Below are 72,089 nucleotides of genomic sequence, written 5' to 3' on the forward strand. Positions count from 1 at the left end.
TAAAATGCATTTAATTTTTAAGCTATCTAATCCTTATCCAATCTGAGTATATTCTTAGCTCTATAAAGAAGAATCAAAGTGTTGGCTGTAGTGAGTTTGGGGGCAAATTTATTGGAGTCCAACTGGTCTAAATTTGAATCCATATTATGTATTGATCAGTTGTGGGATATCAGGCAAGGTTGAGCCATGTGACTGCGGGAGCTGTTATTCGGTTATTTCTTTAAGCTTCTTTGGTAAAATGGATATTATAATACCTATATCATGGCATGGTAAGATTTCCCTGGTGGCTCAGTGGTAAAGAATCCGCCTGCCAAGACAGAAGACACTGGCTTGATCTCTGGGTCAGGAAGGTACCCTGGAGAAGGAATTAACAACCCACTCCAGTACTCTTGCTTGGGAAATTTCATGGACAGAGGAGCTGCGCAGGCTGCAATCCATGGGGTCACAAAAGAGTCAGACAAAGCGACTAAATATCTTGGCATGGCTGTGAGGGTTAAGTGAATGATAGAAAAAAATGGAAGCAATTGCCAGATGCTTGTGGTAGAAGCTCAGCAAATGGAAGATATGTTATTTATACTGGATGAACTTAGAATTTTACACTTACTAATAAAAGCAAAAACATATTTCCTATGTTTACACTTGCATAGTAAAATAGAACTGTGGACTTTCCAACGTTACCATGGTTTTCCAGTTTAATTATGAATGACCAGAAAGCATAGTGATTGCTTGAGACAGGCATAAATTTTATCCTCAACAATGACTTCTTCCCACAGGACTTCCAGTCCTCAAAAATTACATTTGTGATTTCATTTGGTGCAGGAATGTTTCACTCTTATGGATGTATTGTTAATAAAATGAGTCAGAGTCTTTGATTGCCCATGCAATTCTCCTTCTTTTTATGAAAATCTCTTGATAATACTGTTTGCAGCATTTTGGGGCAAATACATATCTTGTCAGAGCATTTGTGTCCTTATCTCTATTAGTATACCAACTGGCTTTTATTAGTATACGGTTTATGGACAAAAGTTTTACAAACTTATATACCTTTGGTATTTTATCATTTATTTTCTTCCTAGCTCTATGGTATGTCTGTGCAATTTAAACAGGTTTCCTTTCCCTCATCCCATTGCAAAAAGATGAAACTGAAGGCAATTTTTTCCCTGAAAAACCAGAATCTTAACTCAAATGTATTCTTAGATAATATTTTTGGACTCAATGTAAAGCAGATACTGTGGGTGTTGGATAAAAACAAAGTCATTTTGAATGTTTATGAGTTTTTCTCTTATTGATACTATCATCTACTTGGCCATTAAATATTTCCTGGATATTGACAGTAAATGCTAAAATGTAAATTTTCAAGTGACCAGTTTCTCTCTACAGATGTCTTGCCTTCCTAAATTTCACAGTGAAAACAGAATCTGTATAGCAAACAAACGTTTTGTTTTATCATGGAAAGTTTAGGCTCCCGGGTAACAGAATGGGCCTTCTCACTGAAGTTTTACAGGAGAGTGATTAATTTTAGGGCCAAAAATATGATTGGTTTGAGGTTTATATGGAATAAGCACTTTGCTTTCCTGGATGTCATGGGAAAATACCCAGTTGGGGGCAAGAGCAGTGGCTGCTGCCAAGAAATCATTCTAATATTAGCTGTATGACATTAGTCACTCACTTATTCATGTATTCAACAAATATCTGTTGAAAACATTATCTTCTACATGTTGGGACACAGCCAAAACAAAACAGAAAAGCACATTTCCCTCATGGAGCATACATTCTGATGTGGAAGAGAGTAATAGAATTAACTTGGAAAAATTATGCAATATAGAGAAAACATTAAAAAAAAAAACATTACCTCTGTGTTTGAAGATTTGGGAAAGTCTTTCTGAGGCATCACATCTGACTGAGTCCTGAAGCATGGACAGAAGTCAAGGAGATCTCAGGAAGAACCTTGGCACAGAGGCTGCTGCTGCTGCTGCTACTGCTAAGTAGCTTCAGTCGTGTCCGACTCTGTGCGACCCCATAGACGGCAGCCCACCAGGCTCCCCCATCCCTAGGATTCTCCCGGCAAGAACACTGGAGTGGGTTGCCATTTCCTTCTCCAACGCATGAAAGTGAAAAGTGAAAGGGAAGTCAGTCGTGTTCAGCTCTTCGCGACCCCATGGACTGCAGCCTACCAGGCTCCACCATCCATGGGATTTTCCAGGCAAGAGTACTAGAGTGGGGTGCCATAGCCTTCTCCAACAGAGGGTGCAGTACTGGCAATTGCCTAGAGTCAGAAAGGAGCTTGGCATGAAGCACCAATAGCAAGATCAAGGTTGCTCTATTGTGGCGAAAGAGGGACTTGGTATTGGGACATTGAGTTGAACAAGTAGTGTCTATTCCAGGTGAAACTTTGCCAGCAATGATGAGAAGCTTGACAAGGCCTTCAGAGGACTTGGAGCAAGGAGAGTTAAGTTACATTTTAGTAGAATTATACTGGCTGTGATCTTCAGAGGAGATTGTAAATGAGGAAATGTGGAAGCAGCGAGACTAGTATAAGATTTCTCTCAAGAGGCTATGCCAATGTTCAGACGGTTGTGTGTTTGTTGAGAAAGCAAAGTGGTGAGGGGCTCCCCAGAAACTTTTACCAATATGTTGCCCTAGTACCAGGGGCAAAATCTCCTGTTTGTTCCATGTTTCCTAAACTCTGTACCCTGATAAACCTTTGCATATTCTTAGTAATTTTACCTTTGACTTACTGAGATTATTGGGCAAAAGGCAAAGATGCATGCTTCAGGACTCAGTCAGATGTGATGCCTCAGAAAGACTTTCCCAAATCTTCAAACACAGAGGTTTTCTCTATATTAGTTATTTTATAAGAAGAACTCTTACAACAAGCTCACAGCCTTCCCCACCCCTTCCTTTCAAAATTTAGTATCTTGAGCCATTAATGATTTTTTTAAATCCAGAAATATATAGAAATCTTTTCAGATTTTTGTTTTACCTACTGAGTATCCTGAGGTTACTAAGAAGGAGAGTTGAAGAAAAGAACAGAAAATCCAATATTCCCAGTAAACTTTTAAGGGCTATTTACAGTTAAATATTAGCGTTTGAAGCATGTCCTAGTCTGTTAAATTAATAGGTGCTGCTTATGTACAGCATCCAACAACTGAAGCTGAAATCAAATCTCAATTTTAAAAAAGCAGAACTACGAATGCATTTGAGAATACAATTATTATTTATGCAAGGAAAGGCCTGTCTTACACTAGAACATATGGTTTTCTATTCTTATTTTTTACAGTTATCACTTAATTTAAAATGTTAAAATATCAAGGGAAAGAAGCCAGTGTGAAAAGACTACATACTATGTAGTATGTATGTATGTTTTGAAAAAGACAGGGGAAAAACCATTAGTTGCCATGGGTTCATAAGAGGGGAGGAGGATTGAATAGGCGAAATATAAGGAATATTTTTAGGGTGCTGAAATTATTCTGTATGGTACAGAAATGGTGGCTACCTAGCATCATGCAACTGTCAAAAACCCATAGAACTTTATAGAACAAAGAATGAAACTTACTCTGTGGAAATTTAGATTTCATTAGAGAACTTGGGAATCTCAGTAGGGAATGCAGACTGTGATCAAAAAATAGAAATGTATTACAAACATATGAATCAACCTCATTGAAGGAAGTGGGAGTAAAAGATTTTGAATTAAGTAGCTTTGGAAATAAGGAGTCTATGAAACTAAAGCCAAGGTAACTGTATATAAGCACTGAGCTCTGTTGATATAATTATTTCCTACACAGGTATGTGTTCTCAATTTTGCTGATGCTATACAATTATACTGGAATGGAATAATTATGTAAGTGCATGAGTGATGGTAAGAGCCACTGTTGGACTGGAGCTCACAGAGAAGCAAGAAGAAGAAGTTAGATAATCCATGCAGTAGCAGAGCTGGAAATTTGTAGATCTGATGTTTAGTTAATACAGAGGTTCAGATATAGAAATATTCATAGATATGTATAAATACACAGGCTAATATACACACATATACATACTTGCTTTGTCAGCTGAGGTAGCCTAAAGACAATAATATCCCAGCGAATGAACACATCTAGAGTCCAGATCTTGGTTTCTATTAATAATACCATTTTCCAGTAATAGAAACCAGGAATCTTTGGGAAAATGGCAGGTTCTAGAATTAGGACAAAAAATATGCAAGATGAGCTGAGAAAATCTTGTTGTGTCAGAAAGTAAGGAAGTGCTTAAAAAAAAGAAATCCACATTAATGGAAGAATGCTAGCATGACATGAGTCAATTGAAAGAACTCCCTATGGCTAAAGCTGGAACAATTTGAGAAAGCAAAATAAATACAGAAAACTTTTTATTTTAAAAGCTAAAACAATGATCAAAGGAAAATATACATAAATTCTTACAATGAAAAGAATTGGCCTAAAACCAATAATCTAAGATTTAAATTTAAGAAAATGGGAGAAGAGGAGAAAAATTTAAAAATCCAAAGTAAGCAAATGAAAGGAAATCAATTTGGTGCATGATACAATTTGGTTTTACAGTTTTTAGTGAACTGAAATAGAAAATTCTAAATACAGTAATGTCTGTCTGTGCAACAAATATCTGGAAAGTAAACTAGGGAATTTTAATAGAACTACAACCTGCATGACCAAAGTAGGTAAAACAAAAATCTGAAAAGATTTCTATATATTTCTGGATTTAAAAAAAATCATTAATGGCTCAAGATACTAAATTGTGAAAGGAAGGGGCGGGGAAGGCTGTGAGCTTGTTGTAAGAGTTCTTCTTATAAAATAACTAACTCCATATTGAGATTCTGAAAAAGTACTTGTATATAGAATATACCCAAAAAAAATCCTCAAAACGCAACAGAAAAATAGGCAAAATTGACAAAAGACATGATCAGACTTTTTGCCAAAGAGAATAAATGGATGTCAAATAAACATGTGCAAAGACAGTTAATGAAATTAATCCCTAGAAAATGCAAAACAATATAGCCCAGATCAATATATGTCTATGAGAATTGGTAAAATAAAAAAATAGTGACACTGTTAAATATTGGCAAGATGCCAACTGGGCCATTCATAATATACCATTCTTGAAAACATTTTGATAGTTTCTTAAAAAAAAAAAAAACATAGAACATGATACAGGAATCAAATTTCTGGGCATTTTTCTAAAAAAAAAAAGGAAAAATTGGGTCCACAAAGGAAACTTCATACAAATGCAACTTTATGCACAATAAGCAAAAAAAAACCAAAACAAACAAACATGTCTTTTAGACAGTGAATGAAAAATTCTGGTACATAATATAGTAGAATAATACTTGGCAGTAAAAATGAACAAATACTGATACATTCAACAAATCAGATGAATCTCAAGGGGATTGTGCTAAAAGAAAAGTTAAGACTGTAAAGATTACATAAGTAAAATTCTATTTACATAATATTTTCTTAATTATAAAAATTTAGAGGTGGAGAACAGGTTAATGATGCCAGTTAAGGATAACATATGGGAATTTTTTTGCGTGATTATAAACTAGCTCTGTATCTTGATTATGGTAGTTACATAAACATACACACACACACACACACACACATTGGTGAAGCCTGCCTGAGGTCTGTGGACTGTACCAATGTCAATTTTCTAATCTGATATTATACTAGCTTACTCCTTGGAAGAAAAGTTATGACCAACCTAGATAGCATGTTCAAAAGCAGAGACATTACTTTGCCGACTAAGGTCCGTCTAGTCAAGGCTATGGTTTTTCCAGTAGTCATGTATGGATGTGAGAGTTGGACTGTGAAGAAGGCTGAGGGCTGAAGAATTGATGCTTTTGAACTGTGGTGTTGGAGAAGACTCTTGAGAGTCCCTTGGACTGCAAGGAGATCCAACCAGTCCATTCTGAAGGAGATCAACCCTGGGATTTCTTTGGAAGGAATGATGCTAAAGCTGAAACTCCAGTCCTTTGGCCACCTCATGCAAAGAGTTGACTCACTGGAAAAGGCTTTGACGGGAGGGATTGGGGGCAGGAGGAGAAGGGGACGACAGAGGATGAGATGGCTGGATGACATTACTGACTCGATGGACATGAATCTAAGTGAACTCTGGGAGTTGGTATGGACAGGGAGGCCTGGCATGCTGCGATTCATGGGGTTGCAAAGAGTCGGACATGACTGAGCGACTGAACTGAACTGAGTGTTATGTAAAATTGTTATCATTGAGGAAATCTGGGCAAATCACACAGGGATTATTCTACTATGTATTTTTGCAACAATCTGTGGTTACATCAACATTGAAATCATTTACTATGTCACAGAGGACACTGAGCTTCCTCTTTGTAGAAAATATAACACTATATTTCCATTAATTTGTCTTTATAAAGAGTTAACAGTTAAAACTTTATTTTGGGAGGCTCCAAAATCACTGCAGATGGTGACTGCAGCCATGAAATTAAAAGGCGCTTGCTCCTTGGAAGAAAAGCTATGACCAACCAAGACAGCATATTAAAAAGCAGAGACATTACTTTGCCAAGGTCCATCTAGTCAAAGTTATGGTTTCTCCAGTAGTCATATATGGATGTGAGAGTTGGACTATAAAGAAAGCTGAGTGTCGAAGAATTGATGCTTTTGAACTGTGGTGTTGGAGAAGACCCTTGAGTGTCCCTTGGCCAGCAAGGAGATCCAACCTGTCCATCCTAAAGGAAATCAGTCCTGAATATTCATTGGAAGGACTGATGCTGAAGCTGAAACTTCAATACTTGGGTCACCTGATGAGAATACTGACTCATTTGAAAGGAAAGCAAGAGGAGAAGGGGACGACAGAGGATGAGATGGTTGGATGGCATCACCAACTCTATGGACATGAGTTTGAGTAAGCTTCGGAAGTTGGTGATGGACAAGAAGAGTAGTGTGCTGCAGTCCATGGGATAGCAAAGAGTCGGACATGACTGAGTGAATAGAACTGAACTGAACAGGCATCACCGACTTGATGGACATGTGTTTGAGTGATCTCTGGCAGTTGGTGATGGACAGGGAGGCCTTTAGAAAAAGAAAAAGTGAAGTTGCTCAGTCGTGTCTGAATCTTTGCAACCCCGTGGCCTGTAGCCCACCAGGCTCCTCTGTCTATAGGATTCTCCAGGCAAGAATACTGGAGTGGGTTGCCATTTCCTTCTCCAGGGGATCTTCCCAACCCAGGGATCGAACCCAGGTCTCCTGCATTGCAGGCAGATGCTTTAACCTCTGAGCCACCAGGGAAGCTGCAAATCATGGGGTTGCAAAGAGTTGAACATGACTGAGCGACTGAACTGACTGACTGACTAACTGAACAGTTAAAAATACTTACATAAGGTAACCAAATCGTATGTTTGTTAAGATCATCAATTCAGTTCAGGCAGTATTCTTGCCTTGAGAACTGCATGAACAGTTTAAAAAAGCTGCTGTATATCATACTGGATATATTATTCTTGGACAGGAGAGAATTTCCAGAATGACAGTGACAAGAAGTGACATTGGTAGAGCTAATGGGGGAATCCGTGGTAAAAGTCCACTAAAAGTGGTATCCAAGGTCCAGGACATTCCCAGGGAAAAGCACTAAAAATGAATAATGAGAAGAATCTGGAGATAGAGGTGTTGATAAGAAGGGTGACTGTGTCTCATAAGGTGACATTTTTAGAGATGAGCTAAGCCCATGGGATTGGAATGAAACTGACCTTTTCCAATCATGTGGTCACTGCTGAGTTTTCCAGACTGTCACCCTGCTTATTTCACTTATATGCACAGTACATCATGAGAAATGCTGGGCTGGAAGAAGCACAAGCTGGAATCAAGATTGCTGGGAGAAATATCAATAACCTCAGATATGCAGATGACACCACTCTTATGGCAGAAAGTGAAGAGAAACTCAAAAGCCTCTTGATGAAAGTGAAAGAGGGGAGTGAAAAAATTGGCTTAAAGCTCAGCATTCAGAAAACGAAGATCATGGCATCTGGTCCCATCACTTCATGGGAAATAGATGGCGAAACCGTGGAAACAGTGTCAGACTTTATTTTTTGGGGCTCCAAAATCACTGCAGATGGTGACTGCAGCCATGAAATTAGAAGACTTTTACTCCTTGGAAGAAAAGTTATGACCAATCTAGATAGCATATTGAAAAGCAGAGACATTACTTTGCCGACTAAGGTCCGTCTAGTCAAGGCTATGGTTTTTCCAGTGGTCATGTATGGATATGAGAGTTGGGCTGTGAAGAAAGCTGAGCGCTGAAGAATTGATGCTTTTGAACTGTGGTGTTGGAAAAGACTCTTGAGAGTCCCTTGGACTGCAAGGAGATCCAACCAGTCCATTTTGAAGGAGATCAACCCTGGGATTTCTTTGGAAGGAATGATGCTAAAGCTGAAACTCCAGTACTTTGGCCACCTCATGCAAAGAGTTGACTCATTGGGAAAGACTCTGATGCTGGGAGGGATAGGGGACAGGAGGAAAAGGGGATAACAGAGGATGAGATGGCTGGATGGCATCACGACTCGATGGACGTGAGTTTGAGTGAACTCCAGGAACTGGTGATGGACAGGGAGGCCTGGTGTGCTGCAGTTCATGGGGTCGCAAAGAGTCGGACATGACTGAGCGACTGAACTGAACTGAAGCCCATGGGAACTGGTGACTTTGGAAGAGCCTCATAGAGTGTGATGACACCAGCTATAGTAGATGAAGAGAAGCCATTTAAGAAGGCAGTTGTTCAAAAGAGAAAATAAATGTCACATTTTAATAAAAATGTTCCTTTAAATGTTACAAAAGAAAAATTTTTTAAATTCTTATCAGAACTTGATTATTTTATGGAAAGCCAAAAATAAACTAAATCATAAAAGAAGAAAAACATTTACATTTAAATCATGATTCTTGGAAAATACAGCCAATTTTTAAAATATATGTGAAAATATAACCTAGAGAATGGCAGAAATATTGGTGAATCTTATTTCTGATGAAAGTTCAGAATATATAAAGAACTATTACTGCTCAACAGAACAAATGACTCACCTAAAATATGGACAAAGGATTTGAATAGATTTCTCTCCCAGAAGATATGTAAATAAGTAATAATAACCACATGAAAAGATGCTCAAAATCATTAGCTATTAGGGAAATATAAATCAAAACCACAATGAGGTATCACTTCACATCCACTAGGATAGTTATAATAATTTAAAAAGAGAAAATAATAAGTATTTGTGAAGATGTTGATACAAATGAGATCCTTATACATTGATGATTGGATTATAAAACAGTGCAGTAACTGGTGAAATCAGCTTGGCAGTTACTTAAAAAATTAAACATAGAATTACAATATGATCCAAAATTTCTACTCCTAGTTATATGCCTGAGAAAATTGAAAACATAAATTCACCAAAAATTTTGTATCTGAATGTTTATAGCAATATTATTAAAATAGTCCAAAAGTAGAGACCATCCAAAAGTCTATCAACTGATGAATGGATAAACAAAAACACTCATATAAAAAAATACTATTCTTCCATAAAAGTGAGTTAAGTATTGTTACATGCAGAATCTTGGATATAACATAAGTGAATCTGAAAAAAATTATGCTATGTAAAAGAACCAAGACAAAAAAAAAAAACACATATTGTGTAATTCCATGTATATGAAATGTCCAGAATAGTCAAATCCACAGAAATAGAAAGCAGTTTAGCTGCCAGATAATGGAAAGTTTGAGGATATTTTGGAAGCTATGAAATGTTCTGAAATTAGTGCTGATAGAAGCACAGTATATATACTAAAACTGCTGAAATATATACATTAAATGGGTAAAATTTATTCATATGAATTATATCTTAATAAAAGAAATAGGGAGTTTCTTTTGTTCTTATCAAATGGCTACAGGAGTTAAGAGAAATAAAGGAGTGTTACTAAACAACTGAGTCAGATATGGACAGCCCTGTCTTCCTGAGAAACAAGAAAAAAATTAAACTATTTTAAAAATAATCTATCTTCTGTTCACTTTATTTTTGCCGGGGGGACAGAGAGTGCTTCACAGGCAGCAAAGTGGTAAAGAATTCATCTTTCAGTCCAGAAGACAGCAAGAGACTTGGGTTCGATCCCTGGGTCAGGAAGATCCCTTGGAGAAGGAGATGCCAACCCACTTCAGTATTCTTGCCTGGAAAATTCCATGGACAGAGGAGTCTAATGGGATACAGTCCATGAGTTTGCAAAGAGGCAGACAGAACTGAGCTTGCGCACGTGCACACACACACACACACACACACACACACACACTTTAGCCTTTAAGTCAAATTGGACATTTCTAAAGAATGTAGTCAATTCTTAATTATTCCATGGGATTTTTTAAAAAATCTTTTGTTTTCTGCCTGTTTTGTCTCAGTTGTATAACAAAGAATTACACCAGAGGATGGGCAGCAGACCATGAAATCAAATAAATCAATTTGGCTTTTAACTGATGTCAAAAAATTTCAATAATAGAAGATTAAGTTGACTTATATTTGTAGTTTCCAATTCTTGTAAGCTTTAGCCATTCTCATGGAGGATGTATAGTTATATTTGCCATGAAGTGTTTTGCCTTATGGCTGCTTAATATATGAATTCCCCGGGCCCTTTTTGAGTACCATCTTCTACTATCAGTTCTATCAGAGAGACTATGAAATAAAAACACTGATTTTATGTTAAATGTGCTGTGTCACTGTGCTTTTCTGGCTTTTTTCTCTAAGTGTGAGGATTTATGGATTAACATGTTGGCATGTCAACTTTGTCAAAGGAACCAATCCCAGGATACTAATAAAAGATTTATAGAAGCACATTTTAAAAAACTTTCACAATTAAACTCAAAGGAAGAAAACTAAAAGTTATAGGCCACAATCTAGAGATAATTTCCACAGATTTTAGCCAAAGGGGAAAAAAAAAAGGATTGAGGAATTCCACAATGGCATTTGCATGTTCCCCCAGGAACCCAAACCTTTTCTTTAGCTGGCATTAAAAAAAACACAGATAAGCTGGTTTCACCCTAAAAACACTTCACATTTTCTAATTTCAAGTTTTGAAGGAATATTTTGCTGAGTGTGTGTGTGTTTGCGTGTGTGTGTTAGTTGCTCAGTCTTGTCCAACTTTTGCAACCCCATGGACTGTAGCCCACCAGGCTCCTCTGTCCACGGGATCCTCCAGGCAAGAATACTGGAGTGGGTTGCCATTCCCTTCTCCAGGGGATCTTCCTGACCCAGGGACTGACCCCAGGTCTCCTGCACTGCAGGAGGACTCTACCATCTTGAGCCACGAGGGAAGCCCTATCTTGATGAGAATATATACATAAGTTAATCATAATGTTAATGCTTTTAATTTAGTGGATTTCATTCAGTTAGGAAAGAGTGATAAGAAGATGAAGCTACCAAATAAAATAGATATTGGGAATAGAATGAAAAACAACTAACTGAAAAGCAACAAGATGGTACATGGAGCAAATGAGTTACCTTTCTTTTGACTGAATCTCAGAAAAATCAAGAATTATCTAAGACAAGGAATAGACTCATAATAACAATTTGAAAAAATATTTTCAAAATTAGTGCAACATTTTGAGAATTTGAAAAATGTGAGATGGAATAGAAACTAGATAAAATAAAAACATCAATTAAAATATGTAGAAATCTGTTTTAACCTATCAATTTTTATCAGGGAAGCCCAAGATACAGTCACAAATATCATGGGGAGATGATAGCAATTATCAACAAGATATTGCTGGGACAATGGAGTTTACATATTACTACATAATTATTAGAAAGGCTAAAATAAAATAGAAACCTATGATGCTAAATGCTGGCATGAATGCAGAGCAATATTACCTCTCATTCATTGCTTTTGGAAGTATAATATGATACAGCCACTTTGGAAGGTTTTTTGATTTTGAAAATTAAATATATATTTACCATATAATTCAGCAAATGAAATCCTACATGTTTACTTAAGCAAAATGAAACTTTAATTAGAACAAAACTCTGTACTTGAATTTTTATAGCAGCTTTATTTGTAATTGCTAAAAAATTGAGGGAGAAAAAAAACAAAATGTCTTTCAACAGTTGATGAAAAAACAAACTGGTGTTTCTGTGATTTAAAATAGAAAGAGATTCAGGTATTGATTCACACAACAATGTGGATGAACCTTAACTGCATTTTGCTAAGTTAAACAAACCTGCCACAAAAGGCTATGTATTGTACAATTCTATTCATATAATATTTGAGAAAAGGAAAAATTATGGTATGAAAACATTACATATTGACACTGCTTGGAGGAAAAAAGATTGATTGACTACAAAGGGGTTATACTTATTAAGAACGGGAATTTTAATACATGCTAATTTAAAAATCAAATAGTATATCTTAGGATACCAGGATTTTGAAATCAGACAGTGACAAGTGAATCCAGCTGTATTATAAATATAAGGAACAATTTAATTTAAAAGTGAGTGGATAAAAGGAAATTTCAAAAAAATATTTTGACTGGAAATCATACATCTCAAGACAAAAATAACAAAATTGTGTACAGTTGTTGGTACATAGTCAGCAAATATTAATGAATGGAAATACTAATGATCAAGCCTAGCTAAAACAATCTTGCAAAAGAGCAAAGAGGCTCACACTTCTCAATTTCATAAATTACTACAAAAGTTACAGTAATCAAAAAAAATGTGATATTGGCATGCCTGTGTTTGTGCTAAGTCTCTTCAGTCATTTCCAACTCTTTGGGACCCTATGGACTGTAGCCCTCCAGACTCTTCTGTCCATGGGATTCTCCAGGCAAGAATATTGGAAAAGGTTGCTGTGCACTCCTCCAGGGGATCTTCCCAACCCAGGGGACAAACCTGCATCTCCTACATCGGCAGGCAGGTTCTTTACCATCGCCACCTGGGAAGCCTGGTATTGGCGTAAGGATGGGCATAGAGAACAATGGAATAAAAGTAAAAGTTCAGAACTAAGCCCATACCTCTATAACCAAATGAGTTTTTACAAACTTGCCAGTATCATTTAATGAAGACTTTGAACAAACAGTGTTTGGACAACTATAAATTCACATGAGAAAGAGTAAAATTAGACTCCTCTTCATACCATGTATACTGATGCTGCTAAGTTGCTTCAGTCGTGTCCGACTCTTTTCGACCCCATAGACAGCAGCCCACTAGGCTCCTCAGTCCCTGGGATTCTCCAGTCAAGAATACTGGAGTGGGTTGCCATTTCCTTCTCATATAAAAACTAACTAAAAATGGATCAAAATCTAAATGTAAGAGCTAAAACTATAAAATTATTAGGAAAAAATTCAACTGTAAGCCTTAGTGATCTTGGATTAAGACTATTCCTTATTTACACAAAAGAAATATTTTTATGATCACAAAATGGGACCACCAAAAGCACAATTTATTTAAAAATAAATTAAATTTCTTCAAAATTAGTATTTTCTGCTTCAAAGATATCACTGAGAAAATCAAAAGACAATGCACAGACTGGAACATTTATGAGTTATATATCTGTTAAAGAACTTGTACCCAGAATATATTTGGAGAAGGAAATAACAACCCACTGCAATATTCTTGTCTAGAGAATCCTGTGGACAGAGGAGCCTGGTGAGCTGCTGTTCATGGGGTTGCACAGAGTTGGACATGACTGAAGCACCTTAGCATGCATGCATGCATCCAGAATATATAAAGAAATCTTATAACACAATAACAGTAATAAAAGGAACAATTAGCAGAAAAGACACAAAAAGCACAAGAAGAGATGTTCATTAGTCATTAGAGGAAAGTGCATTAAACCACTATGAGGCATAATTCACAACCTCTTGCATGATTGCAATCAAAAGATAAATTAGACCAAGTATTGACAAATGTAAAATAATAAAATGGAGTTTTATGCATATTGCTAGTCCCTGTAACTCAGATGGTAAAGAATCTGCCTGCAATGCAGGATACCTGGGTTCAATCCCTGGGTCAGGAAGATCCTCTGGAGAAGGGACTGGCAATCCACTCCAGCATTCTTGCCTGGAGAATCCCATGGATAGAGGAGCCTGACGGGCTACAGTTCATGGGGTCGCAAAGATTCAGACACAACTAAGCGACTAACCCACCCAGTGTGAAGGTAAAATAGAAAATATTTTGACAGTTTCTTAAAAGATTAAGTATTAATTAACCATACAAACTAATAAGTTCATGTCTAAGACTCTTCACAAGAGGAATGATAGGATAGGCTTACAAAAAGACCTGCATATGGAGGTCTGATTATGGAGGCATTATTTATAATTGTCATTAACTGGAAAAAAAACTGTAAAATGGATTAACAAATGTAGTATATCTATTTGTTAGAATACTAATATTTAACAATAAAAGAAAATAAAATACTCATATAAGTTAAACCATGAAAGACTCTCAAAATCATTATGTTAAGATAAAAAAACAGACATAAAACATCACAAATTGTATGATTCCATTTATAAAATTTATGAAAGAGAAAAATCAACAGATACATAATTTAGAGTAATAAATATCTGGGCCTAGAGGTAAGAATTTTGAGTAATTGTTAATGGATATAAATGTTTTTTGTGGAATAGTGTAAATATTCTAAAATTTGATTATGGTAACACAACTCTTAAAATTTATGAAGAGTTGTTGAATTATATGTTTAAAATGAGTAAGTTTCATGGTACATAAATAATATCTCAATAAATTTGCCTAAAGAGTAAGCAAGATCATGGAGAAATGCTATGGAACATTTATGACAGTAATTAAATGAAATAGCTACTGTAGAATAACTGGTTCAAGAATTAAGTACTATACTATACATTCCTTTCTCTAAAGAGAGTCCACTGCTGGCATGAATGACAGGTAAAAATGTAAATCAAATTTTTAGAGCATTCAGCTATAATATTGGGGTTGAGAAGAGAAGCTGACAAAGCCTTAGATACTTTCAGATCTCCAGAACCAACAGGCAAAATGACTCCCAGATTTCCAGCTTACAGTTTCAGAAGTAGAGAAACTGCTTTCGAGGGAAACTCAAGATTTTAGTTTTGAAAATACTAAACTTGAACCAATAATAATTATGACTGTGGTTTTAAGTACTACGAAACACACTGAGGGAAATCTGTACGTCCTGCTTGAGGTCCAAGGGTGCACGTGCTCTTACGATTTTCTCTTCTCTCAGTCTATATGTCACAGGTCTTGGTAAGTATGCTTCAGGATAGGTTGTTTGTGACTTTCTCGTTTCTTTGAACATACAGCTGATTTGGCTTTTAATGCCTGTCATTCTTTTGTTCTAAATAATTTCAAGAGAGGAAAGTGAAGGGAAATACCTTGACTCTACTATCTTCTACTTACAAGGCTCTTCTCTGGGCTTTGATATTTTCCAATGTAATTAGAGATTGATCATTGCACACATGAGAAGAATTGTTATAGAGAGATTAATTATATGAAAGATGTGTAATAAATGTAACTGGTTAGGAAAATGCATAGTAAGCACTCAATAAATATTAATGTCAATTTGCTCTATTGTTTTAGAGGAATCCATTTTTCAATAATTTCTAAGAAAAGAGAGTGCATGGGACAGTAAATAATTTAAGCATTGATCAAATCTGTTTGGGGTGCTATAAACTGAATATCATAGACTGGGCGGGTTGTCAACACAGAAATTTATTTCTTACTGTTCTGGACGCTGCCAAGTCCAAGATAAAGGTACCAGCATATTCAGTGTCTAGTGAGAACCCACTTCCTGGTTTATAGATGACCATTTTCTCATCGTGTCCTCACATGAAGAGGTAAGGTAACCCTCTGAGGTCTCTTGTATAAGAGCAGAAATCCATTTCAGGGAGACTCCACCTTCATGACCTAATAACCTCCTAAAGGCCATACCTCCAATGGCATAGGGCAATAGTATTTAAAATATTAATTTTGAGAGGATATGAACATTGAGATGATAGCTAACATTTTGTAGTTCTACCTTTACACTTAATTAATCTATTGAATGGGCATGGAATTATTTCCTTATGATATGAAGATATTGCTCTGTTATATTCTGCTGCTGCTGCTAAGTCGCTTCAGTCATGTGTGACCCCATAGAGAGCAACCCACCAGGCTCCCCCATCCTTGGGATTCTCCAGGCAAGAACACTAGAGTGGGTTGCTATTTCCTTCTCCAGTGCATGAAAGTGAAAAGTGAAAGTGAAGTCGCTCAGTCGTGTCCGACTCTTGGCAACCCTATGGACTGCAGCCCACCAGGCTCCTCCGTCCATGGGATTTTCCAGGCAAGAGTACTGGAGTGGGGTGCCATTGCCTAGCTTCCAGTAATTTTGTTTAGCTGTTCAATGACATTATATTGTCTGAAACTTTTTATTTTCATAGTATGTAGTTCTTGCTTTGCTTTTTGTTTGCAATATCTTTCTTTTAAAGAATAGTAACTGTAGATTTTTGAAGCTCCTTTTTTGTTTTGTAAATAGTCTGTTTCCTTCAAGTTGGTTTTACCTTTGTTGGTTTGTTTTAGCCTATCTTTCAAATGGAAGACCTCTGTGATTGTCCAGTGATGGGCGGCTATCCATCAAATTGTGACTTTCTCTTTAGAAAAGGTCTAGAATACCGATAAATCTGGTGGGGCCCCTATTTTTAGAGTCTCTTCCCTTAGGCTGGTCAGTACTACAGAGAAGGACCTCCCAGGCTCCTATTCACTTTGTATAACACTCATGGCCTAGTGGTTTGATTTGGAAGAAAAGGGCTGGATACATCACCATACAGTATATGATCTTTCACTGAATTGATATGGTTTTCTGTTCTCATGTGCCTGGTGGATCTCAGTTCAAAGACCTTTCGTCATCCTGCTGCAGTTAGTAAGCCACTAGTCTAATGCTAGGATGTCATTCTCTGCCATCATAAACTGCCCTGTATGATCCTGTTCTAGAACGACTCTCAGGATATTTCCAGCACATCAGGATCAAGAAGCAAATTAATTCTAAACCATGTAGAACATTGTAGGTATTAACACAGAGAATAGATGTCTAGTTAAAAATGGCAAGATTAATATATATGCATTAACTTTCAGTCTCTCCAGAAACCTCACTAAAATGTAAAGAGTTGTTCTGTGATTTTCAATTGTAAATAAGTAAAAGAAAAAAATAGGACAAAAGATAACACAGAACTAATTTGGGTAGCTGTAAGCAGATGGATAGGAAATAACAAACACCCCACAGAAATTCTGTAGGCAGATCCATTTACATATTGGTACCCTGGAATGATGTATTTGTGATAGGGAATTAGATGAGGCTAAAAACAAGGAGGATAAGGTGAAAGTCTTTCTAAGAAACAGTTTCATTCACATATCTTCTTTCCCAACTCTGAAAGGGGTGTTACTGTAGCTTTTAGTGGGCTATGGACAGAGAGATCATGCTTCCTGACACAGATCCATCCACCACCCCAGAGAAGTACTTCTGGCTCAGGTGTGCTTGGGACCTCAGCCATTTTTAATGCAGCCATGAAATTAAAAGATGTTTGCTCTATGGAAGGAAAGCTATGACAAACCTATACAGCATATTAAAAAGCAGAGATATCACTTTGCCAACACATGTCCATATAATCAAAGCTATGATTTTTCCAGTAGTCATGTACAGATGTGAGAGTAGGATCATAAAGCAGGCTGAGTGCCAAAGAATTGATGCTTTCAAACTGTGGTGCTGGAGAAGACTCTGGAGAGTCCTTTGGACTGCAAGGAGATCAAACCAGTCAATCCTAAAGGAAATATACCCTGAATATTCATTGGAAGGACTGATGCTGAAGTTGAAGCTCCAATACTTTGGCCACCTGATGCGAAGAGCTGACCTATTGGAAAAGACCATGATGGTGGGAAAGTTTGAGGACAGGAGGAGAAGGGGGTGACAGAGAATGAGATAGTTGGATAGCATCACCAACTCACTGGACATGAATTTGAGCAAACTCTGGGAGATAGTGAAGGACAGGGAAACCTGGTGTGCTGCAGTCTATGGAGTCGCAAAGAGTCAGACATGACTTAGCTACTGAACAACAGCCAGTTTTTATTTCCCTTTTGTGTGTTGTTAAGTTAATGAGAGAGACAACTCTTTTCATTGTTTATTTCCTAAAGCATAAGAAATGTTTTAAATAGACTAACTACTTGAGAGAACTAGCCACTGTTGATGTGAGAAGGCAATGTAGGTTAAATCCAGTGAGTGAATATATATACATATTGCTTAATCATTCTGAGCCTGTTTTGTCCTTTGTTAACTAGAAATAACAAGTAATGTTTGCTTCCCTGGATTAATGTGAGACTCAAACACATTTAAATGAAATATGAATGTGAAAGGATTTACTTCTAAAGATATCATGTCGCTGGGGTTTGTCTGAACTGGAATCTGAAAGTTTGCCAGTAACATTACAGTAAATACATCAAAGACAAGGGCTTCCCTGATAGCTCAGTTGGTAAACAATCTACCCTGGTTGGATCCCTGGGTCAGCTACCCACTCCAGTATTCTTAGGCTTCCCTTGTGGCTCAGCTGGTAAAGAATCTGCCTGCAATTTGGGAGACCTGGGTTCTATTCCTGGGTTGAGAAGATCCCCTGGAGAAGGGAAAGGCTACCCACTCCAGTATTCTGTCTTAGAGAATTCCATGGACTGTATAGTTCATGGGGTCACAGAGTCAGACACGACTGAGTGAAGTTTGCTTCCCATCACTTTCACTTCCTTCACCAAAGATATCTGCAAAATTTTTTGCTGTTTCTCCCTTGAAAAGGCAAAGTTTAAATTTTGTCTCCATAAATCTAGGCGATCTCTGTACCTGCTTTGACCAATAGAATCAAGCAGAAAAGACTGTTTCCAGGCTGAGGATTTAATATACAGATAGCTCAAAACTTCTGTCTCCTGAAACACATGCTTTTGGATCACTATGACCACTCTGAGGAAGCCTAAGCAGCCACTTGAAAAAGAAATCAAGGGCTCTAGTAAAAAAGCTTCCAGACAAGGATGAGCACCAACCTCATCACACAGGTGAGGAGCCATCCTGAACGTGGATCCACTGGATCTGTCTGTCCTTGAACCTGTGAAGAGCAGAGAGGGGAAGAGGTGAGAACAACTATTTCATCTCAAAAACTTGGCTTAAAAAAATTGTTTGTATAATATCAAAAATAAATTTTAAAAAGAAAAATTAAAAAACCAAAAAACTCTTGATAAGTTGATTGAAAGGATATAATTCAAACTTCAGAGGAGTAATTCTGTGTCTACTAGCATAGCAGAGCATGTGTCTAGGTCCCTACAGCTGTGTCCAACTCTTTGCCATTTTATGGACTGTAGCCAGCCAGGCTCCTCCATCTGTGGGATTCTCCAGGCAAGAATACTGGAGTGGGTTTCCATACCCTCCTCCAGGGGATCTTCCCAACCCAGGAATCAAGCCCCTGTCTCTTGCATTGATAGGCAGATTCTTCACCACTAGCACCATCTGGGAAGCCTTATACCAGGTCCTAGGCCAAATGTAAATTCCCTTGTAGCTCAGTCAGTAAAGAATCTGCTGCAATGCAGGAGACTCAGGTTCAATTCCTGGCTTGGGAAGATCTGGAGAAAGAGATGGCAACCCACTCCAGTATTTTTGCCTGGAGAATCCTATGGACAGAGAAGCCTGTCAGGCTACAGTCCATGGGGTCACAAGAGTCAAACATGACTTAGCAACTAAACCACCACCACCAGGTCAAATGTAAGAGCTGCTGGTTGAATTCTGATGGAGCAAATTTGGCCAAGAACTTTCTTTTTACTTTCTGGGCCTTAGATTTTTCATCTGTAGATTTCTTTAAGATTAAAAGGGAATTTTTTTTTTAATTATAAAGGAAAATTTTAAATTACAAAGAAAACATAAAGCAAGTCAACTTACAACAGCAGCTGTTCTTTATCAAAAATCTCATAGAAGCACATATTAAACAGCCTGTAAATGCCTTGCACTATCTATTCCTAAATTTATTTATGGGTTTGTATTTTTCTCAGGTCTTTATGTACAAATTTATACTTGTAATGCATGGAAAGAGTGGGTCAGTGATAAATTCCAGTTGCCACTTTCCAGGATAATGAAAGTTGTCATTTATTGATGAAAAAAAACAAACAAAAAGATTAAGCAGGGGTTTTCAGGGTTATTCCATTCTTGTCTCATTGAGATTGATTCAAATGTTAATGCATTCCTTGTCCAGCTTTAAATGTGGCAGTGGATTAGACAAAGTAATATCCGATTGTTGTATCTGGGTTCAGGAGTTTTGCATCGAGTGTTCTGGAACCATCTGTAGAAACCACCTCTGAATTAGTGTGACTCCATAGGGCATGTCTGTGTTATGTGCAGCATTATTATTTGATCTTTTGAGATGACTCTGATGTTTTCATGACAGCGTCATAAAAATAACAGGGACCTGCGGTGAAGCGGAAGGGGCAGGCAGCCAGGGCCCTCCTGGGAGTGAGATTTTGTCAGGTCCAGATGGTGTGCTGCTTTTCTGATCTGGCCCTGCTTCATTGTGTGGGCTTAGAGCATGGTGCCTTCCATTCCCTGATGCCTCCCACCTGCTTCCTGACATCAGAGATAGAGGATGCTGACACTGAGATTACTTTTATCAACATGTCATGATTATAATGGGGCAGACTGAGCCCAGTGTGAAAGCCCTTTGACTTTAGATGGGCTTTCTGAGCTCCTGCTGTTTGCAAATAATTCACTGATCAGATCACAGTGAGTATACTCTGGTAACCAGAAGCTTGTTGTCCAAAGGAGAAGATTCAAGGGCTGACAGCATGTAAAGAAGTTGGGGCAAGGGGCCAACACCATGCCCTGAAGGTCCAGAGGGAGTTTATCAAGGATCACTGTGGGCTGGTGGCTTCTGGGAAAGCCAACACTGACCAGAGTTTCTCTTCTGCTTCTTAAATGTGTGCTCTTCACCTTTAACCTAGCAAACTGTGCCTACCTGCTCAGCTCTGAACCATGCTTTCCACGTTCTCAATTTCAACAGACCTCATTAGCATCTGACCACTGGGCGCATCGTTAAGCAGAGGCTGTCAGCAATGTCACCTGAACGTTAGCAGCTGAGAAAAACGGCTTATATCCTCCCACGGCCAGTGAGGACCTTGGTCACAGGAAGCCTGACAGGTAGGTAGGACTCTGTCCTAAATCTTGACCCCAACTAATTTCAATTGTATCTGCTCAGAATGAAGAGACAGTGTTCTTACTTAAAGACAAGAACATTGCATTTGCTTTCTTACCAGAAAAATAATTAGCACTCAAGTCAGTTATGCAATTTTCTAAAAAGTGCATTAAAAATAAAACAGATAGAACTAATTACATTTCCTTCAAATTTTTTGGCTGGCTCATTTTTAAAATGCTACTATTAAGCTATGATAAATCATTTCATTAATAGCTGAGTGAGCTTACATATTTGAAGGATCAAGATCTTCCCTTTTTTTAGCAAAAAAGTGAAAGGACATGCCATCTATTTTTTAATGAAAAAAAAAGACTATGTATGTATGGACAGAGAGAGAAAGAGTCCCAGCAGCAGGAGAACATGCTATGAGATGTCTTTGCCTAGCAGGTGAGTCCCATAAATGTGACTCAGATTTAGTCTGACCAGAAGCAGAATTTTTTTCCTATGCCATAATACTGTTCCCATAGTCTTATCTAATTTGATTTCAATAAGCATATATTTTATTTAAAAATACTATATTATTTACTTCTTTGTTTCTTCTACTACTTTACACGTGCTAAGAGAGTCATTTCCTCTGTGTGTGTTTTAGCTCATCTTATTTCAGCAGGTGAAGTGTTCAGGTGGACATTCTATGTACATCTCAATATGAGAGAATGAATATAATCATAGTGTCTCCTTCTGGTCACCAGTCAACTTGTGCTGAAGGGTGCTCAACTTTTGTACCACTTGAGTTTCTACAATGATTTTGATATTGAAAAAGATAAAGGATTAGCAAGCAATATGTTAACAGTCTTGTTAGAATCACTGACAATAAGAAATTTACATCTGAAATAATTGAATTAACAAGTTTTGAATAACTATCATAGATGCTTTTCTTAGAGTATTTCTCAGGAATCCATGAATGCAGGGTCTATTTGTGATACAGATAATGCATTCCCAAACACAGAGGGATGTATGAAAATGTACATATATACAATAGAATATTACTCAGTCATAAAAAAAAGGAAATAATGCCATCTGCAGCAACATAGATGGACCTAGAGACTGTCATGCTGAATGAAATAAGACAGAGAAGGAGATATATGCGGAATCTAAAAAGAAATGATGCACATAAACTTCCGTATTTACAAAACAGAACCAGACTCAGACTTAGAGAATGAACTTATGGCTACTACGGGGAAAGAATGGGGGGAGTGACAGTTATGGAATTTGGAATGAATAGCTACACACTTCTCTATTTAAAATGGATAACCAACAATGTCCTACTGTATAGCACGGGGAATTCCATTCAATGTTATGTGGCAGCCTGGATGGGAGGAGAGTTTGGGGGAGAATGGATACACGTATATGTATGGCTGAATCCCTTTACCGTCCATCTGAAACTATCACAACACTGTCAATCAGTTATACTTCAATGCAAAATAAAATATGTAACAAAAAAAAAAAGAAAGAAAGAAAATGGAGAGCCCTAAGTCATAATCATTGCTCCTGCATGGGGTTTAAGTTGGGTATAGGAAGAACTGAAGAGGTAATGAAGGCCGGGGGTGGGAACAGGGAGCAGCTTTTGAGGAGGAGTTGGGAGAACACTCTGAAGCCCAAAGAAGAAGGAAGCAGGAACAGCTGACTAGCAGATGGAGCAGAAATTTAAGGATAATTTTAAATACTGCCGGCAGGTATATAAAGGAAATCCAGTTTGTCACTCTTTGGATAAATTAGGACTTAAAAAAACAAAAGATATGAAAAAGTAAGAGAATATATCAGAAACAAAAGAAACTTCATGGTTCCACATTTTAGCATGTAGTTCCCTGGTGGCTCAGATGGTAAGGCATCTGTCTACAATGCAGGAGACCCGGGTTCGATCCCTGGGTCGGGAAGATCCGATGGAGAAGAAAATGGCAATCCACTCCAGTACTATTGCGTGGAAAATCCCATGGACAGAGCAGCCTGGTAGGCTACAGTCCATGGGGTTGCAAAGAGTCAGACACGACTGAATGACTTCACTTACTTACAATGAAATGTAGGGGATTTAGGGCAGTGAGATTCAGAGCGATGTTGCAGGGCACACCAGAAAGACTGATTCCTTTTTAAAGAGTACTGAACTAGTTCTGAGAAAAAAAATTATGATTCAATAGTATGATTGACAATCTGCTGATAAAAGTAGCTTCCAAATCAATCAGAGGGACTGTGAAAACAATGATAACAGCTAAAAATGAAATCTATATTTAATTATCTAATTATAACACTGGCACAATAGGGCCAAGAGTCATAAGACTTTATTACTTAGGGTATTTTTAAAAGTTACCACTGTAATTCTGGAATTAACTTCTTTTGGAACTGTTGATATTTTGGAGTAAAATATAAGGAATCAATTTTACAGTAGTAAGACAATCACTGTGGAGAGAGAAGAATGAATAGATGATGTTTCTGCTTAAGCTTGGCAAATTGGACCCCTAAGTACAGCTCCTTAACTTCTAATCTGTTTAGGTAAAGTAAGAGGAGAAAGCATAATGGGGGAACTCACTATATCTGAAAAATGTTTGGAAGTTAGAGATCACAGGGACAATTTAACTGACAGAAAACTAGAGTTCATGCTTGTCAAGAAGAGCCTGGAATAAAGTTGACTCAAGCGATGAAACCCAAGATGGCTCAGCAGTGGAGGCCCCAGGTTTTCCACACCTACATTTAAACACAAGATAATAATATTAGATCACTAGACATTTGCAGGAATGACCCAGCACAAAGACAGGCCATACAAGGTAACAGTGTAGAGGAAACTCAGAAAAACAAACTGTGCACAGAACAGAACAAAGTGATATATTTTAACTGCAGTGGATATCTTCAAAGGAATCAGAACAGATTGCATTCATGAAGTAAGAACATGTGGCTATGAAAGTAAACACTGAAGGAATAAAAATTAATTTTTAACTACCCAGGAGTTTAAAGAAGTCTAATTGAATGATTGCCAGCCAAAGTTAAGGAAATTTATCAGAAGTGAAGGCTAAAAGAAACAGGCAGAGAGAACGTGAGAAAAGTAATAATAATAAGTAATCTTTCCAAAATCTGTAAGCAAACAATCTATATTTTATAAAGAAAAAAAATCCAGCAAATGAAAAACAAAGTTGAAGAAATTTTTTTTATAATGGAAATATGCATGTTTCTGATTTTTTCATATTTAAAAATACCACTGTTGCAGAAAGGGGAACCCCTTCCAGGGCCCAAAACTGTGCTCTTGTTTAACACTGGGAAATGAATTGTCTGAGGAGACACATGTGCTGACAAAGCAAGAGATTTTATTGGGAAAGGGCACCCGGGTAGAGAGCAGTAGAGTAAGGGAACCCAGAAGAACTGCTCTGCCACATGGCTCGAAGTCTTGGGTTTTATGGTGCTAGGATTAATTTCTGGGTTGTCTTTAGCCAATCATTCTGACTCAGAGTCCTTCCTGGTGGTGCATGCCTTATTCAGCCAAGATGGCTGCAAGAGAGAAGGATTCTGGGAGGTGGCCAGACATGTCGTGTCTCCTCTTGACCTTTCCTGAACTCTTCTGGTTGGTGGTGGTTTATTAGTTCCATGTTCCTTACCAGGACCTCCTGCCATAAAACAACTCATGCAGGTAGTTACTATGGTGCCTGGCCAGGGTGGAAGGTTTCAGTCAGTGTGCTTCCCCTAACACCACTGGAAAATGTAGAACAAGGAGTTTAAAAATGCTTCCTACAAAGCACTCGATGTAAAATTTCAGAACATTAACAAAGATGATTAGGTTATAATTATTGTTATAAGAAAAAAAGATCATGTAGATAAACTTTTGAGAATCTGAATGATGTAGGTCTTCTCAACCACTCAAAAAGACAGTAGTTCAACATAATCATCTATAGCTTACTAGCATTTATAAAATCTCTGTACTCTAAGTCCTATATATTTATCCAACAACAAAAAAAGTACATATGAAGTGATGATAACTTAGAATCTTAATAGTTAGATATAAAGAGCATTGAAGAAACAATTTTGTGGAGATGTTTTTTGAGAACAGGAATTGGACCCTTCATGTGAGAAGAGAGAGGAAGGGGTGTGAAGAATTCAGGCATAAGCTGTGATTGACCTCCTTGGTCCTACCTAGATACTGTCAAATAGCTGGGCTTATACAAACACATTAGTGAGCAAATGGCAATGATTTAATTCCTGAGGGCATCGCTAAGACGATATGGCTGACTTAAAGAACTTTTAAACAGCTGATCTATATGGATAACATGATACATGAATGTGTGTGTAAGATTGTTGGTCAAAACATTTGTTAATGATTGACGGGGCAATAAACTCTAACCTTTCTGGCTACCATTTAGAAATCATCTCTATTGTATAAAAATCTACAGATCTACATGTAAATTCAGTAAATCTGGGACATTTAGAAAATAACTAACTAAATCAATCAGGGTACATCCTCCTAAGTGATTAAGTAATTCTCAGCTAGGATTGTGCTCCCAATGTGACATTAAAAAAAATATGCTACCCACTTCTTTCAGTCAGTTCAGTCGCTCAGTTGTGTCTGATTCTGCGACCCATGTACTGCAGCACACCAGACTTCTTAAAAAAAAAACTAATTTTCAAGTTTAACTTTTTTTTTTTCTTAATGAGTGTATGTTTCTCATGGACTCGATGTGGTCTACTCAGGCAGAAGCCGGTGTAATGGGGATTTCAAGTGGAACCAATCCAAGAGGAAGATGATTTTAGTAGAATAGACTAGAAACACCGCCAGGGAGAAGAGTATTGCCAAGGGCAGAGTTAGGGAAGCATCGTGGCAATCCTACAAAGCAGCCACACCATTTTGTCACTTGTCAGCAAGGCCTGCCTCTCAGTTCCCCCCTCTTACACATCAATCCACCTCTTCACAACTGATTAAGTAATCCTTTAACCCTCAGGGGAGTCAAATTCCATCCTAGTGTAGGGGGTCTAACCCTTGGGAAAGAACAAGGAAGGATCAGATCTGCTTCCTTTTCCACTACAGGCTTGCTGTCCTGGGACAGAGGGTTTAAGAGGTAGGAATTCTGTACAGAACTGAATGTTTTAATTGTGAATTTTGTTTGGTTATAAGGAATAACAAGAATGCATCTTATTATCTAAGAAAGACATGCAATATCTTGTGATTACTTTAGATTTCATCAAGGAGTAGATAGGAGTAAATTGCCATGTGGGGTGAAGGACAGTGATGAGAGTATGAAGAATTCTTTCCAGGATTTCCCTAGGGGTCCAGTGGATAAGACTCCACCCTCCCAATGCAGAGGGGATGGGTTCAATCCCTGATCAGGGAACTAAGATTCTGCATGCTGTTGTTGTCTAGTTGCTAAGTCGTGTCTGACTCTTTGCGACCCCATGGACTGTAGCCTTCCAGGCTCCTCTGTCCTTGGGATTTCCCATGCACGAATACTGGAGTGGGTTGCTGTGCCCTTCTGCAGGTGATCTTCCTGATCCAGGGATGGAACAAGTGTTTCCTGTGTCTCCTGCATCGCAGGCAGATTCTTTACTACTGAACCACTGGGGAAGCCCCAAATGTTGTACAGTGTAGCAAAAGGCAAAAAAGAATTCTTCCCCTGCTCTCCCCAGATGGAGGCCAGTGCAAAGATCTCATTCTCAAGAAGAAAAGGGTTGGGTCAAAGAAAGAGTGTGTGTTTTGAGGTGTAAAGGAATGAACAGTGTAAGAAAGCAAAAAACTTAGTTTTAATATCAGGAAATTAGCAGATAATATGTGTATATGTATAACTGAATCACTTTGCTGTATATCTGAAACTATCACAACATTATTAATAAAATATACTTCAATATAAATTTTTAAAAAATCAGCCAAAACACTACAACTCAAACACAGGAAATGATAAAACAACAAAGGAAATACCAGAGAAAACACCTAAGATAGTTTGTTTCTGGGAAATCAGGGTTGGGGTTGGGTGAAGAGAAATGCAGACTTTGTGGACTCTTAATCACTTCGTGGGAAACAGATGGGGAAACAGTGGAAACAGTGTCGGACTTTATTTTTTGGGATCCAAAATCACTGCAGATGGTGATTGCAGCCATGAAATTAAAAGACGCTTACTCCTTGGAAGAAAAGTTATGAGCAACCTAGATAGCATATTCAAAAGCAGAGACATTACTTTCCCGACTAAGGTCCGTCTAGTCAAGGCTTTGGTATTTCCTGTGGTCATGTATGGATGTGGAGTTGGACTGTGAAGAGGGCTGAGCGCTGAAGAATTGATGCTTTTGAACTGTGGTGTTGGAGAAGACTCTTGAGAGTCCCTTGGACTGCAAGGAGATCCAACCAGTCCATTCTGAAGGAGATCGGCCCTGGGATTTCTTTGGAAGGAATGATGCTAAAGCTGAAATTCCAGTACTTTGGCCACCTCATGCGAAGAGTTGACTCATTGGAAAAGACTCTGATGCTGGGAGGGAGTGGGGGCAGGAGGAGAAGGGGACGACCGAGGATGAGATGGCTGGATGGCATCATTGACTCTATGGACGTGAGTCTGAGTGAACTCCGGGAGCTGGTGATGGACAGGGAGGCCTGGCGTGCTGCGATTCATGGGGTCGCAAAGAGTCGGACACGACTGAGCGACTGAACTGAACTGAACTGAACCAAACTGACCTGAAATTGCAATATTTCAGTTGAAGAGCGTCACATTAGTGCATAAATCTCCACAGTGGGACAGACACTGGGATGGGGGACACGACTTATAGTAAAATTACACCCTTCCATCAGGAAGTTTTAAAATGTTGATTAAGTGTCAGACTCTTTCTTCACACTATCATATCAGCCACAGAAGTTTGAGTAAGAAGGAAAGAAAGAAAGAAAGGGGGAAAAAAAAAATATATATATATATATATCATAGTATGGAAGGAAAAGATTCTCAGAATGTTGAAACATTTGAGTTACTAATTTGTGAACAAAACCATTTAGATATCATACTTTACTAATGTAATTTAATATTTGAAAAAAGACAAAATATATTAACAAAATACCATTAACATTAGCTAAGCTCTTCACCATTTCACTTATTTCTTTAATAAGAGGTATAGTTGCTATAGAATATTTTGTTACAGGTGTACAATATAGTGATTCACAATTTTTAAAGGTTATATTCCATTTATAGTTATTATAAAATATTGGCTATATTCTCTCCATTGTATCATACATCCTTTTAGTTTATTTTATACTTAACAGTTTGGATTTCCCATTCCTCCACCCTATATTGCCCCTACTTCATCCCTCTCCACACTGGTAAACACAAGTTTATTCTCTACATTTGTGTGCTTCTTTTTTGTTATATTCACTAATTTGTTGTATTTTTTTAGAAACCATAGTAAAGTGATATCATATAGTATTTGCTTTTTTATGACTTATTTCACTTAACATAATTCCCTTCAAGTTCATATATGTGCTGCAAATGGCAAAATTGCATTCTTTTTTAGCTCATGTGTGCTTGCTCAGTTGCTAAATCATGTCAGACTCCTTTGTGACCCCATGGATTATACCCCACCAGGTTCCTCTGTCCATGGGATTTTCCAGGCAAGAATACTGGAGCAAATTGCCATTTCCTTCTCCAGGAGATCTTCCCAACCCAGGGATCCAACCTGTATCTCTGGTGTCTCCTGCATTGGCAGGTGGATTCTTTGCCACTGAACCACGTGGGAAATCCCATTCTTTTTTATGGCTGAGTATTATTCTATTATAAACATTTACATATACCACATTTGTGTCTATTCATCTATTGATGGATACAAGTTACATAATCACATCTTGGTAATTATAAATAATGCTGTAGGAAACTTGAGGCACATGTATCTTTTCAGATTGTTGTTTTCGCCTTTTTTTTTTTTTTTCAAATATATACCCAGGAGTGTTCTCAAGACATTTTGCCTAAACCTCTTCAGCGCTTACATTCAACCCTGACATATCAGTTTTTCATTGCAAATGATGCTTATATATCCAAGAAGAAATATTTTTTTTTATTTTTCAACTACTGATCTTTTGTATCTTCAACCTTAGAACAAGACAAACGTATTTATTCAAAAGTAGAAAAGTGGCTTTTGGATAATGCTGATAACACTGAAGTATATTACTCCAACTCTCTCCAGTGTTGGACAGAATTTATTAGGGAGCAAACAGGAAGGATGCCATGAACTACAAATGGTGGAATCCAGAATCTTGTGCCAGAAAATAACACCATGAGTGGTTCCTCCATTTGGGGGCAACCTAGTGGAAAATGGCTACATTTATAGAGGGAAAGGTGATTACCAAATTTGTTCTCTGTCCTCTTGGAATGTATGTCCCAAATTTATGCTCATTCTTTTATCTCCCGAGAAGTGAGGTTTAGATCTTCCCAGATTAGGTTTCAGACAGCCTGAACAAATGTAGATGATGAATCCACTGTCATCAAGACAAGTGTGCACAGTTAACACTGCCCAGATGAAATAGGTCAAATCCATCAATGCTTATACTGCAATGAATCCATGATCTTGGCCTTGGTTTACTCGGCAGCTATGACCGTAACAGCCTCCCCATTATGGCCTCCCTGAATATGGTTTAACTTTATGTGTGTTTTGGTCTTGGGGCTTTATTATTAATTGTGTTTGTATTCCTTTCTCATTGATAGATGAATTTATCATGCCTTTTTATTTCCTGTATTTTTGATGCTTTGAAAATTGAGGCCTTGCTGACTCTGGAGGGGCTGTCCAGGTGACACAATGGTAAAGAATATGCCTGCCAATGCCAGAGATGCAGGAGTTTAGATACATGAGTTTGATCCCTGGGTTAGAAAGATCCCCTGGAGTAATAATGGCAACACACTCCAGTATTCTTGCCTGAAAAATTCCATGCACAGAGAAACTTAGTAGGCTACAGTCCATGGGGTGACAAAGAGTCAGACACGACTGAGCGTGCATGCCACAGTAAGGGACTTCCCAGAAAGCTTACCTTTCATTTGAAAACAAACCAGTCCAGAGCCTACCCTAACCACCTCTTTTATGGGGGTCTAAAACTCAGACCACTGTCACCTGCCCTAATCACCACCACCCCTATACCCCAGGGCCTGCTGAAATTATTCAAACTAGCTTATCCTAAATCTACTCATCCTGCCTCACCTATTGCTTCCTGAAGAATCCACAGTGAAGGTTCTGATCCATGTTACCTCCACTCTCTCTGCCTCATCCACCCCAGTGCTTTCCCTGTGGCCTTCTAGAGTGTAACATGGACCCTCCTCTTGGGAACTGTGACTAATCAACCATCTTTTTAGCATCAGTTGTTTCCTGATCTGTCAGTTTTATATACGCCTGGATAAAAACCTGCATTTTAAAACAGTAAACTTGGCCCTGTCCTTTGTTGACATGTTGAGCACGCACACAGATGCTGAAGATGAAATTTCATCCCTTTCTCTAATCCACAGAAATAGAAATAAACAATCAAACATTTACCAAACAAAGGGTGAATTCTACCTCCACCAGGGAATTGAGGGAACCAGAATTAGCAGCAGTGCCAACAATAATTTGTGTTCCAAGAACTTTGTGTTACACATCTTATTGATGTTTTACATGTACTGTTTCATTTCATGCTCATGACAAGGCTATAATGTCAATTTTATTATCTCCATTACACAGAAATTAAGAACTTGCCAAATCCACACAATTAATAAGGTACAGATCCTGGAATGTTATTTGAGTCTCTGGAATGATGAGACTGTACGACTTACATGTGATGCTGTGAGTCAAGAGAACTCATTTCACAGAACTGACTATAAATTCATACTCCCAAAGGCTATCTGGACTTGCACTAGGACAACTGGATAGAAGAAACATAAGAGCTAAAGGAGAAGAGGTAGCTATAGGTCAATAGAAAAACTATATATATATATATATATCACTTGTTGGGTGCAATTTATTATGTATCATGTGTATCAAATGGTTCATCCACAGAAGTGGAACCAGTAACATATTCACATATACATGTACAGAAATATGATAAAAAGTAAAGGAATTTATTATAGAAGGGAACTTATTCCAAGGAAATGGCCTGTGCAGTCCTAAGTCAAAGAGCAGAAAGCAGAAGAGGAAGGTCACTGGCAGTCTAGACCCACAGATTTGAGCTAATGTTGCCCAACCAGAGATCAGAAAGGAAGTTCAGAGGAGGAGGAAGGATCACAGACCCAGCTGGAGTTTTGAGTTTCTACATCAGTTCAACTCAGCTCAGCTCAGTTGCTCAGTCATGTCCGACCCTTTGCAACCCCATGAACTGCAGCACGCTAGGCCTCCCTGTCCATCACCACCTCCTGGAGTCCACCCAAACCCATGTCCATTGAGTTGGTGATGCCATCCAACCATCTCATCCTCTGTCGTCCCCTTCTTCTCCTGCCCTCAATATTTCCCAGCATCAGGGACTTTTCCAAGGAGTCAGTTCTTTGCATTAGGTGGCCAAAGTATTGGAGTTTCAGCATTATCATCAGTCCTTCCAAAGAACACCCAGGATTGATCACCTTTAGGATGGACAGATTGGATCTCCTTGCAGTCCAAAGAACTCTCAAGAGTCTTCTCAAACACCACAGTTCAAAAGCATCAATTCTTCTGCACTCAGGTTTCTTTATAGTCCAACTCTCACATCCATACATGACTACTGGAAAAACCATAGCCTTGACTAGACGGACCTTAGTTGGCAAAGTAATGTCTCTGCTTTTCAATATGCTGTCCAGGTTGGTCATAACTTTCCTTCCAAGGAGTAAGCGTCTTTTAATTTCTTGTCTGCAATCACCATCTGCAGTGATTTTGGAGCCCAGAAAAATGAAGTCAGCCACTGTTTCCACTGTTTCTCCATCTATTTGCCACGAAGTGATGGGACTGGATGCCATGATCTTCGTTTTCTGAATGTTGAGCTTTAAGCCAACTTTTTTACTCTCCTCTTTCACTTTCATCAAGAGGCTCTTTAGTTCTTCTTCACTTTCTGCCATAAGGGTGATGTCATCTGCATATCTGAGGTTATTGATATTCCTCCTGGCAATCTTGATTCCAGCTTGTGCTTCTTCCAGACCAGCGTTTCTCATGATGTACTCTGCATATAAGTTAAATAAGCAGGGTGACAATATACAGCCTTGACATACTCCTTTTCCTATTTGGAACCAGTCTGTTGTTCCATGTCCAGTTTTAACTGTTGCTTCCTGACCTGCATACAGATTTCTCAAGAGGCAGGTCAGGTGGTCTGGTATTCCCATCTCTTTCAGAATTTTCCAGAGTTTATTGTGATCCACATAGTCAAAGGCTTTGGCATAGTCAATAAAGCAGAAATAGATGTTTTTATGGAACTCTTTTGCTTTTTTGATGATCCAGCAGATGTTTGCAATTTGATCTCTGGTTCCTCTACCTTTTCTAAAATCAGCTTGAACATCTAGAAGTTCATGGTTCACGTATTGCTGAAGCTTGGCTTGGAGAATTTTAAGCATTACTTTACTAGCGTGTGAGATGAGTGCAATTGTGCAGTAGTTTCAGCATTCTTTGGCGTTGCCTTTCTTTGGGATTGGAATGAAAACTGACCTTTTCCAGTCCTGTGGCCACTGCTGAGTTTTCCAAATTTGCTGGCTTATTGAGTGCAGCACATTGACAGCATCATCTTTCAGGATTTCAAATAGCTCAACTGGAATTCCATCACCTCCACTAGCTTTGTTCATTTGTTTCTACATCAGGAAAGCCAAAACTCTCTTTCAAAGATATTTTAATTGATTAGGTCAGACCCACCTAGGGTAATCTCATTTTGAATTAATTTACAGTCAAGTAATTAGGGCTTTTAACCACATTTGGAAAGTCCTTTCACAACCACCAGGAGGTTGCTCAGTTATTTTGACTTTTTGCAACTCCATGGACTCTAGCCTGCCAGGCTTCTCTGTCCATGGAATTCTCCAAGAATACTGGAGTGAGTAGCCATTTCCTTCTCCAGGGGCTCTTCCTGACCCCAGGATCGAACCCAGGTCTCCCACATTGCAGGTGGACTCTTCACCTTCTGAGCCAACAAGGAAGCCCCTCACAGCAACATCTACTTTAATGTTTGCTTGAATGACTAGGACATGTGTGCCAGACACAAAACGGCACTGCTTCCCTGTATCCTCCAGTTCCCACCAGGGAGTAGCCTTCATAGAGCCCCCTAACCAGAAACATACTAACAATGTAGTTCTGGAGATTGTACTTCAGCGGAGCCAGAGAGACACTTCAGAAAGCCATTACACTGTGCACTTGGAGCTGTGTTTCACACAACTTAGGCATAGTCTGTTATCCTTATAACAGCCCGTGAAGTAGGGATGAACAGATTATGCAACTTGCTTAACAACAGGAAGCAGCCAAGCCAGGAACAACAGAACAGTGAACCCTCGCCTGTGCAGTGATTCATTTCTCAAAACAAAACTGGGATTGGTCATTGGTCTCTACTCTTTCCCACACTGGATTCCTTTTAAAGCTACACAATTATCTGCTCTACATTTTTATACCATTGTTTATTAAGGAAGATTCATACCCTTCCTACAGAGAAAATAAAGATTTCTAGGGGATCAGTTCAGTTCAGTTGCTTAGTCATGTCTGACTCTTTGTGACTCCCATGGACTGCAGCATACCAGGCTTCCCTGTCCATCATCAACTCCCGGAGCTTATTCAAACTCATATCCATTGAGTCGATAATGCTGTCCAACCACCTCATCCTCTGTCGCCCCCTTCTCCTCCTACCTTCAATCTTTCCCAGCATCAGGGTCTTTTCAAATGAGTCAGCTCTTCGAATTAGGTGGCCAAATTATTGGAGTTTCAACTTCAGCATCAGTCCTTCCAATAAACATTCACTGCTTATTTGGTTTAGAATGGATTGGCTGGATCTCCTTGCAGTCCAAGGGACTCTCAAGAGTCTTCTCCAACACCAGAGTTCAAATGCACAATTCTTCAGTGCTCAGTTTTCTTTATAGTCCAACTCTCACATTCATACCTGATTACTGGAAAAACCATAGCTTTGACTAGATGGACCTTGGTTGGCACAGTAATGTCTCTGCCTTTTAATATGCTGTCTAGGTTGGTCATAGCTTTTCTTCCAAGGAGCAAACATCTTTTAATTTCATGGCTGCAGTGATTTTGGAGCCCCCCCAAATGAAGTCTCTCACTATTCCCATTGTTTCCCCATCTATTTTCCATGAAGTGATGGGACCAGATGCCATGATCTTAGTTTTCTGAATGTTGAGTTTTAAGCCAACTTTTTCACTCTACTTTTGCTTTCATCAAGAAGCTCTTTAGTTCTTTTTCACATTCTGCCATAAGTGTGGTGTCATCTGTATATCTGAGGTTATTGATATTTCTCCTGGAAATATTGATTACAGCTTGTGCTTCATCCAGTCTAGCATTTCATATGAGGTACACTGCATGTAAGTTAAAGGAGCAGTGTGACAATATACAGCCTTGATGTACTCCTTCTAGGGGATGCAGAGGCATAAATATCTGGACACTCATGGGAGTTTAAATTACTTTCATCTAATTCTTGCAGGGAGAAGGATCAAAGAAAAATGTTTTCCATCCATTTTCAGCCATTACTAGCAATTTTTTGTTTGTTTTAAAGAAAACACATTTCTACCTGAATATGCTTTTGTTACCAGTAAACATTATGTGTGGGAGTAGGGACTTTGAAAAGATGGAGACATGCTTTAAAATGTAGTTCCAAGCACATTCTCTGCCTGCAGTTCATTTTAGAGTCTCTGACTATAGTAGAAAATTTGTTCTGAGGTGTAATTTATAATGAGTGATGAATCATGCAGCCCACTCATAACACAGATTGTCAAGCCCCTGTCAGACACTACTATATTTTTATTTTTTATTAGCTACCAAGTTAACTTTTTAAATTACTGATGTGTACTTTTCAAAACTCCATACATAATCAAAGCCTGCAGCAATGACTTGTGAATACAATACGTCTGTGGGGGTTTGATTTTAATGAGGGGTTCTTGATACATCAGCCTTCTCAGAGGCTATTAGTAAGAAGGATGGGAGAAATCTTTTCCACTGTGGAGGTGTTAGCTCATAGTTTCTTCAGCTGCTCCTAGAGCCGGGGGTTGAAGAAATGTCCCCAAGAAAGAAACATCAGGGGTCTGGTCAGTATCTCTCAGCAAGCCATCCTGGGGATGTATCCCCTCTAGTCTCTGATTATTTATTGATTGTGGGAAGGATTTCTGATGCTAGCAGCAAATTGCCAGTGCTGTGAAGGGAAGGGTTTCCCTAAAGCTGACTTGTGTGCTCTGCCTGTGCTGCATGGAGTTCTATTTAGTGATAATTGTACTGACCCTGCTGTGCATGACTCAGAATAGTCCCCCGTGCTCCAGTTACACTGGCTTCCTGGCTGCACAGACTGTTAGCAAGGTAGTGTGGACCATGGGTATGGGCAAATGAGGCCACATGGAATCAATTGTCATTGACAACAAGGAGGTTCAGAAAAGACAGGCCAGATGCTGGGTGTCATCAATATTGATGCTCGAATGACATGATGTGGAAGGGAGTGTCTATGAGGACAATAGGAAAGCCACACATTAAGGCAGTAGGCAACGGAACAGAATGGCCTGAACCTGAAAACCAGCATTGTTTCACGGTGCAGGAGAACCATGGAGGAAAAGTAACCTCAACTTCATTTCCTGTTCCAGAAGTAGGGAAATGGGGAGAAATCAGGTCTGCCTCTTCTGAAAAAATTGCAGAAGTATGTTCTGAGGACAGTCAGGACCCACAAAGGCCAGGAAGTAAACCCTGGGAGAAAGTGTTGGGAACATAGGAGATTTTGTTAATGACAGGAGATCAGAGGTCATAGTGCAACAATTTGGGAGAAACTAGAGAGCTGATGCACCATTGGGTCAGATTCAAAAGGCTTGTCACTCTTGAATTCTATCCCAGGTGATCTAGGTGTTAAAGAATCTGGCCTGCAGTGCAGGAGACCTGGGTTTGATCCCTGGGTCAGGAAGCTCTCCCAGAGTAGGAAATGGTAACCCACTCCAGTATTCTTGCCTGGAAAATTCCATCAACAGAGGAGACTGGTGGGCCACAGTCCAAGAGGGGCAAAGATTCGGACACTACCAGGTGACTAACACACAACACAGAGGCAGGGGAGGAAGTTACAAGACTCTAGAAAAGCCATTTTCCCACTGAGAGCAAGGACAGTGCCCAAGAATGTCCACATTCTGGGTTGGGGTCCTCACCACCTCGTGATCAGTGGAAGCTCCATCTGGGAATGGTAGGTAGGGCTACAGGGATCCATGTCACAGCACAAAAGAAAGCTTCATTGTTCCTAGCTGCAAGGACAGGGATGGAAGATAAAACACTGTTTCTTCCTCAAAATGTGCTTCATTTGAGTTGTGACTGTTAATGAAAAAATTTACAAACAGATTAATCATGATGACATATATGAGTTTTATGAACTCATTTGGGAGGGCACCAGCAGAAGACAAAAAGAACTGGTTCCAGGATCATTTGAGAAACAGAAATACTCAGTCGAGGAAAGAAAGTCCTAACTAAGAAGGCTAAACCACTTGTGAGGCTGGTTAAGTTTCACAGGACACAGATCCCCTAACAACACTGGGATAACTCATCTTCCAAGCTGTGAAAGTACCCATCCTCACCAATCTCTTCGGGTCAACCACTAATCTGACAGGCTGTAATCCAACTGTGTTTTCTTGTTAACTGTAGTCAAATACATTTATACTTCAGTTGCCTCTTCCTGGAAATCCAGCTGCTAAGTGAAAGCCATTTAATGAGAAGAGTTCCACTAATTTTAACAGGAAAAATTAGTGAAGCAGCCTAAACCATTTGCACAGAGATTCAAACATATATTGGTTGAACAATGAAAGAAGCTCATGCATTTAATAAACAATTGTGACGAGTAAACACGGACATGAAATCCTTTTATTCACAGTGTTGGAATGTAATGAAGGTTTCTTATGCTTGCTACAGTGATAAGACCAGATAGTGGATGGTGAATGGTGTGTGGGGAGACATCCTTTAAAGGGCATATTCTTCTTCCTGCACCCTTTCTTGATAATTTTCCTTTTTCATGCAATCTGTGATTGTCTTACACTCAGACTGAACTAAAGTTATAGCAAAGGAAAATGTTTTCAGTGCCTGAAAACTTCTGTCAATTCTACGCTTTGCACACAGACTAAAGATGCTAGAAGATTCTACCTCTTTATCACTCTCTGAGCTTACATAAGCAGAGCAAAACACCTTGTATTCATCTTAACACAGCAGAAACTCAACTTGGTTTCACACAGAGTGTTCCAGATAGAAAATGCTGCTTCTAGTAAGCTATAGTATCCTTCTAGTAAGTAAATCCTCACCTGAAATAATATCAAAATATTGGTTCATGTAGAGTAGTCATTTGGTGTGATTGTGTGAAAATAGCACTGTATTCCCCCAAAATAGTCATCCTAAGAAAGGTGTAGTTTTTCAAAAGCTGTTATGCCAAAACATGGTTAATATAACTCAGTCAATCTTCAGAAGAATTCTATATACTCTGACAACAAAGACACCTTTCCTAAGTGTGCTCATGTTCAACTGCTCAGTCATGTCCAATTCTTTGCAACCCTTTTGACTGTAGCCCTCCAGGCTCCTCTGCCCATGGGATTTTTCAGGCAAGAATACTGGAGTGGTTTTCCATTTCCTCCTCCAGGGAACCTTCCTGACCCAGCGATGGAACCCACATCTCCTGTGTCTCCTGCATTGAAGGCAGATTCTTTAACCACTGAATCATAGAGGAAGCTCTCTAGGAGTCAAACAGGCCTCATAGGAAATGCTCTCTCATATCAAAACAGCAAATAATGAGCCTTTGTCTCTTGTCCTAAGTTTCAGCAATTTTTTTTTTCTTTCACATACTTGATAATCACTTTTGAGATATCAACCTGAACTTGGAGACTTATTTTCAGCATCTCACAGTGACTGTAGTCTTTTCCTCTGCTGGAGACTCTGGGTCAGGACGGAGGCTAATACCACCACTCACCTGGAAGAACCATGGTAGCTGCTTGACATGAAGACACAGGGTGGAACCAAGAAGTGAAACTGACTCCCAAGCAGCAGAGAGACTGTGTCCATGGGGAGGATGATCTCCTGACCAAGGAATTTACAGAAAGGGTCCTACCTAAGACCCAAATTTTAAGGGAATTTGTGGTGGTTGGAGAAAACAAGGGCCTCCACTAGAACTTCAAACTTCCACCCTTCTTCCTCATGCCTTTCTTCACACATTTTTGGAGCAGATCATTAGCAGTAGATCGTCACTCACAGTGTACTGAAGAAGATCCTGATAGGAAAAAAGTAAGCTAAAGCTTCCTAACTGGTAGACTAGCAAAGCTACAGTTTGTGAGAGAAAAGGGCAAGGGAGGGGACGAGTTCAACACCCATGATACATGTAAGTGAGCTGTAAGCAATTCATGAAAACAGGAATCTCAAAGCAACTTTGTCATGAGCCTCTCAGTGTTTTTGTCATTTTTATAGGAGCTTGTCATTTTTATAGGAGCGTGGTAGACAAGAATGGATGGCACACGCTTTGTTCGTATGCGCATGCTAAGTCTGACGATTTGTGACTCTGTGCCCTATAAAGCCTGCTGGGTTCCTCTGTCTATGGGATTCTCCAGGCAAGAATGGGTTTGGGAATGGGTTGCCATGCCCTCTTCCAGGGGATCTTCTTGACCCAGAGATCAAAGCTGTGTTTCTTGTCTCTTGCACTGTCAGGCGGGTTCTTTACTACTAACACCACCTGGGGAGCCTGGCACATAACCTGCAAGCCAGCCTCTGTCTTTATACTTGCTTACTCCTTCTGGGTAACCTACAATTTTGGCTAATACCTTCCTCCAAAATCATCTGAGAAATAAGGCTCTGGTATCAGACGAACTACCTAATTAGAAATTCTTCTCTGCTATCCCTTGAAAAAATTTTTAAAAAGTAATGGTCATACAAATGCCCAATTTCTGATTTTTCCAATTGCTGATATAATATTTTATCTGTTTCCATGACAACTAAGAGCTTTATAAATTTTTTCTAGCTTCTGAAATTTTCCAGAATGTATCTGCATTTCTGTACTTCTTTAATAACTGTGAGCTGACACTAGTCACATAATTCTATCTGGGTTGCATATGTGCTTCCTATATGTGCCAAGGAGGGGTAATTGATGCCTTTGTTTTACAATATAAGACATCTTAAATAAGTTTTTATGTATAATGTATCTTAAATGCTCATTCACTCTGCTCAATAACTAGTTAAATCATTGTCAGCTTCTCATCATTTTTTTTCCTCCAAAGTTAGAAATAGTCACTAGTGTGATTGTTCACTCCAGGCACTTGTAATAACCAAATTGAGTTTATCAAAACTGGCTGGGTTGATTAAAATTTATAAAGACAGTAGGGCAGGGTTTTCAGTGAAATTTAGACCCTTAATAGACAATCCCTAAGAAAGTATAAGGGAGAAGGCAATGGCAACCCACTCCAGTACTCTTGCCTGGAAAATCCCATGGATGGAGGAGCCTGGTAGGCTGCAGTCCATGGGGTCACAAAGAGTTGGACATGACTGAGAGTCAGACACGACTGAGAGACTTCACTTTCACTTTTCACTTTCATGCCTTGGAGAAGGAAATGGCAACCCACTCCAGTGTTCTTGCCTGGAGAATCCCAGGGATGGGGGAGCCTGGTGGGCTGCCATCTCTGGGGTTGCACAGAGTAGGACATGACTGAAGCAACTTAGCAGCAGCAGCAGCAAGAAAGTATAAAGAAGGAAACAAAAAACATGGAAACAAAATTATTGAACAGAATCATCAAAGTAAAAGTTACTTGTTTGAAAATATGTACAAAACTTGGATTATTGTATACCTGACTTATCTAAGATAGACCTAGTTCCTCTCAGCTCTCTGGGGTCACCTTCCATTTAGCTTGTGTCTCAGATTATTAATTGTTAATTAAATATAGTTATAAATAGTTGAATTCTGTTAATTTAGCATAAATTTGGCAAACCATTACTTTGCTTTTCTACCTTCTTCCATGGTCTCACCTAACAGTGTGTGCAACTGAACAGAATTTTCATTTTAACATGTTGAAATCTAAAATATGATCTGTGATAACTTGCTTCTCTTTGGCTCTCTTTTCAGATATACATGACTAATTCCTCCTTCAAAGAAACAGCGTGCAGTGCTTTCTGATAAATTGAAGTGTGCCTGACACAAGCAATAGGGTCAGCTTACATCTTCTGATCATGAAAGAGATACTTAGCGCTATGCTCCTGCCATGCATTTGGTATACCAGCTAGCTATGGTACAGCCTTCTCTGGTGGCTCAGTGATAAAGAGCCTGCTTGCCAAGAAGATGACTTGGGTTTGATTCCTGGGTCAGGAAGATCCCTTGGAGAAGGAAATGGCAGCCTACTCCAGCATTTTCTTGCCTGGGAATTCCATGAACAGAGGAGCTTGGTGGGTACAGTCCACAGGGTCGCAAAAGAATCAAACATGATTTAGCAACTGAACAACGACTAGTTGTGCTATGGCCACGAGGCTACCTGTCAATGGGGTCAATGATTAAACATGGGAAATTACAGTTTATTTTATACATGAAATAGGTATGGCAAATATGTATGACCAATCTTTCCATGGCATGTATATAGTCTGAACATTCTGGTTACAACATTTTTCATTTTTAATACATGCAAATCTATAATTAATTATTTTATTGTCTAGTAACACTTCAGTTTTACAGTTAATTGTTTTGTTTGTGATTATTTTGCAGCGATGAACTACAAAGTTTAAAAGTTCATGTTTAATTAAAGTTATAAACATAAATTGTATTTCTCAAGATCAATGTTTGTTAGCATTGATCATCTACGATGGGAACTATAGAGACCACATGGAAATGAGAAGTGACAACATGGGAATCAGGTAAGCAGTTATCATAAGAAGACTATGCCTAAAAGTAAAAACTGAACACATCTTGAGAAAATGTGTTTTCACCACATGCTGTGAAAGAAGAATTTTCATCTAGATCAAATAACTTTCCACTTTGAATTTCACATTTTCTTGGCATATATAAAAATTGAGGCAATAGTTATTGAGGGGTAACTATAAATTTCTCTACGCCAGGATGATCAAACCAAGAATTATAAAGACAAGTAACAATGTCTCAACACATCCCCACTTGTGACAGGCCTTTCCCGACGTGCAATGAGCATCTTCACTGTTCATTAACCAGACCTCAAAGCAGGAGACTATAATTAACTTTTACAAAGAACAGTCCCTTTCCTCAGACTCCAGAATTGTAGTTCTAAGGTTAATATTTTCTTTTTCATCCCTACTTGGGATAACAATGACATGAAAACTCACTCTGTACTTGTAAACCTGGCCAAAACATCTTGGATGATCTTTATATATTAGTTGTGATACATAATTCTTGGTCTCAAGAATGTGCATGAATGTGTGCTCAGTTGTGTCCTACTCACTGAGACCCCGTGGACTGCAGCAAGCCCAGCTCTGCTGTCCATGGAATTTTCCAGGAAAGAATACAGGAGTGGTTGGCCATTTCCTCTTCCAGGGGATCTTCCCAACCCAGGGATCAAACCCACATCTCCTGCATTGGCAGGTGGGTTCTTTACCATCGAGGCACCTGGGAAGTCCTCAAGAAGGTATAACGTGGCATCTCTAACTCTTGATCCATAGAACAGTTCTCAGAGCTTCTAGAGGTCTATCTCCTGAGTTATAATACTCAGTTTAGCTCAAATAAAATTTTTTTCTTCCTTTTAGCTTGATTGCTATTTGATTCTTCATAATTGGGCTTCAGTTAGCAGACAAGCATAGAAAATAAATAAATGATACCAGATTTCCATCAGTGATTTGACTTGAAACAGAAAATTAATTAATTTCCATACTGATTTGATATTTTCATTTCATTCACATAATTAATGTAGGCTTTTGGAATTTTAGTCTCTTGAAGGTGATGTACCTGATATGTGAATGTTACCAGGATTTCAACTTAAATATTCACCAAGAAAGATAGAAGTATTTGTATCTGTAATTATAATAAAAGTTTCAGTGGTGCCAAAGTTCATGATAACAAAAACACTTCTTTTCATAAGTTAAAAAAAAAACTTGTGAGCAAAAATATATTAAAAAGTAATTGGAGGGCACACACAATTCATAGTTTTGTCCAAATAAACTGCATTGTTCTACCAATTGGAATAAAAATCAGTTCAGTTCAGTCACTCAGTCGAGTTTGACTCTTTGCAACCCCACCAACTGCAGCACGCCGGGCTTCCCTGTCTATCACCAACTCCCAGAGCTTACTCAACTCATGTCCATTGTGTCGATGATGCCATCCAACCATCTCATCCTCTGTCATCCCCTTCTCTTTCCACCTTCAATCATTCATTCCCTACATCAGTGTCTTTTCAGATGAGTCGATTCTTCACATCATGTATTGGAGTTTCAGCTTCTGCGTCAGTCCTTCCAATGAATATTCAAGACTGATTTCCTTTAGGATGGACTGGTTGGATCTTCTTGCAGTCCAAGGGACTCTCAAGTCTTCTCCAACACCACTGTTCCAAAGCATCAATTCTTTGGCACTCAGCTTTCTTTTAGTCTAACTCTCACATCCATACATGACTACAGGAAAAACCATAGCTTTGACTAGACAGACCTTTGTTAGTAATGTCTCTGATTTTTAATATGCTATCTAGGTCGTCATAGCTTTTCTTCCAAGGAGCAAACATCTTTTAATTTCGTGGCTGCAGTCACCATCTGCAGTGATTTTGGAGCCCCCCAAAATAAACTCTCTCATTGTTTTCCCATCTATTTGGCATGAAGTGATGGGACCAGATGCCATGATCTTAGTTTTCTGAATGTTGAGTTTTAAGCCAACTGTTTAACTCTCTTCTTTCACTATCATCAAGATGCTCTTTAGTTCTTTGTTTTCTGCCATAAGAGTGGTGTCATCTGCGTATCTGAAATTATTGGTAATTCTCCTGGCAATCTTGATTCCAGCTTGTGCTTCAACCAGCCCAGCATTTCTTATCATGTACTCTGCATATAAGTTAAATATAGTTTGCCAAATTTGCAAATATTTTAAATATACACAGCTAAGTAACTGAAATACAAAATTTTGTGGAAAATCTATCTAATTTTAAATAGAGTAATGGAATGTGTTTTAAACCTCTTTGTCTATCACAAATCCTATTTTAGATGTTTGAAACTTTGAAGAACAACTATGTAAAGTAATCCATGTTATCAACGATAATGCTGATTTTCATGACCCTTCTAAATTTAGTTTTGTGTTTTATGTCAAATAAATGAGAAGTCTTGAAAGCAGAAGAATAGCTAAGAAAATGCTGAATGAAAATAGGATGACTAACAACGTTTCAGAATCTAAATTTAGCAAAATATTCTAAAATATTAGAAAAACAGACTGGATATTTGACAAGTTTTGTCTTTTAAAAGTATTTGTCAATGACATGCATTTTAAATTATAGTAAAAAAGTAGCTCCTGTGAAAATAATTTGCCTAAAATATTTACAATTTCAGTCCAAAAAAATTAAAAGCAGAAATAGTTTCCATCAAGTTCTGCATTGTCAAGGTACTTCAGCTCCATTGAGTTATTTCACAATGAAAAAACATTGTTCACAAAGGAAGTGCTAAATTCATTAATCATAAAGTATAACTTTGAAGGTTATATATAACACTTATGGCAGAAAGTGAAGAAGAACTAAAGAGCCATTTGATGAAAGTGAAAGAGGAGATTTAAAAAGTTGGCTTAAAATTCAACATTCAGAAAACTAAGATCATGGCATCTGGCCCCATCACTTCATGGCAGATAGATGGGGAAACAATGGAAAGAGTGAGAGACTATATTTTGGGGGCTCTAAAATCACTGCAGATGGTGACTGTAGCCATGAAATTAAGACACTTGCTGCTTGGAAGAAAAGCTATGACCAATCTAGATAGCATATTAAAAGGCAGAGACATTACTTTGCCAGCAAAGATCCATCTAGTCAAAGCTATGTTTTTCCCAGTAGTCATGTATGGATGTGAGAGACATGGAAGCAACCTAGATCTCCATCAGCAGATGAATGGATAAGAAAGCTGTGGTACATATACACAATGGAGTATTACTCAGCCATTAAAAAGAATACATTTGAATCAGTTCTAATGAGGTGGATGAAACGAGAGCCGATTATACAGAGTGAAGTAAGCCAGAAAGAAAAACACCAATACAATATATTAACACATATATATGGAATTTAGAAAGATGGTAATGATAACCCTGTATGCAAGACAGCAAAAGAGACACAGATGTATAGAACAGAATTTTGGACTCTGTGGGAGAGGGAGAGGGTGGGATGATTTGGGAGACTGGCATTGAAACATGTATAATATCGTGTAAGAAACGAATCGCCAGTCTATGTTTGATACAGGATACAGGATGCTTGGGGCTGGTGCACTGGGATGACCCAGAGAGATGGTATGGGGAGGAAGGTGGGAGGGGGGTTCAGGATTGGAAACTCATGTACACCCATGGCAGATTCATGTTGATGTATGGCAAAACCAATACAGTATTGTAAAGTAAAATAAAGTTAAAAGAAAAAAAAGAAAGCTGAGCACTGAAGAACTGATGCTTTGGAACTGTTGAAGTTAGACTTTTGAAATTTTGGCGTTGGAGAAGACTCAAGAGTCCCTTGGACAACAAGGAGATTAACCAGTCCATTCTAAAAGAAATCAATCCTGAATATTCATTGGAAGGACTGATGCTAAAGCTGAAACTCCAACAATTTGGCCACCTGATGCAAAGAACCAACTCTTTGAATAAGACCCTGATGCTGGGAAAGATTGAAGGCAGAAGGAGAAGGAGACGACAGAGGATGAGATGGTTTGACGGCATCACTGACTCGATGGACATGAGTTTGAGTAACCCCTGGGAGTTGGTGATGGACAGGGAAGCCTGGCATGCTGCAGTCCTTGGGGTCACAAAGAGTCGGACACCCCTGAGCGACTGAACTGAACTGAACTGAACTATGAAGGAGACTTCTATGGATTTTATGTTTAAAATTTTACATAATAAAGACCATATATTTAAAAATATGTTATTCTGAACAATGTAAATGACATCGAACAGGGAATATTACAACTAAGAAATGAAAATAAATATTTACAAGAATAACCACTCATAATTTTTGATGTTTGGAATTTCATTACTAGCAGGCACATTTGCTTTTAAATTTGCTTTAGTATTCATATATTTTTAAAGGAAATATGTTATTTTAAAGAGTTTTAAAAATAAGTCTTTTAGTTTATAATATAAAAAACATCTATTATATTGTCATATTTATATAATTTTAATTATGTTGGGGTTATCCTTTCACTCTCCTGGTTTGAAGGATAATTTTTGCAATCATCCTGTATCAGAGAGCAAAAATTCTGGTAAGACTGATAAAGAAGTAAAGAGAAGACACAATATTATTCTGAATGGAAAAACACAGGTCCATAGATAGAACAGTCATTAATAATATTCTGTGATAATGATATTAGTAACTTAGTGCAACATTTGGAGAAGGCAATGGCACCCCACTCCAGTATTCTTGCCTAGAAAATCCCATGGATGGAGGAGCCTGGTAGGCTGCAGTCCATGGGGTCGCTAAGAGTCAGACATGACTGAGCGACTTTACTTTCACTTTTCACTTTCATGCATTGGAGAAGGAAATGGCAACCCACTCCAGTGTTCTTGCCTGGAGAATCCCAGGGACGGGAGAGCGTGGTGGGCTGCCGTCTGTGGGGTCGCACAGAGTCGGACACGACTGAAGCGACTTAGCAGCTGCAGCAGCAGCAGTAGAACATTTAAAAACTTTGAAGAAATGGACAATTCTTTTAATATATAACTTAATCTAACAGGTAAAATTAGATTGCATGAAGAATGCTGAGACTAAAAAAGAAACTTACACAAAGGTCAAAACTTGATGAAGACAAATACTATTGCCATATGGTTTTCTAAGTGAGTTCTACCAGTTGTCACCTGATAGATCATCCCAATTTATACATGCTTTTACAGAGATTAGAAAAGAATGCCTTGTCAATTTGTTTTGTAAGAATAGTACAATCATGTAGCAAAACATAAGTACAGTACACGAAAAGAACATTATAGGCTGATTTGACTCAAATAACTACATACAGATAGATTATAATTCTCTTAAACAATATAACAGCCTAAATCCTACAGTGCATAAAAATGGTGATACATAGTACCTCGTGACTAAAGTGGAAAAACGTGGTCAACACTAATTTAGCCAAATGATTAAAGTCAATATCCTCTGTGATAAGTCATACTGAGAGCATATACCCTTGATAGAATGTGTTGAAAATGGTTTTCAACCTCTAGGATCTTCTTCCTTAAAATCCATAACCCCAGTCTCACCACATAAAAGTATGGGAGAAACTCAAATTGAGCGACATGCTACAAAATACGTAATCAATAATCCTCAAAACTGTCAAAATCATCAAAAAAACCCCACAAAGTCTGAGAAACTGTCATGCCTAGGAAGAGCCCAAGGAAACATGGTGACTAAACATGGTAACATAGTAACCTGGATGGAATCTTGGTACAAAAAAGGACATTAGGGGAAAAAAAAAAAAAAAAAACCCCTAGTAAAATGGGATTAAAGAATGAAGATTAATAATAAAAAAGGAATTCATTGAAAAAAATAAGAAACTTTAAGGAAAACAATAATTTGAGTTTAAAATTGTTAGATGGTATCTATGACGTTGAAGTGGGCAGAAATCTATACTGACCCTAAAATTCCCAGTCCCTAGTAGACACACTTCTTCATTTAGTCAAACACTAACCTATGTGCTACTATGAAGGGATTGTTATGATGTGATTAAGGTCCCCAATCTCCCTAATGTTGAGGAGGTTATCCAGATGAACCTCACCTAACCTGGTGAGCTCATTCAGTTTCCAGCTAGTTGTAGAAAATAGGGAAATAGGCATGCACACCGGTTGTCCTGGACAACAGTGTACACCCACATTGTGAACTGTCCGTGAGTGTGTATGAGACGGATCTGTGAGCAGCCTCTGGCTGAGTGTTCTCTGGCCAACAACTAACATGATAATGGGAATATCCATCACACAGGCACAAAGAAGTGAATTCTGCCAACAAGTGAGGTTGAAAGAGAGAACTCTGTCTCTGAGAAGGTTGATACCTGGATTTCAAACCTGTAAGCAAAGTAATCCAGGCACAATCTACTACTCTTTGGACTTACAGAAATTGTGAGGTGGTAAGTTTCTGATGCTTTAAGCCACTGAGTTGGTGGTAATTTGTCATGTGAAAAATACAAATGTAATACAATAAAGTAATAAAGAGTAAAATCTAAATAGTTACAGGACAAAAATCCTCCAACGGTAAGAATGGCATTCTGTAAAGGAGAATACATACATGGTTAGTAAATGTTTAAAAGATATCTTTAACCACTTTAATGAGGTATGTAAGTGAAATTCTAAAGAAATATTGTGCACCTATTAAATTACCATTACTTAAGACACTTTCAAATACTAAGATCTGTAGATGATATGAATGAAAAATCTTTTATTCATTATAGGTAGAAATGTAAGCTGGTATAATGACTTTAGGAAACAATTTAGACTTATGTTATAAAGTTGAATATTTGCATATCTCACTATGACTAGAAAGTTCCATTTCTGGGAACATATCCAAGAAAACTCTTATAAATGCTCAACAGAAATCATGTGTTTAAAAGTTTAATACAGTCCTGTTTTTACTAGAAAGATCTTGGAAACAATCAAAATGTCTATCACTGAAGAATGGGTAAATTAACTGTGGTGCACTCACACAATAGAATATTATGTAATAGTCAAAACAAGTGTATCAAACCATATGGGTCAATCTCAGCAATACAGTTTGTATGGGCTAGTCCCACAAGGTTATATCCATGCATATAATGATAAATAAAACAACCACAGAAAAAAAGTTTACTTAAGATTTTAAAAATGTTTTTATAGTAAAATTATGTTTTACAAAAGCAGCAGACATATTTCTAGACTGTGGTTACCTCAAAAGGGGGTAAGTAGCAATTTGCAATAGGGAAGGAGCTCTGGAAGATGTTAATAACTATCAGCATTCTAGGGAATCACTTATCCATGGGTCCATGCTTGCCGTTATATTGAAATGAGACAAAAAAAAGGGAGGTGGGCAGGTCACAATGGATGTGTGTTAGCATCACTCGGGGAGATTCCAGAGTGCCCCCCCAACTTCTGATCTGTTATCTTTAAGATTCAAGTTAGGAATCTGCATTGTTAATGAGCTCTTGCACAGATTAAAATTTGTATCTTCAGAATCCAGAGAATCCTTTACCATGACTTGAGAGGGGAGTCCACCATCCTTGAAAATCTTTATGGTGCCTCATATCTGTAGAAAGTCACATTGGGAACTGCTGCTATCAACCTGGATTTTCCAAAACTCAGTGAGGATGATGGAATTCCTGGGCAACAGGGACCCACACCTAGTCCCCAAAGATGAGATGGGCTGGTAGCTATAATGAACAATGAAGCCAAAATTGTGATCAGGAAGTCTGACTCACGGAAACCTAGACACTGGCCAACTGGCTATGGTGACCCTTGAACTGAAAGGGAGAGGCAGCCAGCTGAGGTCCTACAGACCAAGGGAAAGTTAAGGCAACAGTCTTCTTTATGATTAATAGCATTCTTAATTTAACAGACTGGACAGTTACAAAAAGAGGACTCAGCTGATAAGACAAAATATGTGGACATTATATAAATAAGGAGCCTTATGGTATGAGTTCAGTTCAGTCACTCAGTTGTATCTGACTCTGCGACCCCATGGACTGCAGCACGCCAGGTCTCCCTGTTCATCACCAACTCCTGGAGCTTGCTCAAACTCATGACCATCGAGTCAATGATGCCAGTGTATGCCAGTCGGTGAGTTAGTATATTCCTCACGTTAAATAAGTGATGGTTTAGGGCAGAGAGGATGTATAGTCTACCTTTACACATTTGAAATATTGTCATAACATGGAGATTAAAATTTCATTATGTAATTATGAAGCCTATAACCAATGGATAGAAAGATAGGTAAATATTGAGTATCAAACATTTTAAAAACTTTAAATATTAAACTAGATCCAAAAGAAATTAGTTACAATGAAGTGATTTCAACAGAAATTGCACAGTTATCAGAATTTGTATTTATTTTTCAATTGCTTTAGAAGTCAAATAAGATGACTTTTAAGTACTGATGATAAGATTTAATTTCTTATATTCGTCTAACAATAGAACATTAAAACAGAAAACAACATATTTACCCTCTTCACTTCTACATATAAAACATAAGAGAACACACCTTTTACATAATTCCACAAATGACGTTTGTGTTTTTGTTTTTGAATTTTGAATACCTACATCTCATCCAAAAAGGAAAAAATATCTCAAATGTCAAGTATTTTCCTTTGAGCTAACAATGAAGCAGAATTAGTGAACACTCCTGTTTTTTCAGGTTTGTGACTCATTTTTCAAATTGTAGTGAAAAACACATAAGGTAAAATTTATAATCTTAGCTATTTTTAGGGCACTGTTCAGTGGTTCTAAGTATATTTACACTGTTATATAACAAATCTCTAGCACATGTTTTCATCTTATAAAACTCTATGCCCATTGACAACAACTCCCCTTATATTTTTCTCCAAAGCTCCTGGCAACTATCACCTTATTTTGTGTTTCTATAAACTAGGCTATTTTAGATACATTATATACATGAAATTATGCAATATGACTTGTTCATTTCACCTAAAATAATGTCCTCATAGTTCACCCATGTGGCAAAATGTGAAAAGATTTCCTTCATTTTTAGGGCTGAAAAATATTCCATCATATGTATATAGCACATTTTCTCTCTCCATTCATACCATGGTGGGCATTTGGGTTGGGTCTTCCTTATGAAAACTATGAACAATGCTATAATGAAAATGGGTGTGCAAATATCTCTTGTAAATCTTGTTTTCAATTATTTTGAGTATATATATATATATGTATATATATATATACACATACAGAAGTGGGAATTCTAGAATATATGGTAACTTTTAATTTTTTTAGGGAACTTCATATTGTTTTCTACAGTGACTGTTGTTATTATTCAGCTGTGTCATACTCTTTGTGACCCCATGGACTGAAGCACACCAGCCTTCCCTGTCCTTCACCATCTCCTGGAGCTTGCTCAAACTCATGTCCACTGAGTCGGTGATGTCATCCAACCATCTCATCCTCTGTTTTCCCCTTCTCCTCCTGCCTTCAATCTTTCCCAGCATTGGGGTCTTTTCCAATGAGTCAGTTCTTCACACCAGGTGGCCAAAATATTGGAATTTCAGCTTCAGCATCAGTCCTTCCAATGAATATGCAAGACTGATTCCTTCAGGATAGACTGGTTGGATATTCTTGCAGTCCAAGGGGGACTCTCAAGAGTCTTCTCCAATACCACTGCTCATAAGCATCAATTTTTCTGGGCTCAGCTTTCTTTATAGTCTGATTCTCACATCCATACGTGACTAATGGAGAAACCATAGCTTTGACAAGATGAACCTTTGTTGGTAAAGTAATATATCTGCTTTTTAATATGCTGTCTAGGTTGGTCATAGCTTTTCTTCCAAGGAGCAAGTGTATTTTAATTTCATGGTTGCAGTCACCATCTGCAGTGATTTGGGAGCCCAGAAAAATAAAGTCAGCCACTGTTTCCATTGTTTCCCATCTATTTGCCATGAGGTGATGGGACTGGATACCATGATCTTAGTTTTCTGAAAGTTGAATTTTAAGCCAACTTTTTCACTCTCCTCTTTCATTTTCATCAAGAGGCTCTTTAGTTCTTTACTTTCTGCCATAAGGGTGGTGTTATCTGCATATCTAAGATTATTGATATTTCTCCAAGCAATCTTGATTCCAGCTTGTATTTCATCCAGCCTGGCATTTCTCATGAAGTCCTCTGCATATAAGTTAAATAAGCATTGTGACAGTATAGAGGCTTGACTTACTCCTTTCCAGATTTGGAGCCAGTCTGTTGTTCCAAGTCCAGTTCTAACTGTTGCTCTTGACCTGCATACAGATTTCTCAGGAGGCAGGTCAGCTGGTCTGATAGTCCCATCTCTTTCAGAATTTTCCATAGTCCAGAGAGCCGAGGTTTTGGTATAGTCAATAAAGCAAAAGTAGATGTTTTTCTGGAACTCTCTTGTTTTTTGATGATCCAGGGGATGTTGGCAATTTGATCTCTGGTTCCTCTGCCTTTTCTAAATCCAGCTTGAAAATCTGGAAGTTCACAGTTCATGTACTGTTGAAGCCTGGCTTGGAGAATTTTGAGGATTACTTTGCTAGTATGTGTGATGAGCACAAGTGTGCGGTAGTTTGAGCATTCTTGGGCATTGCCTTTCTTTGACTTCCCACCTGCTGTTTTACACATGAGAGATTATATATGTCAGTGCTACTTTCTACATTCGTCCTACTCTCTCCTTCCCCCGCTGTGTCCACCCCTCCATTCTCTACATCTGCATCTCCATTCCTTCCCTGCAAATAGCCTAGACTCATCAGTGTCTTCTTCAGGTTCTTTCAGCAATGATTTATAGTTTTCAAAGTACAATTCTTTCACTTCCTCGGTTAGGTTTTTTCCTAAGTATCTTATTCTTTAGATAATATTGTAAATGGAATTGCTCTTTTAATTCTACTTTTGGATTGTTAATGTATAAAAATGCAACTGATTTGGGGGACATAATCGAGCATAATGACTTTGTATCCTGCAAATTTGCTGAATTAATTTATTAGTTCTAACTGTGTGTGTGTGCGTGTATCTTTGGGTTTTCTACATTAAAAATAATGACATATGTAAACAGAGATAAATTGATTATTTCTTATTAGTTTGGATATCATTTTTTTTTCTATCTGATTGCTTGTACTTTCAGTGGCATGAAGGGGAGAAGTGGTAAGAGCTAACATCCTGGACTTTTTTCTGATGTTGGAGAAAATGATCTGTCAGCCTATTATCATAAAGTATGAGTCAGCTGTAATATTTTTTCATGTATGATGTTTATTTTGTTAAGGTGGTTTCCTTCTATTCTTAGTTTATTAAGTGTTTTTATCACACAATGGTGTTATATCAAATATCTTTTATATATCAAGAGTTAATCATATGTTTCTTGTCCTTTATTCTGTTGATATGACAAAATTTATTGACTAATTTTCTTATGTTGAACCACCTTTTCATTCCAGAATAAATCCCAATTGATTATTATGTATAATTCTTTTGACATGCTTTTGAATTTGATTTACTACTGTTTGTTGATGATTTTTTTTCTCTTGTGTTTTGTTCATTTCTTCCTGTTGTGTCTTTGCCTGGCTTTTGTGTTGAAATAATGCTGGCCTCCTAAATGAGCTTTGAAATCTTTCCTCCTTTTCACATTTTTGAAAGAGTTTGAGGATGGATGCTGTCTCCAGGAATCTAGATAATAAATTTCTATTTTTTATAACCCATCCAGTTAATGGTATTGCTAAAATAGCAGCCTGAACACATTAATGCAGAAATTGGTTCTGAGAAGTAGGGCTGTTTCTGTAACAAATACCTAAATGTGTGGAAGTGGGTTTGGGACAGGATAATGGTTAGAGACGGAACTAGTTTTGAGATGCATACTAGATAACACGCTATTGCTGCAAATAGAACTCCATAGGTGATTTCAGCGAGGATGTTATTGGAAAAAGGGATTGTTTTTGTTGTTTTGTCATTAAGTCATTTCCGACTCTTTTGCAACCCCACGGACTCTAGCCTGCCAGGCTCCTCTGTCCATGGGATTTCCCAGGTAAGAATACTGGAGTGGGTTGCTATTTCTTTCTCCAGAGTATCTTCCTGACCCAGGAATCAAACTCAGGTCTCCTGCATTGGCAGTTGGATTCTTTACCTTAGCTACCTGGGAAGCTTGAAAGTGAAAGTCATTCAGTTGTGTCCAACCCTTTGCAACCCCATGGACTGGGGCCTGCGAGACTCCTCTGTCCATGGAATTCTCTCAGCCAGAATACTGGAATGGGTAGCCATTACCTTCTCCGGGGGACTTCCCAACCCAGGGATTGAACCTAGGTCCCCCACATTGCAGGTGGTTATTTACATCTGACCCACCACTGAAGCCTTATGAAAGAAAATGAAGAGGAACTAAAAAGCCTCTTGATGAAGGTGAAAGAGAAGAATGAAAATGCTGTCTTAAAACTCTACATTCAAAAAACTAAGATCATGGCATGCGGCCCCATCACTTCATGGCAGATAGATGGGGAAACAATGGAAACAGTGACAGATTTTATTTTGGGGGGCTCCAAAATCACTACAGATGGTGATTGCAGCCATGAAATTAAAAGATGTTTGCTCCTTGGAAGAAAAGCTGTGACCTATCTAGACAGCATGTTAAAAAGCAGAGACATTACTTTGCAACAAAAATCCATCTAGTCAAAGCTATGATTTTTCCAGTAGTCATGTATGGATGTGAGAGTTGGATCATAAAGAAGGCTGAGCGCCAAAAAATTGATGGTTTTGAACTATGGTGTTGGAGAAGACTTTTGAGAGTCTCTTGGACTGCAAGGAGATCCAACCAGTCCATCCTAAAGGAAGTCAATCCTGAATATTCACTGGAAGGACTGATGCTCGAGCTGAAGGTCCAATACTTTGCTCTGATGCTGGGAAAGATTGAAGGCAAGAGGAGATGGGAACAACAGAAGATGAGATGGTTGGATGACATCACTGATTCAATGGACATGAGCAAGCTCCAGAAGATGGTGAAGGACAGGGAAGTCTGGCATGCTACAGTCCATGGTGTCACAAAGAGTCAGACATGACTGAGCAACTGGACAGTAACAACAACCAGGGAAGCTGGAAAAAAAGGATAGCTGTAGAGAAAGCATTAATGTTCTTAGTGAATATATAAGTAATCATGTGGGTAAAAATTATGGCAGTAAAAGTTATCATGATGTGGTCTCAGATGGAAATAAAAATATGTTACTGAACAATGGAGAAAAGGTTACCCTTGTAACAAAATGGCAAAATTTGGTCTAATTATGTTTTAGTGTTCTGTGAAAAGTAGAACTTATGAGCAATGAAATGAATATTTAGCTAAGGAAATTTCCAAGCAGTTTGTTGAAGGTATAGCTTGACTCCTTATGGTAAAATGAAAGAGAAGAGAGATGATCTTAAAATGAAAATTTTAAGCAAAACTAAAAGATCTAGAAAATTCTCAGTTTAACCAATTGTAACTAAGGAAAGTGGGACAAAATGAATGGAAACTATTGGACTTCCTAGACTCTACAGGGCTGAACCCTAGAAGTAAGCTGTGAACCTATACTATTCTTTAAGACTAGGGGAAAAGGACCCTTAGTGGCAATTCAGAAATCATCAGATTGCCAGACCTACCACAGGATCAGCCTGTGTAGGCCTGGGGCAGATTTGCCTCCCCCCTTAATTTCCAAGGCATGGATCGAAGCCCAGTAGAGAGCCCATGCAGAGACCTGGGAGTGCATTCTCACTCCAGAAGAAGTCCAAGAAGGCATGGACAGATGCCACAGAGAGACACAGCATGGGGGAGGCCACAGCATGGGCTGCGGGGATGGGCTGCGGGGACGGGCTGCGGGGATGGGCTGCCACCTCAGTGAGTCCAGAAGGTCATATCTTTATACATCTGAAAGATGGGACTGACACTCCAGTGGGCCTGTAGGATAGAGTATAAAGCCCACAGGATTATTCCTGAGCTTTAAATCTCATAAAGTTTGCTTTGCTACATTTTGTATAGCCTTGTGACCCATCACTCTTTCCTCCTTTCCTTTTTCTCCATTTTTGAAAGGGAATGTCTATCCTATGCTGATCCTACCATTGTATTTTAAAAAATAATGTTTGGTTTCACAAGTTCACAACTAAAGCGAAATTTTTCCTCAAGTATCTTGTGCCTCACCCACACTTGATTTAGGTGTTATTTCCATGAAACATTGAATTTTAGAGTCCAGGATTGATGCTAGAATGAGTTAAGGTTTTTGAAAGTTGTTTTGATGAATGTATTTTGCATGTGAGATGGACATAAATTGGGGGAGCAAGGTAAAAATGTTATGGATCAAAAATGTGTGTCTCCACCGCTAAATTAATTTGTTGAAAACCCACCTCTCAATGTGATGGTATTAGGAGGTGATGCCTTTGGAAGGTAATAAGGAATAGATGAAGTGATAAGCCAAGACCCCTTATGAATAGGATTAGTGCCCTTATGAGAATCATACTCACCGTCTGCAGTGATTTTGGAGCCCAAGAAGACAAGTCTGTCACTGTTTCCATTTTTTTCCCCATTTATTTGCCATGAAATGATGGGATGAGATGCCATGATCTTAGTTTTTTGAATGTTGAATTTTAAGCCACCTTTTTCATTCTACTCTTTCACTTTCATCAACAGGCTCTATAGTTCCTCTTTACTTTCTACCATTAGGGTGATTTCATCTGTATATCTGAGGTTATTGAGATTATGGCCATTATTTCTATGATCTGGCTCTATGCCCTTTTCTCTCATTCTTCTCCCTTTGGGACTCCTATAATGCACAACTAATCTACATAATAGTATTCCATAAATTCTTTAGGCTGTCTTTCTCACTTTTTAATCCATTTTTCCCCTCTTCCATTTGTCTATTTAAAGTGATTTGTCTTCAAGTTTGCTGATTCTTTCTTCTGTTTGAAGTCTGTTGAATCCCTAGTGAATTTTTCAATTCAGTTATTGTATTTTTTAGTTAATACTTTTTTGTTTAGTTTTTTTTTTATAGTTTCTATCTCACTGATATTCTCATTTTGTTCATGCATCTTTTTCCTGAGTTTATTTATTTATCTGTGTTCTCTTTTAGCTCAAGAATCATCTTTGAGACAGATATTTTGAATTCTTCGTCAAGTAATTAATCTCCATTTCTTTAATGTCCTTTATTTGTTTCATGAAAATATAAAGTTGTTTCTTTGTATGTCTTGTGATCTTTTGTTGACTCTTTGGCATTAAAACAAACAAACAAACAAACACCTACCTCTCTCTGTCCTTACAGGCTGCTGCTGCTGCTAAGTCGCTTCAGTCAGGTTTGACTCAGAAAGGCCTTCACAAATAATCATGGCTAGAGATTACCAGACTCTCTCTGGCCTTTTCCAAAGATGTATCCTTTCTTGGTTAGTGTATGTAAATTGCAGTTAAAGATGTTTTGTTTTGTTTTTATCTTTTAGTGTCCCATAATCTCTTGCTCATATCAATAACCTCAGATATGCAGATGACACCAACCTTATGGCAGAAAGTGAAGAGGAACTCAAAAGCTTCTTGATGAAAGTGAAAGAGGAGACTGAAAAAGTTGGCTTAAAGCTAAACATTCAGAAAAGTAAGATCATGGCATCTGGTCCCATCACTTCATGGGAAATAGATGGGGAAACAGTGGAAACAGTGTCAGACTTTATTTTTGGGGCTCCAAAATCACTGCAGATGGTGACTGCAGCCATGAAATTAAGAGCCGCTTACTCCTTGGAAGAAAAGTTATGACCAACCTAGATAGTATATTCAAAAGCAGAGACATTGCTTTGCTGACTGAGGTCCGTCTAGTCAAGGCTATGGTTTTTCCAGTTGTCATGTATGGATATGAGAGTTGAACTGAAGAAGGCTGAGTGCCGAAGAATTGCTGCTTTTGAACTGTGGTGTTGGAGAAGACTCTTGAGAGTCCCTTGGACTGCAAGGAGATCCAACCAGTCCATTCTGAAGGAGATCAGCCCTGGGACTTCTTTGGAAGGAATGATGCTAAAGCTAGAGCTCCAGTACTTTGGCCACCTCATGCGAAGAGTTGACTCATTGGAAAAGACTCCGATGCTGGGAGGGATTGGGGGCAGGAGAAGGGGACGACAGAGGATGAGATGGCTGTATGGCATCACTGACTCTATGGACGTGAGTCTGAGTGAACTCCGGGAGATGGTGATGGACAGGGAGGCCTGGCGTGCTGCGATTCATGGGGTCGCAAAGAGTCGGACACGACTGAGCCACTGAACTGAACTGAACTGAATCTCTTCCTCCGCCTGGTGCCTGCCTATGGTACTGCAGTTCCTCTGGTGCTTTAACAAGCTATGGAACTAACCTTTGTTCTCAAGGCCCCCAACCTCCCGTACAAATTATACCTCTCTTCCTTTAACACAGTCAAGGGATACAGAAACCAGTCCCTTCATAGGTCTCCAAAGTCCGAAACATTGCTGCACATTCTGCTCTTCTCTTTTCCTCCCAATTAAAAGCCAGGAGTTGGGAGTTTTTTCCCAATTTGCCTCAGTGGCTTAGTAAAGAGGAGAGACTAATGTGGGAAAATGCAGCAAAGTTTTTCACTTATTTCCATGTGACTCTTGTTGACTTTTGCTTGCTAGCCTGGGAAGCTGTCGCCTTTTATCTGAAGTCTTCACAAAGAAATTTGAGTCCAGGTACTGTTTTTAAGTTTCTTTCTCCATGGGGGAATGAGGGCCTGGGACTTCCTGTTCCACCATCTTGCTGATGTCAGACTACACTTTTATTTAGTCAAGGTCTTTATTACTTTGTGTTTATTATAGATTACCCAACTGGAAATTTTTTATTTTATGAATTCTGCTAAGTTTTTTTTTTCTTTCCCATTTTACATTGGGTATATTTACTTGTCTACATTTATGAAAAATAGTAATTCTAATTTTATTTTTCTTATAATTATTTCTAACTTTCTCAGATGGGTTATTATTTTTCTATTGACCTCAAATGTGTATTAATATCTACAATTTTACCCTGAATCAAGTGATTAGTTTTGTATGCCCATACTTTTTTTCTCTCTCTTGTTACCACCAAACTACTCTATTGCTATATTCCAAAATCTTCATTCTGGATTGCTATAGATGTATCTTAGAGTTCAGGATGACTTTGTCATTTTAGAATACAGGCAAGCCTCATTTTCTTAGAACTCATTTCATTGTGTTTTGCAGATGTTGCATTTTTTACAGATTGAAAGTTTGTGACAGCTTTGTGTTGAGCAAGCCTATCAGTGCAATTTTTCAATAGCTTTAGCTCACTTCATGTTCATGTGCCACATCTTGATAATTTTTGCAACATTTTAAACCGTTTCAAGGCAAGATCCTCCACCAACAAAGAGATTATAACTCACCAAAGCCTCAGATGATGGCTAGCATTTTTTGGTAGTAAAACTTTTTTTAAAATTAAGGCATCTATGTTGCTTTTTAGACATAATGATATTACACACTTAATAGATTATAGTGTGAATAAAGCTTTTGTATAACCTAGGAGACCAAAAAATTTATGTGAATCATTTTATTCTGATATTTGGTCTATTGTGGTGGTCTGGAACTAAACCTCTAATATCTCTTAGATATTCCTGTGTCATACAAAAGCTTGTTTGATTGTAAATACCTATCAGTGTAGAAATCATAATTATTATGTATATAAATGCTACTACTTTTAATAACATAATATGTAAAATAATAATAACTTTATCAAAACAGGAAAATCAGGTTATAACTATGAATTCATTTTTCTTTTTAAATTCAATAGCTTTTTCTATACCACTCCAAGGTAGAGTCCACTTTAGAAGGCTGCATAAAATTCCCAAGGTTATTTATGTACCCTTATTCTATATTATATTATTCATATTTCATTATGTCTTCAAGAATGTGTTTATCTTCTTCCTAAAATACTTCTCTCAAGGGTATTTTTAATGGCCATGTATTTTCTCTTTGTATGCCATATTGCTGTTGAGAATTCTGACGTCAGTCTGAATCCTTTTATTTAGTTAGTTAGTTTTAATCTCATGAAACTCTCTAAATTCTTTCTGTACTTATACTTTAAATTTTTGATGAATATGTTTTATTATTTCCTCATTTATCATATTTAGTCTTAATCAGAGATCTTACATTGATAAAATGTTAAAGAGAAGCTATAGATGAACAAAATACTAATTTTCTGGTAGAAAAGAATGGTAAAAAATATTAGTAGACAATTTTTAGAAAACTAAAATTAAATGTCTTAGAAGCAGTTATAAATATCTTGCTCATCTGTAATTAGCAAAAGTCAAATTAAAATGAGGTAAACTTTCTCACATTGGCAAAAACACCCAGAAAATTTAAAGCAGAACACTTCTACTGTTGGCCTTAGCCAGACATTTTACTCTCACGGTTACTTTTTGCGAGAATAAATTAACAAATGCATTGGAAGTTTATTTGGCAGTATATTTCAAAGTTTTAAAAAATCCACATGACCTTTGGATGAGCAATTCTCTTTTAAAGAATCTATTTAGAAGAAACAAAATTGTATTTGAACTTTCAAAATAACTCAAATTATAGACCTAAAACTATAAAACTCACAGGAAAAGTATAAGTATAAATCTTTGTGACCTTAGGTTAGACAGAGCATTCTGAGATATAATGCTAGAAACACAAGCAAGAAAACATAAAGTGGACTTTATAAAATTATTAAAAACAACTTATCTTTATCAAAATTCTTAAAAATTTAATGTTTAAAGAATACCATCAAGCAAGTGAAAAAAACTAGAAAATGGGAAAAATATATTTGAAAATCATACATCAGATGAGTGTTTTATTTCTAGCGTTTATAAATAGTTCAGTGATATAAGAATGTATGACCCAATTAAAAATGGGCAAAGAATCTAAACAGATATTTCCCAGATAAACTATATGAATTGTCAAATTATCTGTGAAAAGATGCTGTACATCATTAGTCATCATGAAAATACAAATCAAAGTCACAATTAAATATACTTTATACCCAATAGGATGGCTATTTTTAAAAGAAAATGACTAATTTTGATGGGAATCTAAAATAGCACAATCATTTTGGAAAACAGTTTAGCACTTCTTCAAAAAATTAAATATAGAGTTAATATATGACTTAACAATTCCTTTCCTAGGTTTATACCCAAGATTTGAAAACATGTGCCCTTAAAAACACTTGTACATATATGTTCATAGCATTATTATTCATAGTAGAAAAGTTGAAACAACCCAAAATTCCATCAATGGATGAATTTTTTAAATGTGGTATATTCATATGTCGAAATATTATTCAGCAATAAAAAGGAAGTGCTGATACATGCAACAATATGGATGAAACTTGAAAACATTATGCAAAGTAAACAATGAAAAGGAAAGCAAGCTACATATTATTTGATTCCACTCACTTTAAATGTAGAATAGACAAATTGATAGAAATAGAAAGTAAATTAATGGTTACCTCCATTTTATGGGCTTGAGGCTAAGGAGTGACTACTTAGATTATTATGTTTATTTTGTGGATGGTAAAAATGTTTTAAAATCAGTTGTAGTGATAGTCACACAACTCTGTAAATGTACTAAAAATAAATGAACATGTTATGTGAATTAATTTCAGCAAAACTATTTTATGAAAAACTTATATACAAAAGTTTTCATAGCTGAGTTGAGGAAAAATGTAAAACCAATAAAATATGTCAGCACCAACTAAATTAAATGGCATCCTTCTATACTGCTTGTATCCTTCTATACATTCTTATGTACTACTATATGTTCCTCAAAAGAATACTGTAAAAATCTCTATTTACTGATTAGGAGCAATCTCTGAAACACAATGATTAAATGAAAAGTCAGTTTTATACAAGCATATACTTACCATATATATTTGAGTGAAAAAGCTGGCTTAAAATTCAACATTCAAAAAACTAAGATCATGATATCTGGTCCCATCACTTCATAGCAAATAGATGGGGAAAATAATGGAAACAGTGATAGACTTTATTTTATTGGGCTCCAAAATCATTGTGGATGGTAACTGCAGCCATGAAATTAAAAGACACTTGCTTCTTGGAAGAAAAGCTATGACAAGCCTAGACAGTGTCTTAAAAAGCAGAGACATCACTTTGCCGACAAAAGTCTGTATATTCAAAGCTATGGTTTTTCCGTTAGTCATATATGGATGTGAGAGTTGGACCATAAAGAACGCTGAATGCTGAAGTATGAATGCTTCTGAGCTGTGGTATTGGAGAAGAGTTGAGAGACCCTTGGACTGCAAGGAGATCAAACCAGTCAATCCTAGGGGAATTCAGTCCTGAATATTCATTGGAAAGACAGATGTTGAAGATGAAATTCCAATAGGAAGAGCTGATTAATTTAAAAAGACCCTGATGCTGGGAAGGATCAAGATAAGGAGGAGAAAGGGGTGACAGAGGATGGGATGATTGGATGGCATCTTTGACTCAATGGACTAAAGTTGAGCAAACTCTGCTAGATATTGAAGGACAGGGAAGCCTGGAGTGCTGCAGTCCATGGGGTCGCAAAGAGTCAGACACAACTGAGTGACAGAGCAACAATAAATACCATACTTTCATTTTTTTATTTAAAGTGTTTTTTTTTAATTTGTGCAAGAGTAGTAAAAAATAAAAAAACACATATTCAATTGCCAACATTGTTTTTAGAGAATATGGGATAGAAAAAAGAATATTTGCAGGATATATGAACTCTTTTATGTTTTATTTTAAATAATCTGAGATCGCTGAAATCTTTTAGGATAAAAATGCATTTCTGTATCTTTTGAATGATGAACAATCAATAGATAGATAAATAACTAAAACTGTCAAATGCTTGAGAATGAGGAGGTAAAAGATCTATCATTTGTTCAGTGTCCTCTTGGTCAACTAGCATGAACTGCTGCTGTCTGTATAAATGACTTCCATAAAAAGCAAATAAACAGAAAAACCTAACTTGACCTTTAGTTATAAACATGACTTTGAAGAAGGCAGAGTTTTCACTATAAGAAAGGAAAATAAGGGGGAATCAAAGTATTTTTTTCTTCTCTTTATATGGTTGTAAATTATTTTCCACTCAGTTTCTATTCTTTTTATTTCCTGTAAAATATTTATCTCTCTTGATAAAATATATTAGAATGTGTCAGTCAGATTCCAAAGTAGGATAAATTGAAGAGAATTTTTTTTAAGGACTGATAATATACAGGAAGTTTGTAGAGTTGCCACAGGGATAGCACAAGGTAAGTATTATTACCAACCTCAAACCTAACAAGACTGGGAGGTCTGGACAGTAGAATCTTAGATGAGGCTTAGGAAGAGCAGTAATGCCCAGGGAAGGAATTCATTCCTCCCAAGTTTGCTTTGCCTTGTGACTATCCGACTTCTGTCTGCCCTCCCTCTGACTTCCTGCTGGAACTTCCCACTGGAAAATCCAATGGGAACTACATAGATAGAGAAGCCCACTGGGGTAACCTCCTGGACCAGAGAGCTGAATAACAATCTGAATTTGGAAGATGAAGTAAAGAGCTGGATAGAACATTTTTGATCCTTATTTGTTGCACCTGCCAACAGTTTGTTGCAAGCACCAGCCTGCCACGAGAACTTGACTTTTTTTTTTTTTTTTTACAATTCCTTTGGTTTCTGACCTATTCTGATTGGCATTTTGTCATAAAATTCTTTTCTGGTTTGTTATTATCGAGTCATGAATAGTTTTAAAATAAGTTCAACACAGTTGCTGAACAATAGAGTTCAATGTTGAGTTTATGCAGGGTCCCTCATGACTGCAATTTGCATAGCACTCATCCGAAATAGCTTTTGAGAGAACTTTTGTAGGCTTAATTTAACTTTTATCTCAATAGCTGTAGAAATAAAGCACTCTTTTCAAATACTGCCCACAATTCACTTTTAATTGCTCTTTAAAAAGCAATAGTTGAAAATCTTCCCACATAATAACCAAATTATTTTCTTCTTTTTTCATAGAGGAAAAGGAGGATACAAGGAAACTGGAACAGGAGGGAGCAAATCTTCGGGATGGCCACAAGATCCTGAGTATTCTGGGAGATGTCTCAGTTGCTCTGTTTTTCTAAGCCAAGGTTTTGTTTGTTTTTTTGTTTGTTTGTTTGTTTTGTTTTGTTGTGGTAGGTGAGTGGGGGCTGCCCTTTATCCCACATGGAAAATAAACATCTTCCTCATGACCTCCCACACAAGCAGTCTGAGAACTGTTTATGATGTCTACTGTATGCCAATGTAAGCTATGGGTGCAATTCTATTGGCACCAAAGAAGTTCCTTTCTTTTTTAGATCTAAATCTCTTTAATCATACCTACACTATGCATATATAGTTGTTGAATGCCAGTGAATTTTGGGAAAATGTATATCTGTTTTAGAATCAGTTTCTAGCTCTTCTGGTTAAAACAGCCCTTGACTGAGATTTAAGTGATATGAGTCACACATAGTGTGCTTTTGTGTTACCATTACCATTTACATTTATTTCAGAATCCTTTAAGGCACTATTTTCTGAAGTAGAGTGAACCTCAGAACCACCTGAGAAGCAAAGTCATTCTAAAATAAAATCTAGAATCTGAAATTAAAATAAATTGAATCTAGAAGCTGTTTTTTCCCTAAAGCGATCCTCTTTTGATTCTAATACCCAGTAATGTTTGGAACCCCACAGCATAAAATAATTTTTTGTCAGTAAAGATATTTTATTTTCCAGGAGGATAAGTACATGAAAGAAACATGTGTGCATATGCACATGTGCACACACACACACATGCAGACTGAATATGTTTTTGTATACACACATATTTACATATATCAAATTGAGACATTGGAGAACTGATGATAGGAAAACTCTGGAGGGTTATTTTCTAATTTTTTGGTGCTTTCTCACATGATGGTGGTAGGTGTACAATGCTTATGGAAAGTTTTTAATATTCTTTATTATGACTATCTTAAATTTCAGGAAACTGAAGAAAGTGTGTTCATATTATTTTATTCATTAACTTTCTCTCTTGTAACTGGTTTTTACACCTTCCAATTTGACTTGAAATCAATTTTCAATTTCCTCCAGGATGAAGATTATTGTCCTCAGAGAACAGAAAACAGGCAGGTAGATGGTAGATTTAACCTGAAAATATCACTAATTTCATTAGCTCTAAAGAGGATAATCCATTAAGTGAAAATGGAATACTTCAATTAAAACTCAAAGATTGTCAAATTGGATAAAAATATACCTAATTATCTACAGGTTATGAAACATATGCTTTAAATGTAAGACTGCAGTACGTGCTAATGAGGGCCATCACATTGATAGAATAAAGGACCATCTTAATATACACAGAAAAATAGTAACAAAAAGTGGCATGCACTAATGATAGGTACTAGTGATAGGTACTCTTATCAAACTAGAAATAGGAAGAAACTTTCTAAATCTGATAAAGGAGATCTACAAACAAAAATTCAAGCAACCATAATAAAACCAGAGGTTTAAAACTTTCTGTCAATGCCTGCTATCTTCAGTTTTATTCAACCCTGTCATGAAGATTTCAGTCAGCACAATAAGATGGTGAAAAATTATATATAAGTTGAAAAGAAAGAAATAAGAATTGTTATTATTTGTATGTGATCTAGTCTATGTAGAAAATTCAAAAGAATCTGTAGTTTATTTAAATTAACAAGCAAAATTGTTAATAAGTAAAATTGTCAAGGTAACTGGTTATATTAGCCATACAATACTAGAAAATAAAATTGAATGAAAGAGATCATTTATACAAGCATCAAAATCTTCAAATATGGAATAAGTCTAAACAAAACTGTGCAAGAGAACTCAGGTGGTCAGAACTTGTGCTTCTAACCCCTAGCCTGTCTGCTTCCAAAATTAAACAACTCCATTTATTCTAGCTACTTATTCCAGTGCTGTTTTCTTTGTTAAAACATATTATCAAAGCCTCTTGTACTGGGCATAGAGCTCTCAATCTGGTAGAACTATTTTCTTTCCCATCGCAGTGCCCCCAAATATCAAAACCAAAGGACTTTCACTGAGCTAGGAGAGCAGCTTGATTTTTCACACATAATCTTATATATTGATAGCCACATGACATATTTGTCAACAGTTAAACCATGTGTGACCTTGACTACATCTTCTTTCCAGTTTATCATGTTGATTCTTCACTAATAGGATCTGGGGTTCAGAATATTCCTAGGTTTCTAAGAGGGAGGAAGCAAATTCCATGAAAAGAGTTAGTAAAGTTAACTGAAATCCTATGGTGTAGAGCCATGGTCCCCAATCTTTTTGGCACCAGGGACTGGTTCTGTGGGAGACAATTTTTCCAGAGACTGAAACTTAGGCAGGGGCATGGGGAATGTGTTCTGGATGATTCAAGTGCGTTACATTTACTGTGCTAATGATAATTTGTACTTGCAGCCACTCTCCAGCTCTAGCATCACCAGCTCAGCGCCTCCTCAGAGGTCAGGCATTAGATTCTCATAAGGAGTGCACAACCTAGATCCCTCGCACACACGGTTCACAGTAGGGTTCTCGCTCCTATGAAAATCTAATGCCACAGCTGGTCTGACAACAGGTGGAGCTCAGGCAGTAATACAAGTGATGGGAAGCGGCTGTTAATACAGATGAAGCTTTGCTCACTTGCCCGCTTTGCCCACTGCTCACCTCCTGCTAAGCAGCCTGACTCCTGGACAGGTACCAGTATAGGGCCCCAGGGGATGGGGACCACTGATCTAGGGCTTATGAAGTGGAGTGGCTCAGTCATGTCCGACTCTTTGCAACCCCATGGACTGTAGCCTACCAGGCTCCTCCATCCCTGGGATTCTCCAAGCAGGAATACTGGAGCCGGTTGCCATTTCCTTCTCCAGGAGATCTTCCCAACCCAGGGATCGAACCTGGGTCTCCCATATTGCAGGCAAACGCTTTACCATCTGAGCCACCAGGGCTTTGTAAAGGTAAGAGTCTTTGTGGTCTCCCAATCCTAATGCCAAGGAAGCCTCTTTGAATTTTACAGGCAGCATAACTTGTGTGTTATGCTCTGACCTGAAATGTTGATGGATTTGAGTGTTTCCCTAAGCAAGAGACTGCTTAGGTTCATTGCTTTGCTACCCTGTCATTGATTCAAGTGGGACCTTCAGGAAAATAATAGCAGCCAATAGGACACTCACTCTAAAGAGGCAAGTCAGTGGAGGGCCCCCAACTTTTAAATAAAACTTATTCAGTTTTATTCTCTTTTTTCTTTGAGAAACAGTCCCTAGGTAATCCATCTAGCAGAGACTGAGTGTTTGAGACCTGAGGTGACCAAGGGACTGAGGAAGTCATCTTTAACAACTTCCTGTCTAATTCAGCAACAGTAACATCAGAAGGCCCAACAGCATTCAATATCAAGAGTGTCATATATAAAACCTGCCTCATGCTGGCCCTGAAGTGGAAGCAGTTTGCCCCATGGCACTGCCAGCTACTCTTCAACCTGACCTCAGAAGTTATGGGGCATTCCCTAAGGCCATTTGACAGAGAAATGCAAACTTCAGGTGTCTTTTACTCATAGATTTCATCAATATTCTCGGGGCGGGGGGGGGGGTGGCGCTGGAGAGCATGATGGATCTTCACCATTCCTATCACAATTCAAAGGCACCGTCTCAGTGAAGTCTTGTCTTAATCTTTCTACCGAAGAACCACCAACATCTCCTTCCCTTCACATCACATAATTTTGCTCTAATTATACAACTTAACAGTTAGAAAAATATCTTGCTTATATATTTTTCTTTGTTTTGGTCTGTTTCCTTTGTTTAGAATATAAAATACCAAAATACAGGTAATTTATTTGTCTCAGCACACAGAAAAGTACATTCTGAACTCTTAATGTTCAACCAAAATATAATGCAAGCCAGATAATTTTAAGCATTGTACTAGATAGAGTAAAAAAGTAAAAAGCAAAACAAAAGAGATGAAAATGATTTTTCAATTCTATTTGCTTTATATATTTCAATATTATCACTTAGCATGTAAACAATGCTGAACTTTATGTAAATGGGATGGGATGTGTGTTATACTCATAGAATATCTTCATGAGAACTGCCTCAGTCAGTTCAGTCACTCAGTTGTTTCCAACTCTTTGCAACCCCATGAACTGCAGCACTCCAGGCTTCCCTGTCCATCACCAACTCCTGGATCTTACTCAAACTCATGTCCATTGAGTCGGTGATACCATCCAACCATCTCATCCTCTCTTGTCCCCTTCTCCCCCCGCCTTCAATCTTTCCCAGCATCAGGGTCTTCTCCAATGAGTTGGTTCTTCACGTAAGGTGGCCAAAGTATTGGAGTTTCAGCGTCAGCTTCATCCCTTCCAATGAATATTCAAGACTGATTTCCTTTAGGATGGACTTATTGGATATCCTTGCAGTCCAAAGGACTCTCAAGAGTCTTCTCCAACACCACAGTTCGAAAACATCAATTCTCCAGTGCTCAGCTTTGTTTATAATCCAACTCTCACATCCATACCTGATTATTGGAAAAACCATAGCTTTAACTAGATGGACATTTGTTGGCAAAGTAACATCTCTGCTTTTTAATATGCTGTCTAGGTTGGTCATAGCTTTTCTTCCAAGGAGCAAGAATCTTTTAATTTCATGGCTTCAGTCACCATCTGCAGTGAGTTTGGAGCCCCCCAAACTAAAGTCTCACTGTTTCCATTGTTTCCTCATCTATTTTCCATGAAGAGATTATTATTGTATTATTATTTCTGTAATTATTGCAGCAGTCTTTACTCATCATTATTTCCTCTGCTAGCCCTATATAAGATACAATGCTGTAAGTAGGTTCTTGTTCTTTATCTAATTTATATATAATAGTATGTATATGTTAATTCCAAAATCCTAATTTATCTCTGCCACCCAGCTCTGTCTCAGTTCAGTTCAGGTCAGTCGCTCAGTGGTGTCTGACTCTTTGCAACCCCATGAATTGCAGCACACCAGGCCTCCCTGTCCATCACCAACTCCTGGAGTTCACTCAGACTCACGTCCATCGAGTCAGTGATGCCAACCAGCCATCTCATCCTCAGTCATCCCCTTCTCCTCCTGCCCCCAATCCCTCCCAGCATCACAGTCTTTTCCAATGAGTCAACTCTTTGCATGAGGTGGCCAAAGTACTGGAGTTTCAGCTTTAGCATCATTCCCTCCAAAGAAATCCCAGGGATGATCTCCTTCAGAATGGACTGGTTGGATCTCCTTGCAGTCCAAGGGACTCTCAAGAGTCTTCTCCAACACCACAGTTCAAAAGCATCAGTTCTTTGGCGCTCAGCCTTCTTCACAGTCCAATTCTCACATCCATACATGACCACAGGAAAAACCATAGCCTTGACTAGATGGACCTTAGTCAGCAAAATAATGTCTTGAATATGCTATCTAGGTTGGTCATAACTTTCCTTCCAAGGAGTAAGCGTCTTTTAATTTCATGGCTGCAATCACCATCTGGAGTCTACTATTCCCTTAATTAACCATAAGCTTGTTTTTTTTTTTTATGTTTGTGAGTCTATTTATGCGTTATAAATAAGTTCATTTGTATCATATTTTAGATTCCACATATAAGTGATATCATATGATATTTTTCTTTCTCTATCTGACTTACTTCACTTAATATGATAGTCTCTAAGTCCATTTGGGATGAGGCAATGGCACCCCACTCCAGTACATGACTGAACTACTTCACTTTCACTTTTCACTTTCATGCATTGGAGAAGGAAATGGCAACCCACTCCAGTGTTCTTTGTTCTTGCCTGGAGATTCCAGGAACGGGGCAGCCTGGAAGGCTGCAGTCCATGGGATCACTGAGGGTCGGACCTGACTGAGCGACTTCACTTTCACTTTTCACTTTCATGCATTAGAGAAGGAAATGGCAACACACTCCAGTATTCTTGCCTGGAGAATCCCAGGGACAGGGGAGCCTAGTGGGCTGCCATCTATGGGGTCGCACAGAGTCGGACATGACTTAAGCGACTTAGCAGCAGCAGCAGGTCCATCTGTGTTACTGCAAATGTCACTATTTCATTATTTGTTATGATTGAGTAATATTCCATTATATATTTTCTTTATCCACTCATCTTGGATGGACACTTACATTGTTTCCATGCCCTGGCTATTGAACTAGTGGTATAATGAACTTTGGGGTACATGTATCTTTTTGAATTAGAGTTTTCTCTGGATATTGCCCGGGATTAGGAGTGCAGGATCATATGGCAACTCTATTTTTAGTTTATAAGAACCATCCATTCTGTTCTTCATAGTGACTGTACCAATTTATATTCCTACCAATACTGTAGGAAGGTTAATTTTCTTCCATACTCTCTCCTGTATTTTTTATTTGTAGACATTTTAATGAAGCCAGTTTTACTGGTATGAGGTGATACTTCATTATAGTTTTGATTTGCATTTCTCTAATAATTAGCAATGTTGAGCATCTTTTCTTATGCTTCTTGGTCATCTGTATGTCTTCTTTAGAGAAATGTCTATTTAGGTCTTCTGCCCATTTTTTAATGGTGTGGTTGTTGGTATTTTGATATTAACCTGAATGTGCTGTTTGTATATTTTAGAAATAAAGTCCTGTTGTTTGCATTATTTGCAAATATTTTTTTTTCTAGTTCATAGATTATCTTCTAGTTTTGTTTATAATTTACTCTGTGGTCATTTTAAGTTTTGTTTTGTTTATTTTTTTTTACTTGTTTATTTTTGTTTTTCTTTCCACAATTGCACTCATTGCACATGCTAGTAAAGTGATGCTTAAAATTCTCCAAGCCAGGCTTCAGCAATATGTGAACTGGGAACTTCCTGATGTTCAAGCTGGTTTTAGAAAAGGCAGAGGAAACAGAGATCAAATTGCCAACATCCACTGGATCATGGAAAAAGCAAGAGAGTTCCAGAAAAACATCTATTTCTGCTTTATTGACTATGCCAAAGCCTTTGACTGTGTCGATCACAATAAACTATGGAAAATTTTGAAAGAGATGGGAATACCAGACCACCTGACCTGCCTCTTGAGAAATCTGTATGCAGGTCAGGAAGCAACAGTTAGAGCTGGACATAGAACAGACTGGTTCCAGATAGGAAAAACAGCCTCAAAGCTATATACAGTCACCCTGCTTATTTAACTTATATGCAGAGTACATTATGAGAAACGCTGGGCTGGAAGAAGCACAAGCTGGAATCAAGATTGCTGGGAGAAATATCAATCACCTCAGATATGCAGATGACACCACCCTTATGGCAGAAAGTGAAGAAGAACTAAAGAGCCTCTTGATGAAAGTGAAAGAGGAGAGTGAAAAAATTGGCTTAAAGCTCAATATTCAGAAAACAAAGATCATGGCATCCGGTCCCATCACTTCATGACAAATAGATGGGGAAACAATGGATGCAGTGGCTGACTTTATTTTTCTGAGCTCAAAAATCACTGCAGATGGTGGTTGCAGCCATGAAATTAAAAGACACTTACCTCTTGAAAGGAAAGTTGACCAACCTAGACAGCATATTAAAAAGCAGAGACCTTACTTTGCCAACAAAGGTCCATCTAGTCAAGGGTATGGTTTTTCCAGTGGTCATGTATGGATGTGAGAGTTGGACTATAAAGAAAACTGAGTGCCAAAGAATTGATGCTTTTGAACTGTGGTGTTGAGAAGAGTCTTGAGAGTCCCTTGGACTGCAAGGAGACCCAACCAGTCCATCCTAAAAGGGATCAGTCCTGGATGTTCATTGGAAGGACTGATGTTGAAGCTGAAACTCCAATATTTTGGCCACCTGATGCGAAGAGTTGACTCATTTGAAAAGACCCTGAGACTGTCTTTTCTCCATTGTATATTCCTTCCTCCTTTGTTATATCAATAGATTTAATCATAACAAGTGCATTGGTTTATTTCTGGTCTTTCTATCCAGTTGCATTGATCTATGTGTCTTTTTCTATGCCAGTATGAGTCTGGTTAAAGGTTTATCAATTGTTTATCTGGCTAATGGTTTATCAGTTATGTTTATCTTTGTTTATCTATCTATGTTTTGCTTGTTCTTTCTCTGATTGTTTTAAGTATAGGATTAGGTTAGGTAGTTTATTTGAGATTTTTCTTATTTCCTGAGGTAAGATTGTATTGTTATAAACTTCCTTCTTAGAACTACTTTTTCTGTGTCCCATAGGCTTTGGATCATTGTGTGGTTTTCATTTGTTCTCTGCTGCTGTTGCCAAATCATTTCAGTCATGTCTGACTCTGTGCAACTCCATAGACAGCAGCCCACCAGGCTCCCCTGTCCCTGGGATTCTCTAGGTAAGAACACTGGAGTGGGTTGACATTTCCTTCGCCAATGCATGAAAGTGAAAAAAGAAAGTGAAGTTGCTCAGTCATGTCTGACTCTCAGCGACCCCATGGACTGCAGCCTACCAGGCTCCTCTGTCCATGGGATTCTCCAGCAAGAGTACTGGAGTGGGGTGCCACTGCCTTCTCCGCATTTGTCTCTAGGCATTTTTTTTTTAATTTCCTCTTTGATTTCTTCAAAGACCCACTGGTCACTTCAGTTCAGTTCAGTCACTCAGTCATGTCCAATTCTTTGTGACCCCATGAATCTCAGCACGCCAGGCCTCCCTGTCCATCACCAACTCCTGGAGTTTACTCAAATTCATGTCCATTGAGTCAGTGATGCCATCTAACCATCTTATCCTCTGTCATCACCTTCTCCTCTCACTTTTAATCTTTCCCAGCATCAGGGTCTTTTCAAATGAATCAACTCTTTGCATCAGGTAGCCAAAGTATTGGAGTTTCAGCTTCATCAGTCCTTCCAATGAATATTCAGGACTGATTTCCTTTACAATGGACTGGTAGGATCTCCTTGCAGTCCAAGGGATTCTCAAGAGTCTTCTCCAACACCACAGTTTGAAACCATCAATTCTATGATATGGGGAGGGTGGTGGGAGGGGGGTTCAGGATTGGGAACTCATGTACACACATGGTGGATTCATGTCAATG

The 72,089-nt window shown here is 38.0% G+C and overlaps 1 long non-coding RNA gene across 1 annotated transcript; it reads left to right on the forward strand.

Annotated features, from left to right (window-relative positions):
- The first annotated feature begins 20,641 nt into the window (after positions 1-20,641).
- LOC120867700 lies at positions 20,642-42,456 on the forward strand. Its single transcript, XR_005721976.1, has 3 exons — positions 20,642-21,167; positions 38,160-38,544; positions 40,367-42,456. It is a non-coding gene; the product is annotated as an uncharacterized LOC120867700 (long non-coding RNA).
- The last annotated feature ends 29,633 nt before the right edge of the window (positions 42,457-72,089 follow it).

This window comes from Oryx dammah, unplaced genomic scaffold (assembly GCF_014754425.2).
Source record: "Oryx dammah isolate SB20612 unplaced genomic scaffold, SCBI_Odam_1.1 HiC_scaffold_1, whole genome shotgun sequence".
Taxonomy (NCBI): Eukaryota; Metazoa; Chordata; class Mammalia; order Artiodactyla; family Bovidae; genus Oryx; species Oryx dammah.